Source organism: Pinus tabuliformis, chromosome 1_1 (genome assembly GCF_031772625.1).
Source record: "Pinus tabuliformis cultivar Carrire ecotype Pingquan chromosome 1_1, CPIR1, whole genome shotgun sequence".
In the NCBI taxonomy this organism is placed as follows: Eukaryota; Viridiplantae; Streptophyta; class Pinopsida; order Pinales; family Pinaceae; genus Pinus; species Pinus tabuliformis.
In genome coordinates, this window is record NC_142297.1 from 208,386,564 (window position 1) to 208,458,652 (window position 72,089).

A 72,089-nucleotide genomic window follows, 5' to 3' on the forward strand; every position below is an offset into this window, starting at 1 on the left:
TATTGATTTGCAAGTTGGCTTGAATGGAACAGGCTTTTAACACTTGTATATATATATATATATATATATATATATATATATATATATATATATATATATATATATATATATGGGCGCTTGTGACAGTGATAAGGACTTGGCCTCTTCTTCAATACACAAAATAAGGTTCCTTGATTTTACTAATATAGATGACATAGGATGCCCATTGATTGTCTTTTCAAGGCTTGCAAATATATGCATACAAAATCTCGACTTCCTTAAATTATGAAGGGCCTTAGAACTGTCCTTTAAAAGATTCTCCGCTTCCTTATAAATATGTGGAATGAGAAGTCCACCACCTTTCTTCTTTTATAACCCGGAGATCAAGAAATCACAGCCCCAATGACCTATACTGGTCGGCCAAATTCACAGAGCATGATAGTATATAGCAGTGCTTTATGTGACATAGGCTTCTTGGCCTTATTACAAGCACAAGGAATAAGTAGGCATCTTCTTAGATAAAACAATCGACATTAACAAAACTTTTTCTCTTCAATAACTGAGAGAACAAAGAGGCATGAATAGGTCGGATTCACTGTCTGAATTGAAGAGCGAGAGAGAATATAAGACAAAGTTCACCGAGCCATAACATTTTTGCCTCCATACCACAAGATCGAGAACAGAGTAATCCTTTCTCCAAGGTTGGCTTCATGAAATGACCTTTGGCATATTCTTGTGTTCTTGCACTTTTCTTGGCCTCTTAGGAGAATAAAGTTATTTTCAAAAGACTTATCCAAAAGCATACTTATGCCCAGAATGTAAAAGAGAGATAGCTCCATTGCATAGCAGACCTTTATTGTTCCTTATGCTCAGAACAATAGGAACACTTGGCTCCTTCTTAATGGTTCAGAGAACTAGGCCAACAACTCGGTTCTTCATTGCTCCATAGGAATCTCTTTAATTCATTGATCAAATCCAAATAAATATATGTATCCCTAGAGTCACTTATTTGATCCTCAACAAATTTGCTTGTTGGACATCTTTGTTTACAAGAGTTGAATTTATGTGAGCATCGGTGACTGGATGGAAGGACTTCTAGCTTCAGAATTCTGATGCAGAGGTGCCAAAGGGATCAGATCTTCAAACATACTGTTGACTGCTTTATCCAATGAGAAGCTTGCACTCAGATCAACAAATTCTTAAAACAAAACTCTTCATTGACTTCTTATCATGACACGTGGTTTAGCTACTGAAGGAGGACTTTAGCATCTTCAGATTTGATTAATGGCCTTCATGAGCTATTTAGCCCAGCTCTTGCATATACCTAGACTTATATTATTTTTCGAGACCTCTCATGTTTTCTAAGGCTTGCAACAAGATACTTCAAATACATTACCAGTCCACTGCTTCATCTCTTGAGATTGCATTCCTCCTCTTGCTTGGGCTTGACCTCAGCTAGCTCTAATACCATGTTAATTTTTTAGTTAACATGTTCTTTGCTTAGGTCAGAGGTCAGTTACTTCATTAATCCATTAGCCCATTATTAATTCCATTAATCCATTAGCAATCATGTTGAACATTATCACATGACAGTAACTGATGAAAAAACATCAAACATAAATGCAAAAGACAAGCCAAGACAAGAGGACACCATGATTTAGCCTTAAAGCCAGGGAAAAACCTGACAAGGGGGAAAACCCACAGATCTTTTCTTCTTGATAATATCAAATGTTCACAGAGAGAGAAATCCATAAGTACAATGATACATTAGTCAAACTCAATATTATTGACTTGCCATAGATGATCCCAATCAAATGTCCAAAAGTCAAGTCACATATGCAGAAGTCAACAATAGTCAAAGCTATCCTAGCCAGTCAGCAGTCAACAATTAACAGCTCAGTCAAATCAGCCCAATCTATTCAGTAAAAGGAGAGAGAAATTCACCCTCTCTAGGCAGTCAAAATGCAGTCAAGGCAACCTTCAAAAGTCTGGTCAAAACTTGGTCAACAGTCTGCGGTTAAACCTGCCTCAGAGTTGTGGTCAAACACCTCAGTTTGTGCTCGGTTTCTCTGCTCACAAGTGCATCCTAGCTGGCAGAGTAATAATCCATCCAGGTCGCAGTCAAATAGTTGGTCAAAGTCCCTGGTCAATGCTGCTCTGTGTACTAGAAAAGTCAACCACAGAAAATCACAGGAAATCCGTCCTCCAAAAATTTGCACGTATGGGAGAGAGATAGTTTCTCAAAGAAAGTCGAATCCATCATGAGAGGAAAGAGAAAATCATGTGTGCTGATGCCAAAATGGAGTGAACTCATCTTATATTTAAAAAATTCAATGTGGGTCAAAGGTCATGTCTTTTGGGCTTCATGAGCCTACATGACTGTGGGGCTGACCTTGACCACAACCAACATTGTGGGCTTGACTTCAAATATACATTTCTGCCTATCAGAATCCATCGTGCTTTAGGTAAAAATTGGTCCTCTTGAGAAGAGGAATCCAATGCCATCATCATCTCATACAAAGGAGCCGTCCATAATGGAATTTGACCTTAGTTGACCATTTTTAACAATTGCCTATATAGAACATCTAGTTAAAAGACTAATTTTACTCTCAATAAACATTGGACAAAAACTTCTCTCGATCCAGTTTGAATCTGGTAGTATCAAACAAAATTTTCATTCCATAGATGAAACAACTTTTGTATTGCACAAGAGTTCAACTTTTTTGTCGAGAGGTATGTTCATGACACCTCACTTACAAACTAGTTTGTTGTAAAGTTCATCTTAACAATGATTGATTCACTCAAACGAAATAAAGTGGGCAATAGATCCACATACACATCCTACACACATGGACACATACATAAATATTGTGGGAAGGACAGGAAGATGTGCTGACCTGACTTGAAAAATAAATTGTTTCAAACCAATGTTGTCAGACTTGGACTCTTCTAAGACTCGGCTTGGCTGTGACTCAGGAAGACTCAGCAGAATCTTTCAGACTTGGCAAAGAGAAAAAAAAAATACTCAAAATATGTGTTGGCAAGTTTCAAAGGAGTCTGGAAAGTGGGGATTATGACAGAAGAGTGTCTAGGAGTTACTCTTTTCAGCGGCGACTCAGTGGACTTGGCAAGATTCAGGAGTCCGAAAAGAGTCTGACAACATTGTTTTGAACAAGCATCAGTCACAGTCAAAAAGAAAATGAATAGACAAAAATCAGCACTCTTAATAGAAAGGATACATGTGTAGAGTTCTATTTAAGAGTTCAAGGCTAAGCTCCAGTATAAAAGTAAATTCTGTTTGCTGCTGGAAACTGTAAAGTAGACAAACAACAAGCTAAGTATTTTATTTAGCTGAACCTGAAATGCTTTGAAAATGCTCAAACGTTAAAATCAGTCAAATTCCTGCCATTTATCTTGGACCTAATTTCATACATAAGCATGCTAGGAAACCACACTCCTCTATAAAATTATACAAGTTGTAAGACGATTATATAAAAAATCAAAGATTGAAACAATTTCGAGCAAAGGAAATGTTATTTCAATATATTGGCCCTGTTCAAGTTTTGAATGATTTAGAAATTAGCAGATCTATTAGATAATGGAGGCAGGAAATTTGCACTTATTTTCTGTCAAACCTGGTAGCTGATAAAAGATGAGAAACAACTTAATCACACACATGTTGGCAAAGGCCTAATACTAAGAAGGCAGGTAGAAGTGGATGATTAAGATTGTTTATAGGTTTAGCCAACAGTTTATTGGTAACATGCTTAGTTTGAACTTTTGGTGATATTGTTTCATCACATAGGCTGACTACGGTTTGGTGAATTGTTACTGGAAATATAGTTAAATCAAGATAAAATATAGGTGGTAATACCTAGTTGAATGGAGAGTCCTAGTATATTGGCCCTTTTGAGGATTATTACTTGACCAATTTGTTGCCTTAGTCTGCTGAGTACATTTTTTTTGTTTTTGTTGGTTGGTTGTTGTTGTAATTGGTAAATTGTATAGGTGATTTTCATTCACATGCTTATTGGAATAGCTGGCTCTTGAATAGGGTAGTCATGCAGTTGAGTATGTGAGAGGGGTTTGTAGAACGCATTATCTAATGAACTCTTATGTAGAGGCAAAAAGTCTCACTCATAGACTGATCAACTTACTAGAACTACTACTGCACTTTCTTCATCAACAGAAGCCACTTGAAAATGCTTGAAAATGAACTCTCTATAAGGGCCATTGTCAATAAAAATATTTGTAGTGGAGGGGGTTTCTACATGTTGACCAACCATGTAAATTGGATCTTATAAATTATAATTCTTGTTTTCTAGCCTTCTATTTCTGTAGATATCAATTTTGTAGTTGATGGCATACTTTTTATAAATAAATTTCCATGGCTATTACGGTTCACTTAAGAGCCAATCTCTTGCAGAGTTCAGAATTGAATTCATCTGTAACTGCCTTTGATTTAGGGAATGATCTAGAAAAAACTTTAGTGCCTAACAAGACTGTGATAATCACAACCATAAATGCAGCTTGGGCAGAAGAAAACAGTGTACTACATTTGTACATGTAGAGCCTTCAAATAGTTATTGAATCATGTTCTCCTCGTTGTAGTGGACCAGGGGTCATTTAATCGTTGCCAACATATTCATCACACTGCTATATTTTGCTGAAAGAAATATCTGATTTCAATGAATCTGCCTTTGCATACCAAGATTGGCATGAATGGTAAAATTCAATGAATCTGCCTCTGCCTGCCACTAGAAGTTGTTGGATGAAAATATCTGTTTTAAAGGCAAGAAATGGAATGGTTTTTTTGTTATTTGGATTACCAAAATAAATGGCTTATTTAAGATAGCTTATAAATGGAGGCATAAGTTCTGAGGATCTCATGGTGTTATTTCAATATATTGGCCCTATTCAAGTTTTGAATGATTCAGAAATTAGCAGATCTGTTAGATAATGGAGGTAGGAAATTTGCACTTCTTTTCTGTCAAACCTGGTAGCTGATAAAAGATGAGAAACAGTTTAATCACACACATGTTGGTAAAAGCCTAATACTAAGAAGGCAGGTAGAAGTGGATGATTAAGATTGTTTATAGGTTTAGCCAACAATTTTATTGGTAACATGTGTAGTTTGAACTTTTGGTGATATTGTTTCATCACATAGGCTGACTACAGTTTGGTGAATTGTTACTGGAAATATACTTAAATCAAGATAAAATATAGGTGGTAATACCTAGTTGAATGTGAGAGGGGTTTGTAGAACACATTATCTAATGAACTCTTATGTAGAGGCAAAAAGTCTCACTCATAGCCTACTCAGGGCTTCAGATGGGAATTTCTTTTATACACTGATCAACTTACTAGAACTACTGCTGCACTTTCTTCATCCACAGAAGCCACTTGAAAATGCTTGAAAATAAACTCTCTGTAAGGGCCATTGTCAATAAAAATATTTGCAGTGGAGGCCCTCAGCCCAACAACCATTTTAGCCAGCCTTGGAAGGCAAATAGTTGAGTTCAAACATGATGAAAATTTAATTCCATGTATACAAAAGCATGTATTAGGTGTTGATAATGGCTAGAAATATGAACTAAAGATGTATATACCTCCTTCTGTAAAAAATGAACAGAAGAGGCAGAGGTATAAGGTTCACCTCGAATTTTCTTGCAAGTTCAATCCATTGTAGGATGTGAAAGGAAGTGTCATAATGCCAAGAGCGAAAAAGAGGGGAAGGAAGAAACTAATAAAATAAAATAAAATAAATATTAATTGTTTGACGGCATCCAGGGAGCTATCTGGTAATAATAATAATATTATGATTAGTATTATAATAATAATAACAACAATGGAAAGGTGGGGAAGGAAGAAACTAATAATTTCATAAATTTGGACATTTTATCCTAGCTTTATTTGTTCTTCAGATCCAACTAATATTTTGTAGATCCAACTTATGGTGAACCAGAAGCTTGAAAGCCAATTGCAAGTCATTCATCCAACAACGATCTATAAGCATGCCATAGTATTATGTCTCTGCATATTCACAATAGTGATTCCATTGTCATATTATTATTCCCCACTTGGACAGAGCGATGACACAAAGGGTTTCTACATGTTGACCAACCATGTAAATTGGATCTTATAAATTAAAATTCTTGTTTTCTAGCCTTCTATTTCTGTAGATATCAATTGTGTAGTTGAAGGCATACTTTTTATAAATGCTTCCACAACCTATTATTATTTACAAAATATTCATTTTCAGAATACACATAACTAATTATTGCAATTGTAACTCATTATCATCCACCCTTGCTTTCAACAATGTCCATTCACATGTCCCTATTCTTCCCCACTCTATACATGTCTCTATTCTTCCCCACTCTATGCTATTCTTCCCCACTCTATGCCTTACGGCGTTTCCTTTGCAACATAAGGTGCAAATGCTAGTTAATAACTAATTCACCCAACTCATCTCTAGTCTATTTGCCAGTTAGACTAAATACAACCAGTTTAACAAAGCTAAACTGAACACAACTCCATCAACTCCACAATAAACTCCACCAAACTCAACTGATTGAGTTCTAACTGAAGTCATGCATGCAACAACTCAATTGACTCATAAGAAAAGCATATTTCCTTCTGACAGCTGCATGTGCCACCTCTGTAGCTCAAACTGAAGTGCTCCAAGAGAATAAGATTAAGTTTATAGTCCAAATATTATTGTGAGATAATAATATTTGACTTTTCTATTTTTGACAGCCAGTCTAAAAATAGACTTTGATCACTCACACTTTCATCAAAAATAGAAGTCCATCTATTTTTTCCCAACTTGATCAATCATCCATAAACAGCAACCTGCAATCCATAGACATGATCCATATGTCTAAAAATAGACCTAGTCTAAAAATAGACTTGCGCCAAAAATAGCCTGCGGGCCCACTTAGTGAAGGCGACTCTTTTCACTAAGCTCCATCATCTTGTTGCAATCTCAACACTCCCTCTCGACAAGATATGGATTATCAACAACCCCTATCCTGCCTCGGTGGTACTCGAATTTGCTCCTGGTGAGAGCCCTCGTCAGAATATCAGCATCCTGATCCTCTGTTGGAATGTACGAAAGTAACATGATCCTCCGCTGCACACAATCTCTGATATGATGGTACCTGATGTCAATATTTTTAGATCTATCATGAAATACAGTATTAGTCGAGAGTTTAATGCAACTCTAGTTATCACAGTAAATCACAGTAGGATCCAAATGAGAACCGAACAAACCAACTAGGATCTTCCTCATCCATATAGCCTCGCATGTAGCCAAACTTGCTGCCATATACTCGGCCTCCGCTGAACTGAGTGCCACGGATCTCTGTTTCCTGCTGTACCAAGAAACTGTTGTCGATCCAATACTGAAGACCCCTCCTGATGTGCTCTTTCTGTCTGTTGGGCTCCCTGCCCAATCTGCATCCGTGAAGCCACATAGCTTCACCTCATCCTCCTATCTGTACCACAAACCATATCCTGATGTGCCTCTCAAGTAGCGCAATACATGCTTGCCCGCCTTCCAGAAGAGCTTGGTAGGCTTAACCATAGCTTGTGAAAGCTGGTTAACTGCATAGCATATATCAGGTCATGTATTGACCAAATACATCAGCGACCCCACCAACTGTCGATAAACAGTGGCATCCACTTCTTCTCCCGAAGTGGCATCCTCCTTCCTCCAACCTCCAGGAAGAGGAGTATCAACAGGCTTGCAGCCATGCATGTTGAACTTCTCCAGTATCTCCCGAGCATACTTGCCCTGAGAAACAAACAGTCCACCACTGCGCTGCCATATTTCTAATCCCAGGAAATAGTGAAGGAGGCCCAAATCCTTCATCTCAAACTCTGTAGCAAGATCCTTCTTGCATGACAGTATCAACAGCTCATCACCCGTTAGAATCAAATCATCAACATACAGTACAATGATAAGCAACTTACCCTCCACCACAATCTGGTATAGGTTCAGATCCGCCTCGCTCTTGGAGAATCCAAGTCCTGTGAAATAGCTGTCTATCCGTGTGTACCAAGCACGTGGTGCTTGCTTCAACCCATACAGCGCTCTCTTGAGCCTGCACACATGCGACTCGCTGCTGAAGACTTCAAAGCCTTCGGGTTTCTCAATGTACACCTCCTCCTCAATGACTCCGTAGAGGAACGCAATCTTCACATCCATCTGATGAATGTGCCATCCCATCTGCGCTGAGAGAGCAAGAATCGTCCGTATGGAAGAATACCTTGCGACAGGTGCAAAGGTCTCCTCATAATCGATCCCCTCAATCTGTGAAAAGCCTCGGGCAACAAATCTTGCCTTGTACTTCTCCACACTCCCGTCAGCTGCCTGCTTAACTTTGTAGATCCATCTCGAACCCACCACTGATTTCCCTTCCGGTCTAGGAACAATCTCCCATGCACTGTTTCTGACAATAGAATCATACTCTTCCACCATGGTGTCTACCCATGCGAGATCCTCCACAGCTTCCTCGAAAGAGGACGGCTCAGTCACAACACACTTGCTCATAAGAGACATGTATCCAGTGTACCGATCAGGTGACTGTCTCTGCCTGCGTTGGGCTGTAGGTGGTCCTACTTTCTCTGCATCTTGAGCCAGTCGCTCAGCTTCTGTCAAGCGCTTTCGCCCTCTGATGGTTGGCGCTGAATGAGTGGTCTCTTCCACTCCATCAACCTTGTCCTGTGGCTGATCCATGTCCTAAAGCTCATCCTTAGGAACTAATAGCTCCTCATCTGCATGCAAGTGTAGCTCCCTCTCAAGCGAACACTTCATGGCTTTCTCCTCCTGAAATTTTATATCCCGTCGCACAATAGTTTTACCACTGTCTGGAAAATACACACGATAGTTGTGGGGCGTATCAGTGTACCCCAAAAATATCCCAACCTCTACGGTCGGCTCCAACTTCTTCCTAGCATCCTTCGTCACATGCATGTAAACGTTAGCACCAAAAATCCTCAAATGAGAAAGATCAGGCTTCTTACCAGAATAAGTCTCCTCAGGTGTACTCATGCCAAGTATCCTATGAGGACAACGGTTCTGCACATAAACTGCTGTATTGCATGCTTCCGCCCACAAGTGAAGGGGTAGGCCCTGATCATGCAACATTGCCCGTGCAGCACCCACAATCGTTCTATTCTTCCGCTCAGCTACCCCGTTCTGCTGTGGGTTATGGGGAGCTATGAGCTCTCTACGAATCCCTTCTGTCTTGCAGAAATCCTTGAACTCGTTCGAGATGTATTCACCACCATTATCGCTCCTAAGAGCCTTCACCTTCTTCCCCGACTCCTTCTTGACCAGTGCTTTGAATTCACAGAACTTTGAATATGTCTCGCTCTTCTTCTGCATGAAGAAGATCCAGCACTTACGAGAGAAATCATCAACAAAAATCACATAATACCTGTGTTTTGCAGTCGAAGCAATTGATAAAGGTCCACACACGTTTGTGTGAATTCTCTCAAGGATCGTCGTGGCGCGACTATCCTTCTCGTGAAAGGTGGCTTTCACAAACTTCCCCAAAGTACACCCTTTGCACAGATTTGACTGCGCAAGTGTGCCTTTAGGAAGCCCTGTAGTGATCTGCTGCAGTATCTTCAAGGCTCCATGGTGAAGGTGACCCAATCTCCTGTGCCACAACTCGCCATCATCCCGGCTCACCAATCCTTCTGCCTTGCCCGCCATTGCTGCGCATCCATCTACATGTAACTGATAAAGGTTCCTCACTCGAACCCCTATCTTCCGGGTTTCACCAATTGTCTTGCTGCGCAGGAAGGCCTTTCCCTCGCTGAAAACAACATCATACCCCTTGTCTTCTAACATCGCCACTGAGATGAGATTCTTCTTCAATCCTGGAACATGCATGACTTCCTTCAATACAAAGGGTTTACCAGACTCCCTCTCAAAGGAAATGGTACCGATACCGGTCGCACTGTATCTACCATCATCGCCCATCTCGATGTGCACTCCAAGATCTTTGTCCTCCATATCAGAGAACAAATCTCTATCTCCCGTCATGTGAAAAGACGCACCACTGTCCAAGAACCACACTGATCCCATCACACTTGAAACCAAGCATGCGATCAATGAAAAATCAAGCTCAAACTGAGAAGCTAAGGCCTCTCCCCCTGCAGATCCAGCAGCTTGCTTGTTCTTCTTCTTCTGCGGACAATTTGTGGCATAGTGTCCGTGTTGGTGACAGTGAAAACACTTCACCTTGGACATATCCTGCTTCTTGCCTTTCACACCAGACTGAGAAGCTTTCTTGCTCTTCCCTTTCTTTGCTTTGGCAGCCAAAGCGCAATTCTCTTCATCAGATACCTTTGATGAAGATCCATTCTCACCTTTATTGTTACTGAGTTTACCCTTGAGCGCCAGGTCGCTCTTGCTTTGGAATAACATTCGCAATCTGTTGAAAGACATTTCAACAACACTGCTGCAAATTCGAATTCCACCAGCTACCAACTCAACCGCTTCTGATCTAAGATTCGTGAGAACACAATATTTCTCGTACAGAGATTGAATGTATGGGCATTCACTGGATATCTCACCTTCCAAAGGAAGGATGAATCCAGAGGCTACCTGGCCCGATTACAGACTCTGCCTAAAGAAATAGAATGTAAACACTTCCTGAATAGTAGATCTGATGATCAACAGCTCCGATACCATGTAGAAACTTTTTCTACAATTATCTAGCTCGCTCCGATACCATGTAGAAATTTTGAATAATTTAACACATATTCAATGGAGATTATCCTGATCATGTACTATTGCGGAAAACATACACAATACATAAGCTCCTCTACGTTGATAGCAGCATCAATAACAATAAAAAATCAAGACCATTCACACATTAACACAGTATGTATCCCGGGGAAAGCATCTCGCTAAAAACCCCAACTATCTGTATATTAATGATTGAGTCATGTAACATTACACAACATAATACTTCTCACAAGTATCTCCACCTTTGTTACACACAATACAGCTCAGATCTGATCTCCAAATCTCTTCCACTGCTTGCCTGCCTCCACTGCTCAATACCTGCTCAAGAACTGATGAGAATGGCTCACCAAACTCGTTTTTCACCTGAAAAATAGTCACTCACTCTTTTTTGGATGTGAGCACAAGCTATAATGTGGGCAAATACGTGAGCAAACTCATTGGCATACTCAATCCCTTGATTGTGCAAGATCTGGTGCACAACTATAGTCACAACTGATAGCAATCTGATTCTCTACCACCTGTCCCTGTTGAACTGAACATGCACTGACATGCAACTGAGTTAACTGATGTATTCATTAGCTGTATTATGAGTTAATAACTTGTGAATAATTAATAACTAATTCACCCAACTCATCTCTAGTCTATTTGCCAGTTAGACTAAATACAACCAGTTTAACAAAGCTAAACTGAACACAACTCCATCAACTCCACCAAACTCAACTGATTGAGTTCTAACTGAAGTCATGCATGCAACAACTCAACTGACTCATAAGAAAAGCGTATTTTCTTTTGACAGCTGCATGTGCCACCTTTGTAGCTCAAACTGAAGTGCTCCAAGAGAATAAGATTAATTTTATAGTCCAAATATTATTGTGAGATAATAATATTTGACTTTTCTGTTTTTGACAGCCAGTCTAAAAATAGACTTTGATCACTCACACTTTTATCAAAAATAGAAGTCCATCTATTTTTTCACAACTTGATCAATCATCCATAAACAACAACCTGCAATCCATAGACATGATCCATATGTCTAAAAATAGACATAGTCTAAAAATAGAATTGCGCCAAAAATAGCCTGCGGGCCCACTTAGTGAAGGCGACTCTTTTCACTAAGCTCCATCATCTTGTTGCAATCTCAACAATCCCTATTGATGTTTTTGGCATGCCTCTCAATCTCAATCGCTTCCCTAAGTTTCCTGTGGTGGAAATGATCAATTTTAGCAATGACTCTGGATTCTTCAATGCATACATGGTGTTTAGATTTCTCAGCATGTTCTGCAATGACCGAGGTGCGGGAGCGATTGTGTCTGATGTCAGCAACATGTTCACTGATCCTCTGCTTAATAGATCTTTGTGTTTCTCCAATGTATGGGATACCACAAGAGAAGGGAACGAGGTAGGCCCCTTTTGAGTCCTTCGGGTCAATAGGATCCTTGACCAATCTAAGAGAATTTTTAATATTATTGAGAGGTTTGAAGGAGGAAGAAACATTATTCTTCTTAAGAATATGGGCGATCCTATCCGTGGTTCCTTAGATATACGGGAGATAAACTTTAGGAATAGGATCGACAAGAGCGAGTTTAACCTTCTGCTCTTTGCTAGCTCTGCGAAAGGCCTTGAGGCTAAGGGGTCTGCTATACCCATTGTTTTCAAAAATCTCAAGAATATGAGACTTCTCCTGATCAACATGGTCACTATCAGAGATTCTTAGAGCCCAAGTAGCGAGAGTTCTGAGAAACCCAAATTTCTTAGTTGGGAAATGATGAGAACTAGCATGGAGTTATTTTTCTATGTGAGTCTTCTTTTGAAAAAGTTGGTTTCATATGGAACCATCATCCCTCCTGGAAAGGAGAATGTCAAGAAAGGGAATGTGACCCTTCTCGTCAACCTCCATAGTGAACTTGATGGAATTTGATTGAGAATTCAGGTGGTTGAGGAACAGATCAATCTTCTCCCTTCCATGAGGCCAGATGACACATGTGTCATCGACAAACCTCTTCCATTTTTTAGGATGGAGATTAGCGGAGGCAATGGCCCTTGTCTCAAAGTATTCCATGAACAAGTTTGCGACAATGGGGGAGAGGGGGGAGCCCATCGCAACACCATAGGTTTGTTCATAGAACTCACCTTGGAAATTGAAGAAAGTAGAGGTGAGGCAAAGACCAACTAACTTGGCAGTGCCTTTATCAATAATATGGTTAATGATATCAATGGCTTCTTGGATGGAGATTTTGGTGTATAAGGAAACGACATCAAAAATCACCAGTAAATCACCAGGATCTAATTTGATGTCTTTCCAATCTTGAACAAAGGAGGCAGAGTCTTTCATAAAAGAATCAGTGCAACCCACAAGAGGTTCTAGATTTCGGGCTAGGAATTTAGCAAGAGGATAGGTCGAACCGTTAATGGTATTAACGATAGGTCTTAAGGGGGCACTAGATTTATGGATCTTCAGAAGAGCATAGATTGTAGGGGTAAGGGGGGCGCTTACAATGAGCTTCCGGGAAAAGGGATTAAGAGAAGGGCACTATTGACCCAAATGAATCAAAAGGGGTCTACCTCGTTCCTTACTCCTGTGGTATCCCCTACATTGAAGAAACATGAAGATCTATTAAGTAGAAGATCAACGAACATACTGTTGACATCAGACACAATCGCTCCCGCACCTCGGCCCTTACAGAACATGCTGAGAAATCTAAACACCATGTTTGCATTGAAGAATCCAGAGTCATTGCTAAAATTGATCATTTCCACCACAGGAAACTTAGGGAAGTGATTGAGATTGAGAGGCATGCCAAAAACCTCAATAGGGATGATGGCTAGAAATTGAGTAAAAGTTGGATTCCAGTTCTCACTTCCTAGCTCCTACGCCCTTTCCTCACCCTCATCTTTTTTCATTCTTCTGTTGTTTTCTATCATTCTTCCTCATCTTTTCTTTTCCCCTTTTGAATGAGGATAATCTACCCTTTGATGTTTAATTCCATCTAATAGACCTTATTGGTTTTGGTAATTTCATAATAGATTCTTAAATAGAGGGAAATAATATTTATCTTGAATATTTCCTAACAACCTTATACACTTTAACTATTAGAATCTTAGATAATTATTTTTGTCACAATATTATTGATAATTTAATTATTACATAACGATTAATTCTTTATTAATTTATTTAAATAATATTAACCTATTCATTACATCTGGATAACGGCTAGTTTTCTACCTAATCCCATTGAATAGGTCAACCCTAACTAATAATATTATTCATACATAATATTATGATTTGAATTGGTAAATAAGTTATTTTTAATATTATCCCTAACTAATTCATTACATAATAACTAATCTTCAACCAAATATTATTATCTATTTTATTTTTAATAGTATTAATATTATATAAATAAATTATGTTTAGATATTATTAGCATTTTAATCAATAAATATATTAATTAATCATGTTAACTCACATTGAATAGATCATCCTTAATAATGTTATATAGATTATTTTATTATCTAAAATGATGAGTTATTCATACATAATATTATTATTTGAATTGGTAAATAAATTATAATTTTTTAATATTATCACTAACCAATTCATTACATAACATCTTATTTTCAACCTAACATTATTATTTAATTTATTTTAAATAATATTAATATTATATAAAATAATTATCATTTGAATGATAGATACATTAATTAATTTTATGATTATTATATCTTCTACCTAACTCACATTGAATAGGTTAACCCTAATAATATTATTTTATTATCTAAAATGATAAGCTATTTTTAACTAAATATTAGTTATTTTAATAAACCTCTTATCACTTAATAATTTTGTTGCACCAACAACTAATTTTGAACGGCTTTCCCTCAACATTGATGCATTTGTGCTATTTATTCTCTGAGATCGATTGGTTTCTCACCTTGTCCTCCGGATGAACCACATTAGTTGGTGTTGTGGGGGAAAGTATCCAACTCGGAATGACCCTAACCCACTCTAAGGGTGACAGTTCCTTAGCAACAGCTGAAAGCAAAGCTATCTAAAGTTTCTTCTTTATGACATGCAAGAGATAAAAGGGAGAGATCTACTTACCGATGTCTTGCGCAAATGGTCGATCCAATCTCCTTTGTTTGCCGCTTGCTCCCAGCTCCAAGTCTTTTCACGAGCCCAGCTACACGAGATCCTGCAAACAAGACAAGAAAAGGAAACTACAAGAAGCATGCATTCATAATCGATTCAAGGATTAGCATAAATCAAAGACGCAAGTAAGATAATACAACATTGAAACACATGCGAATAGAAGAACCTCAAATGCTTTATTAATATATGGAAGTAAGGTTCAGGCGGTGATACAACCATGAGAGGTCCAATCCAGCATCACCTTCCCGACAGAGAGAAATCTCTTCTTCACCTCCCTCAAGCAATCACCCAATACTCTTCAGCTGTAAACCAACATCAATTCTTTGCACCCAATTTCGGCCTCCAGATCCCATGGGATGAGATCCTTATATAGAGTTTTGGAGTGAAGGGAAGTCATCTTGATGTGTGACTTGTTGTCCTCTTCAACTCCAGTTGTTCTTCAGTCCTTGAGTCCACTCGGAGTTTCTACCTTTCATTTGAAGTTTTAGAAGCTCTTAACTCATCATTAGGCGAATCTTGTGAGCCAAGTGTCATTTTAGAAGCTTCCTGGGCACTGGCACATTGAGAAAAAGATTCGTCCACATGTCCAAGTGCGCCCAACGCAGGTAGCCCTTGTCCTACTTGCTATGAAACGCAGGTAGCCTTTGTTGTACCTGCTATGCAGCGCAGATGCCTAGTGGGGCAGCTGCTTTGATCCAAAACTGACCTGTTTTTGAGTGTTTTTCAGTGGAGAACTGATTTGCAGAGCTGTGGTTTGCTGACCTTGTTCCTCCAAGGGTAAGAACAACATGTTTAGGGACTTTGGATCCCTCAGATTATCGACATTTCATGCTCCATGCTGTAAGGCACAAAAATGTCTATAACAGTTGCCCCCTAAAGTATGAGGTCGTCTATCGGGTGAAATGCTTTATTAGGAGGATCCGAAGTTCATTCAATCGTCGGGAGGTGACCTGTAACAAAATACAATACAATACATTATCTTTTCATACTTTCTTTTCATGATCTAGCTGATGCGGGCATTTCCCATGCTCAGCTTTATAAATACATTTGTTGTACATAAACAGACGATCGTCTGATAGTAGACTGATAATTCCCTGCTTTTAATTATCATCCTTTTAGTAGGATGATCACCTGCTGCACATGTCTATGTTTTTATCTCCTGAATATATATCGCAGCCCAGATGGATGAAACTAGATCCGGGGTCTTCAAAATTCCGATCTTCACACTAAGTACAAGTCGATCCATGTGAGAATTTCTTGAAGTCGAACATGGAAAGACATCGCTTGATTACCAGTCAATAATGTAAACTGTTAACAAGCGCGAGAGGAATCACCGATAATGATGATGACCCTCAAGGTACTGCAGCACAATTCACGTGGCGTGAATATAGGATCTGACGTCGAACACCACGCAAAGTCCCCCGGTCGAAGGTCATTAATGTATACCTATCGCCGGAAGTGAGAAACTTGCCATTGAGGCATGCAAGCTTCAAAGTACTGAGGGGGTGTTCCTAGATCAACTTCTTGGATAGTGAGCTGATGTCGACAAGAAGCGATCCGTCAAAGGAGGGCCTTAATGAATCCCACATCAGTGACACGGAACGGAGCTAGTGATGATGGTGAAAATGATCTGTGAAATATGATTCAGGGTGGCGGTCATGGAAGGATGAAAGATGATGTATGGTAGTGGATGGGACCCGGTTGACACTTTCTGAATGACATCTCTTGAACATATAACGACACTGATGTGATGGATCGGTAGCATTACCCCATGTATGGATGGTATGGCGAGACCATGGTGAAGGGACCGGTGAATGATAATAACCCAACCCGATATTTACGGAGGCAAAAGTGTCATGTTCAAGAGCGACCTGCTACCATTAAAGCTTTGAGGTTCTCCCAATTTTTCCCCAGTCATTTCTGACCAGTACCTCTTTATTTGTGTCAAGCTTGAGGAGGATAACATATGCTTGTTCTATAACCTGCCCTTCGGGCAAGCCCATCGCTATGTTTTTAATGAGCCTAGCGATAGGGAAACTCGTTCTCGTCTACAGACAAGTTTGTCGCTTATCTAATAATATTTTTAACGAGCCCAGCGACAAAGACAACTCGGTCCTTTTCATTTTTAGAGAGTCTGAAAAGGGTACATAAAGTGGACTCCAGGGGTCCTTTTTCGTCATCTAATCCCTTAAGTCCGAAAAAGTATAAAACAATACAGAAGGGATGAATGTCCGATATCTTTATCGAGCCGAACTAGACAAGCGCTCGATCTTTTTGTGCAATAATCCCTCAGGTCCAAAAAGATTAAAACCTAGAGGAGGGATAGCTCTTCCGGTCCTTTTAACGAGCTGGAAGGCCAAAACTCGGCAAACTTTTCATATTTTACGAGTCAGTGAAAAGAGCTCAAAGAAGACTCGTATTTCGAGGAACGAGTGATAAACAGGGATAGCTGCAGATTTCAGGTACAGGTTGGAATTTTCCAATCACGGCAGTATTACAAGGATGGCTAGGTGAGATCACTCTTCGCAGCTGTTCCTCAAAATAGGTAAACAATCAAGTGGATGTGAATAATTGGCCAAATGAAAAGTGGAGGTGACGGTACACAAACACGACCAAGGCTTTTATGGCTGATGAATTTACGGTCTCAAATGGTTATTTACCGGTTCATTTTTTCTGAATGAGCTTGAACACTGGGGGGAAGCTTGCTCACAAGCTTATGTTTATTTTTTAACGAGCATGAATTTCCGCATCAAAACTGCTCGGATCTTGCGTTTATTTTTTAACGAGCATGAACTTTGCCAAAACTGCTCGTTCTTACCAGTCATAATGTAGAAAGGTCTCATGGAAGATCCCTATTTTTTAAAGAGCTTCATCTCCCTACGCTTTGCTCCATATCCTCTCTTCGCGCAAGCCAGGTATCGACTTATCTACGGGTTAGCGGGGTTAGTCCTACCTAAAACTAAAAGTCTCCTATGCTTGCCTTCCAAGAGGTTTGCATGCCCCCAGGTGTAAGTCTAATTTCAAGGTTACCCCTCAATTTGCAGGTAAAACATTTGTTTTACCGGGAGAGGCCTACCTCTTTCTGGTTACCCAAAGAATGGTTTCTTTTGCTACCGCAAATGAAACTCTTTCTTCGGCGATGTCTATCATTAGGGTACACAAAGACGGTTACAACTTGTTGCAGCAATAGAATCTTTTTCTTTGGAGGCTGCCCCTACTTATCCTTTAAAACATTTGTTTTAATGGGTGAGGCTTGCCTTTTACCCAAAGATGGTTACTACTTGCCGCCGCAAACGGATCCCCTTCTTTGGTAGAGCCTACCTATCTAGACAAAGGTGAATGACCTTTGTCAAACAAGTAACCTTGACAGAAGAATCCTATTCTAGAACAACCCCACTCCTAACAGCCCCTTCTGAGATTCCCAGTCTCTCTTTGTCTTCTTTTCCTTCTTCTCCACGAAGATGGCTCAGAGGAAGATTCACAAAGATGAAGGAGGGGATGGGGTACGGACTAGTCATATTCTCCCGCAGAAATTCTACTTTACACCCAAGGTTTTTTCTGCCTCCAGAGCAGACCATGATGCATGCCCCCTGGGTTCCGGCATTCCTTTCCCGAATCACTCGCCTTCATCAGGAAGAAGAACCGGAGGTAGAGACCCTTCTTGATCGAAAAGACCATTGAGGATAGGTATGTGACTATTCGCGATGCGTGATCCCGGAAGTGAAAGTTGGTCTACGAGCTTGACCATCCTTCCTTCGTATGGAAAACACATTATTCGAAAGAGTGAGGAGACTATTGCTTCCATGCAATGTATGTAGTCTCGACCAAGGAGTAGGTTATAATCCAAGGGTCCTTGGACGACCATCAAATTCATATTGACAGCCTTCTCTTTCAATGTAATAGGAACATTAGGTAGAATCCCTAATGGTCGACTGGTTCCTTTGTCAAAACCCGAGAGATTCCTTCTCTAGGGCAAAAGTGCCGGGCAACCCAGTGCTTTCCAAGCAATAGAGGACAGGATACTCACAGACGCCCCTTCATCAATGATAGTTCCAGCCATCACCATTTTGTATATTTGGACTATAATTCTAAATGGTATACTGGCTGGTAACCGGGGTCTGCCTAGTTGGTTCCAATCAAAGGACACAACCAGGTTGCTTGGTGGTGGGACCGAATATACGACCGGGTACGACCCTGATGATGCTCCTTCCTGCGATAAAGGAGTGGGCACATTGCCCTGATGTTCATCAGAATCGGTGTTGATGAAAAGAATGTGGACGGTTTCATCCTTACTCTCTTCGGTAGGGGTGTCAGCTGAAGATGAATCCTCAGCGACTGTGGTATTTGAAGATGAAACTTCTGAAGGGAGAACCGGGTCAACTGCCGTTTCGACCTTTGGACTTTCGTTCGGTCTGGATTCAGTAGGTTCATTTTCAGCGACTGACACTTTAGCTGGCCCTATGAGCGGGGCAGCTGTATTTTCAACCAACGAAGGACTTGGCACGAGTTTTCGATATCCAGGAGGAAGTGGCAACGGTGCAACAGGTTGATCTTCCAAAACTCTCTTTGCTTCGTCTAAAAAGGGACAACGGCGGAGGGTGTGATTGCCTTCACACAATTCGCAGGGGAATCTCATTCCCCTTCGTTGTCTAGAACCTTTGCTTTCGCTGGTCGACGGTAAGCATTCAACCTGGTTGTCAGAGGTTGACGCTTCCGAATTGTGCAAACGAGGGGACCAGTCCCTTAGTATCCGGGGAATACTGGGACAATCACTGTGGAAGTGGTCCTCTCTACATATGACACATGGCGATTTGGGCCCGGTCCATGCTGTGTGTGGATTTTCGTTAGATGCCTTTTGCTTGCCCCCAGGCGCCTTTGGCTTCTTTTGCTTCTTTTCTCTCTTCTTCTTTTCCTTCTTCTTTTCTATGGGAGCTCCGCCTTCGGCGGCTCGTCCCTTCGAAGAGGAAGGATTAGAGGAAGATCCATAAGAAGTGGAAGGCTGGAGGGTAGCTCTAGACTGGTCTAACTGTTGACTCGACTGTTCAGGAACCGTGGTGTTCTGAACTACATCGGTTGAGAATAGCCAAACTGGCAGGCCAATTGTCAGTCCTGGAAGCGACAATGTGGCCATGTGGGGCGCACCAACTTCTCCCCAAGAGGAGAAAGGGCTAGGGGTCCCATGCTGTGGAATCCCTTAGCTGGTGTGCTCCATGTTCTCAACTCACAGATCAACGTAGGAATAAGGGGTGATTATGTTCCGTTTAGAATGAATTTTATTATGACGACGCTTTTAGACACAACTTGCTTTTTCACTTTTTAAGAGTCGAGAAAAAGCTAAAGATGACTCTAGTCTCCTTCGATGTATTAACGAGCCCGAAGTGACAAATGCTCGGATGGACTTTTTCAGTTATAGAGTTTGAAAAAGGCCAAAAGAAACTACTCTGGAGTTCTAGGCAAGGGTGTGCCAAACCTTTCGCGAAACCACAGAATACGTTTTACGGTACGAGTGGTCGATCTTCGTGAATGCGGTGTTCACTGCATCGCGATCAGTAGGGCGGCCGACACGGCTTCCTATGGATAAAAGCTTTGTTCCTATAGGGGTCCCCCAATATACGCGATGGTACGCGGGGGCACAAGTCCGTATTAGTGCTATCGTCCCTCAGGAGGAATCACCCACCTTCGTAGAGATCGAAAATCACTATGTTTAACGATGCCGGTTCACGTCTCTACCTAGACCTCTACTGTGTTTCGTTATGTTTCAAAGCGTTGTTAGATGAATTCAGTTCTTTTTAGGTTGATCTTGCTTAGCAGTTTGCCTTTATGGATCACCACGTGATGTATGATACAACTCCTAAATGCAGTCTAAGAATGATAAGCAAGCTTTTTCAATTCTTTCAACTTATGAAAACCTTAAGTACTGAAGGAAAAGAAAGACATCATCTTTTCAAATAGATCATAGAGCACACACTAATGCACTTTTCCTAAATCGACATGCAAACTGTCAATATGCACATGCACAATGCAAGTATTTCTTTTCTTCTCTCTTAATGTTGGTGTATGACAAAAAGAAAGCTGTTGTACGATTTCGAATTCAATTTCAAGCGAAAGCAAACAAGTATTTGTCCAATAATCAAAAGAACACCTTAAGATTTACTCGTTTCTACACAAGAAATACTGAAATTCGAACCATATAACGAAAGCAAATGCTCAAGCAGCTATGAACAACAATAAACTAGCTCTTAGAATCACAACGACACTTTCTCAAAGGTCTAGATCCAAGAGGTCATAGCAAGACTAGTTCACTTTCGCTACGGGAAACTGTGAATGAAAGCAAGAAATACAATAAGAACAATCACGGTTTCAACATACAACTGAGGCGAAATGAGGGCAAAGAAAAGCGGTTTCAGCTGGGTATACAGGTTGACAACAGGCTGCAAAAATACTATTGAAAACTGGGCAACAGACAGTGGGGAATCCCAGTTGCACAAGGCAAAACTGGATCAACGCAGGTACTGCACTATCAAACAGGGATGCAACGCAGGTAGCCCCTTCGGGACCTGCGTTGCAGCGCAGGTAGCCTTTGCTACAGCTGCACTGAACGAGACAACTCTCGTCTCTCTCGAATTCCGGGTCACAGTTTGCTCAAAAATCAACGGTTTTTGGCCAAATCAGAAGCTATCAGTCAAGTATAGTCTAGAGGATGATTAAGGAAGATGAACACTATCCTAAAGAGCAAAAAAGAGTCCTTGTGGATCAGCTCTTCAAATCATGAACATGCCCAACACTGGGCTTAGAGTAGCTGCCCTCTACTTTTTATTCGAAGAACTCGCATGCAGTTCGATTCGGTACTCCCTTTTGTTCAAGAGATGAATAGCAAGAATACACAAGCTACCAACAAGACACACTCCCCAGCGGAGTCGTCAGTCTGTTGTGGGGGAAAGTATCCAACTTGGAATGACCCTAACCCACTCTAAGGGTGACAGTTCCTTAGCAACAGCTGAAAGCAAAGCTATCTAAAGTTTCTTCTTTATGACATGCAAGAGATAAAAGGGAGAGATCCACTTACCGATGTCTTGCGCAAATGGTCGATCCAATCTCCTTTGTTTGCCGCTTGCTCCCAGCTCCAAGTCTTTTCACGGGCGCAGCTACACGAGATCCTGCAAACAAGACAAGAAAAGGAAACTACAAGAAGCATGCATTCATAATCGATTCAAGGATTAGCATAAATCAAAGACGCAAGTAAGACAATACAACATTGAAACACATGTGAATAGAAGAACCTCAAATGCTTTATTAATATATGGAAGTAAGGTTCAGGCGGTGATACAACCATGAGAGGTCCAATCCAGCATCACCTTCCCAACGGAGAGAAATCTCTTCTTCACCTCCCTCAAGCAATCACCCAATACTCTTCAGTTGTAAACCAACAACAATTCTTTGCACCCAATTCCGGCCTCCAGATCCCATGGGATGAGATCCTTATATAGAGTTTTGGAGTGAAGGGAAGTCATCTTGATGTGTGACTTGTTGTCCTCTTCAACTCCAGTTGTTCTTCAGTCCTTGAGTCCACTCGGAGTTTCTACCTTTCATTTGAAGTTTTAGAAGCTCTTAACTCATCATTAGGCGAATCTTGTGAGCCAAGTGTCATTTTAGAAGCTTCCTGGGCACTGGCACATTGAGAAAAAGATTCTTCCACATGTCCAAGTGCGCCCAACGCAGGTAGCCCTTGTCCTACTTGCTATGCAACGCAGGTAGCCTTTGTTGTACCTGCTATGCAGCGCAGATGCCTAGTGGGGCAGCTGCTTTGATCCAAAACTGACCTGTTTTTGAGTGTTTTTCAGTGGAGAACTGATTTGCAGAGCTGTGGTTTGTTGACCTTGTTCCTCCAAGGGTAAGAACAACATGTTTAGGGACTTTGGATCCCTCAGATTATCGACATTTCATGCTCCATGCTGTAAGGCACAAAAATGTCTATAACAGTTGGTTCGAAACGTTGACCCAATCCTTACATTGTGATTAATCCGAAAGACTATTCTCTACATGAGAAATTTATTAAAATTAAGAAAACATAAAAACTAAGTTATAAGTTAATTTTATTTTTTTTAATTATAAAATAAATTAATATATAAGTTAAATATATGTACATTTTAAAAACATGAAAAAATTTTACACATATTTTATTACTGAGATTCTAACCATATTATAATAATGGCTTATCAATACCAAATGCTCAAAAAAACAATAACTCCCTTTATATGACTTTATTTTTTTAATTAATTAATTTAATTAAAAAGACTAAAAAGGCATAATTATTTTGGAGATAAATCACAACATTTGATTTGTGTATATTACAATGAATATTCTAGAGTATTCCATAGAGGTTAAATTCCAACCATCTCTTTAATAATTGTTGAGAATTAAATTAAAATTCTCAAAATCCAATTCCAAAAAAGACACACATGCATGTAAATACGCACATTGAAATATTTTGTTTTTGATATATATATATATATATATGATTAATGAGAGTACTATTTTATTACTTTTAAAGGTAAGTGAATGAATTACACATCTTTATTTATATATATATACACACACACACTTTCTTGAATAATGAGAAATCTTTCAGTAGAAATCACATTGGAACTATATTGAGAACCTATTTCTAACCACGTAGTGTGGTCTATTCTTAAGACAAGATGGAGAATCAGATCTACAGAGCAGATTGAATAAAATAGTCTTAAGTAAAAAAAGTTAATTCTAATGGTTAGAATGTAATGATTAGTAAATAATATAGTTAATTGTAATGAGTAAATAGTATTCTTTAAATACCAATGTTTTAAAATAAACTATTTAAAAAATAAATAAATTTAAAAGAGAAAGGAACAAAGATCCATCAATAACTAGCTAAATTCAAGGAAACGAAGACCTGATCAAATTTAAATAAGAATGAATCATTCTAATGTGATTTATGCCCAAAAATCTTCTAAAAAACTTGATATGGATCACAGAAGCCCTAATTTAAGAAAATAATAAATCAATTTAAACAAAACAAAAAATCATAAAAATACATAAAGACTAAGACCCAATCAATTAACTATATGAAATATTAGTAATAATAAATTAAAATTAATTAATTAAATTAAAATAAATAAATAATTTAATAATAATAATAATAATAAATGAATAAATAAACAAAAGAGGTTAAAAAATAAACAAAAGATGAAAAATAAAAATTCAAAAAGAAAGGGCATGGACTCAATAATTGTTAAAATAAGATAATTACTCGTGCATGTAGAGGCTAAACATAGAGAGTCTTACTGATTGAGTGGTTGAGTGTTTAAGAGTGATAGACGACTTTGAGTGTGTGATTTTTTTTTTTAATGGAAAAACATATATATATTCAAGTATTAAGAAGTTCTTACAAATCTTCATATTCTCAAAGACTATCTATGGGATTTCAAGCGTCACATGGATAGAGTCTTCGATCGATATTGAGTGTTGCCATCAAGAATCATTCAAAAAAGATGTTGAAGCAGTGATCTGAAATATTGGGTAATGTCATCCTGAATCAACCAAAAATGATAGTATGCAATCTGGAAATAGGAAAAATTCTTGGGATAGAGAGATCCAAGTACTAGCAAGGGATTGGAAAGTTCCCAGTATAGAGCCAAGTCTCATGCAATTTAATAGATACATGTAAACCATCAAGCTCCAAATCCATAGCTTTCTTTGATAATCTGTCTGCCTCATAATTTAAGTTTATCCTGATATGCTGGATTGTGAGATTTTTGAGGGAACTCCAAATATTTTTTATTTGCTTTAGCCAACCTTGTAGAGAGGATTTACAGAAAATTTGTGAACCAAAGTAATCCCCACAGACCCACTATTTCCGCCTTAGTTGCATGTCAAGGTATTTTAGGCAAGTGTAGTAGAAAAGGTTTAAATACCCTTCACTGGATTCATTGTAATTTTGTGTGATCAATAGAAGAGCAACAACTCATATTTTGTGTGAATTCATGCTTTGTCTCCTTCTTTTTTCCAACAAATTAGTATCTAAGCTGAGCAAAATTTATCAATGCAACTCCCAGCTAAGCAAGATTTATCAATGCAACTCCAATGTGCAATAACCACAGGATTTATTATATTTTTGGGTTATTGAAGAGCTGTAAATTCGTAAGGGAGATATCGCTGGAATAGTGGCCAGTTGTTGTCATTGGTCATTGTCTTGCAGCGCCACCTTATCGCGAAACGCAGTGTGTACTAAAGTCTGCTGTTTGATGAAAGTCAGCCGAAGCTGTGCTATTGTGAAGAGCCCGCTAAAAACGTTAAAGGGAAGACGCAGATAAAATAGAGCGGATCACGTTTTAAAAAAAAAAATTGAAGTCAAGTTTTAAGTTGAGAGGTTTTACAAGGTCAACCAAAGTCACGTTGATGAGAGTGACTTTTTTAAAAGGTAAAGTTTTGTTTAATTCGTGAAGGACAATTTATAAAGGGTTTTCTTATATATATAGAATTTTTATATATAAAAAAAAAAATTTAAGACATTTTCAAAAAGCGTGTTTTTATCAAAAGGGACTTTTAAGTTTTAGTTTTAGTTTTAGTTTTTTGTTTTTGTTTTTTGTTTTTTTTTTTAAATTAGGGTTTTTATTAAAAGGCTATTTTTTTTAAAAGAGTTTTACAAAGGAGAAATTTAGGATTTTTTCAAAAAGAGATTTTTGGAGAAAGATGGTTTTCTCAAATTTCCAGTCCCAATTCCCATCGATGGCGACCACGTTGTCGGCGCATTATGTTTGGGATTATGTCCAGTTTGGATTTTCAGGACCTAAGAATGCAACAGAAGAACAAGCTCTGAGTAATGTAGAGAGGGAACAATAGAAGAAAGTCAAGAAGAAGAATGCACAAGCGTTGCAGCTTACCCAACGGGGAGTGGACCGAGCAGTGTTCCAGAAGATTATGATCACGTCTTCAGCAAAAGTAGCATGGGATAGTTTGGTGACAAACTATACAAGTATGACCAAAATCAATATTGTTAAGTTGCAGAATATTAGGAGAGATTTTGAAACTCTATAGATGAAGGAGACAAAGGACATCAATCCTTCCATGAATCGGGTCATAACTGCTGTAAATCAGTTAAGTATTTATGGTAAAGACATTAAAGATCAAACAATGGTTGAGAAGGTCCTCAAATCTTTGGCTACCAGATTCGATGGTGTCGTAGCAGCCATAGAAGAAGCCAAGGATTTGGCATCATTGGTAGTTGATAAGCTGATGGGATCACTTCTATCGCATGAGGCAAGGATAGAGAAAAATAAGGATTCCACTTTAGAGACCACTTTCAAAAGTCAGGTTTCTATTTCACGAGATAGAAGTCAAGGCAAAAGTAGATCGAGAGGCACAAGATGAAGTGGAATATATGGTGGTCAGAGAGATGGACAAGAAGAGCATGAACATGAAAGTGGAAGAAACGACAGAAGCTTCAACAATAATCAAAGAGTTGACAAATCAAAGGTGAGATGTTATTATTGCAATAAATTTGGTCACTATGCTCGTGATTGCACAAAGAAGATAGTTGATTAAGGGAACCATAGAGCTAGTGTCACTACAGAGAATTCTAACTCCATGTTCTTAGCTTGCCATACCATGCATGAACTTTCTGTTAGTGTGTGGTTGTTAGACAATGGTTGGAATAACCACATGACAGGAAACAAGGATTTGGTTGCAATTTCGATCAATCTGTGAAAACAAAGGTAACGTTGGGTATTGACAAGACTGTGGAAGTAGATGGCAAAGGAGTGGTCAACATTCTGACCAAGCAGGGGGAGCCGAAGGCAATCTGAGAGGTATATTATGCTCCTAGTCTCAAACATAATTTGTTAAGTGTTGGTCAATTGACACATAAAGGATACAGAGTTATCTTTCAAGGTCAAGAATGTGTTATATATGACAAGCCCCCAAGCAAGCAGCTGTTAGCAAAGGTGCAGATGACGAGGAACATACTCTTTCCTCTAATTTTGAAGTACAATGGTTAGGGGAGTTCTTTTATAGTTGCATGTTCTGATGATTATTAGTTATGGCACTTTCAATTTGGACACTTGCACTTTTCTAGTTTAAGATTGTTGCAGCAGAAACAGATGATCAGAGGATTACCTCCCATTAAAGAACCTGCTAGTACTTGTGAGTGTTGCATTTTGGGAAAGCAACACCGTGAAATTTTTCCAAAGGGAGTTACATACAAAGCAAAGAAACTTCTTGAGCTAGTTCATACAGACTTGTGTGGACCTATGAGGACACAGTCGATTGGTGGAAGTTGTTACTTGCTCACTTTCATTGATGACTACATCAAAAAGGCTTGGGTTTACTTCTTGAAGCAAAAGTCTGAAACTTTTGAAAAGTCCAAAGAATTCAAAGCCTTAGCATAAAACCAAAGTGATCGACAGATCAAGGTATTGAATTCATATCATGGTGGAGAATATGACTCAAAGGCATTCCATGATTACTGCAAACACAATGGGATCATAAGACAATTTACATCCAGGTACACACCGCAACAGAATGGTGTAGCAGAGAGAAATAACAGGACAATTATGAACACGGTAAGAAGCATGTTGAAGGGAATAAACTTGTCTAATGAGTATTGGGCAGAAGCAGCTGCATGTGCTATTTATGTGATCAACATATCTCCTACAAAGAGTGTGATGAACAGAGTACCAGAACAAGCATGGTTAGGTGTGTATTGCAGCGTATCTCATCACAGAGTATTTGGCTGTGTAGCTTATGCACATGTGCCTAAGGAGAAAAGAGGAAAATTGGATGATAAAAGTGACAAATGCATATTCACTGGTTATAGTGAGCAATCAAAATCTTACAAATTGTATAACCCTGTCACAAAAAAGACCATAATTAGCAAAGATGTTGTGTTCAAAGAACAAGAGTCATGGAATGGAACTGTAGACAAAAAAGTTGATGCACAAGTGTCACTGATGGAAGAAGATGATGTAGCAGAAAAGGAACAGCAAGAATCACAAGTTAAGACACCAAACAAGACACACCAACAAGGACTCCAAGATTTTCAGAGCAGCATGGATCTTCAAGCAGATTAATAGATCAAGGTTCTCCCATCAATCAATCAGGTGATGAATCAAGCAATGGTAAGAGAAAGATGAGAAGTTTGAAAGATATTTATGATGATTTGGATGTTAGTTCAAATTTTGCATTGTTGTCATTCCAACATTCTTCGTTTGAAGAAACAATTAGAGATGAAAATTGGGTGCAAGCCATGGATGAAGAAATTGAAGCTATTGAAAAGAATGACACATGGGATTTGGTTGATTTATCAAAGGACAAAAATCTCATTGGTGTGAAGCGGGTGTATAATACAATGTTGAATGAGAAAGGTGAAATTGACAGATTTAAAGCAAGACTTGTAGCAAAAGGATTCTCGCAACAATCGGGAATAGAATTTGGAGAAACATTTTCTCCGATAGCCAGATTGGATACTGTAAGAGCAGTTCTAGCCACAGTAACTCGGAACAAGTGGTAAGTATATCAGATGGTTGTGAAATCAGCCTTCTTGAATGGAATTCTAAAAGAAGAAACATATGTGCAGCAGCCTCGAGGATATGAAGTTGAAAGTAATGAAGACAAAGTTTACGCGTTGAAGAAAGTGCTCTATGGACTGAACCAAGCTCTTGTAGCTTGGTATAGTAGAATTTACAAATACATGGTCAAGAATGGATTTTGCAGAAGCAACATTGAGCCTACCTTATACACAAAGGTAAATGAGCATGGACATATTTTGATTGTTCGGTTATATGTTGATGACATGATTTTTACAGGCGATTTTGAGATAGATGAATTTAAAGCAGCCATGATGAAAGAATTTGAGATGACAAATCTTGGTCTCATGAAATATTTTCTTGGCATAGAAGTTGAGAAATCTGAAAAAAAAAAAAGAAAAAAAAAAGGAATTTTTATTTGTCAAAATAAATATTCCAAAGATTTGTTGAAAAGATTCAGGATGGAAAATTGCAATCTTGTCCCTACACCAGCTGCAATAAGTACAAAGTTAAGCAATGATGATCAAGGATCATACGTCAATCCAACTCTATTCAAAAGATTCGTTGGCAGCCTCATGTATCTCACGGCTACAAGACTAGATATCATGCAAGGAGTGATTTTGATTTCCAGATTTATGGATACTGGACCAAAAGGAACACATTGGAGTGCAGGAAAAAGAATTCTGAGATACATAGCAAGAACTAGAGATTGTGGCATAATGTATGTGTTAGGGTCCCACCCTAACCCCCTTATTTATGTCATGGGATCACGTCACAGTCAAGAGTCAATAAAGCCCATATTAATAATTGTAAGTGGTTAACCCGCAGTTAATGTCGGGACCACAGTTAGTTGCAAATGGGCGGTAGTATTAGTTAGAGTCAATAAAGCCCATATTAATAATTGTAAGTGGTTAACCCGCAGTTAATGATGGGACCACAGTTAGTTGCAAATGGGCGGTAGTATTAGATAGATATTGCATGTATGAGTCATATATAAAGGATAGAGACTCCCTGCGAGGAGCATTGTGTCTTGTTTTGTAATCGAGCTCTGCTCTATTGGAGGTTGCCCCCTCGAAGAGGCCTGTGAACATTTCTCTCTGGATAATAAAATCTTTGCTATTCTGTGCTCTGGGTATATTTTCTTCGCATATTTTATGTCTCGGTATCTTTTCTTCGCTATTTCTATGTCTGGGTCTCGCTTTGCAGGTTAAGAAGCATAACAAGTGGTATCAGAGCACTTTCCAGGGCTCGGTGGGATCTCCAAATTTTAGCAAAATTTTTTTAGGCTAGAGACGTGTTCCGGCGTCTTTAAACCACGGGATCTGTCGTTAAGCGCATAAACCTGCGGATTTGGGGAGGCATGCACGCAGGAAATACAAGAGGTGGTCACGTCTGTTGGACTCCCTTGTAACCCCTGTGGGTACCCCTTCGAGTAGTAGCGCATTAGACAGAACCGCGCACGGACTGTCTTCCACGTACCCTCTGGGTATATAGGAAGCCCCCTAGCTCCCTTGAAACCTCGCCATAGATAAAACTTCGGCCGTCTTGTTGCTACAGTACACCGAGAACAGCACTCGGAGAGATTACTCGCCCGTACGATAGGGTAGTCGGGTTGTACGGCTAAGGGTACGGTCGATCCTCCTTAGTTAGAGCCCTGAAACATTGGGCCGAGTACTACTGTCAGACCCTTATGTATATTGCGATCTGTAGCACCTGACACTCCCCAAGACCATAGTTCCCTTTTCTATTGGGGGATCACACATCATCTATTCCAGTCAGGAGCGGCAGTTGTTCAACCATTCAGATCTCTTAGATCCACCAGATTGGATATTTCAGATCAGCAGCAGCAGTGTTCCACCATTTAGATATCTCAGATCCATCAGATCGGAGTAGTTGCGAAGGGTTCCTGTACCTGCATATGATTTTCGCAGGACTTTTGGTGGCATTGACATTTTGAGGATTTGGTGACTGCAGTATTGATCAGAAAGGAGTAAAACTCCGTTAGGAGTTTTCCAAAAAAAAAAAAAAAAAAAAGAAGAAGAAAAGAGTCTGGGATCTGCCAGGGTGTTTATTGGTGACCTAGCCCATCAGAATCAGGACGACGAGCTAAGCAAGGTGGTACCATTCAATTCTTAGTAAAAATTTTTCGGCGGTCCCAAATTTTCGTCAGCCGAGTGTATGGTAGAAACTCGCGCTCAAGCAATGGCCGCTGAAAGGATGGACAAACTAGAAGAAGAGGTGCACCTCATCAACTCTACGATGGCACAGATGCAAACTCTTCTCAAAGGATTAGAGGGCCTCCTAACAGACAAGGGCAAGATGCCAGCCCACGAGGAGGAGTATAAGGGCCATGAATACCCTGAGGGGGAATCTAGCCACTCTCCTCACATATGGCACACCCACCCACCACCCAATCAGAGACCTCCCAAGTTGGATATGCATAAATTTGACGGGTCTCACACGTCAGCATGGCTAGCACAAATGGAGCAGTATTTTCAATTTAATCATATCGTAGATGAGGGGTCTAAGCTTATGGTGGGCACCATGTACTTGGACAGTGAACGATGGGAATGGAAGGAATGGTATCAGCGATGCAATGGACAATTTCGGAATTGGGGCCAATTTACCAAAGCTCTACGAAATCGCTTTGAACAGGAAGACTCTTTCTTGGGGCGTCTGACTAAGCTCCGACAGACGGGTACAGTGGATGAATATATTACCGCTTTTGAAGCCTTAGCATTCCGCACTAAGGCTCTCACAGATGAATTCTACATGGAATGCTTTATCAGCGGTCTTAAAGAAGCCATCAAAGCTCAGGTTATACTCCACCACCCCCCCACATGGAACGAGGCTTGCCAGGTAGCCCGTAAGGTGGAACGGGCATTAGCAGCTCAATCCAACCGCCTCAACTTTTCCGCTAAAGGTCGTCCCTCACAGGCTCCCAATATGACCCAAACACTCAAGATTCAAAAGGTGTCACCTGCAGAAATGGCCGAAAGAAGGAGGCAAGGACTATGTTACTACTGTGATGAAAAATACTCCCCGGGTCATAAATGCAAAGAGCACAAGTTTTTTCAAATCGATGCCACTGAATACAGCTCCACCGAGGAAGATCCACCCCTTGAGGAACCAGAGGCAACCGAAGAAGATAACCAACAGGAGATGATATCTGATGAACCAATGATTTCGCTGCATGCATTAGCTGGAATCTCTTCCCCTCAAACTCTTAAAATCAGGGGTTTTCTTAAACATCGGCCAGTAATAGTTTTGATTGATAGTGGAAGTACCCATAATTTCATCCACCAAAAGATCGCTGAAGCAGCGCATTGTTATGTACGAGCAGTTTCTAACTTCCAAGTCCAGATTGCAGATGGAGGCACAATGAAATGTGAAGGTCGCTGTGAAAATGTCAAAATTCAAATGGGGGATTATCAATTGAAAACCCACATGTTTGCAATACACATGGGGGGCTGCGACATTGTCCTAGGGGCGGAATGGCTCCGCACTCTTGGGCCAATCACAATGGATTTCCAGGAGTTATATATGAGTTTTAAGCAGAACGACTACACACATACCCTCCGTGGGCTACAAGCAGGAGCCCCTTCTATCATAAGCTCGCATCGTATGGAAAAATTGTTAAAAAAGGGCCATCATGGAGTAGTAGCTCAATTTAATGCCATCCAGGTAGTAGATACCATGTCTGCGCCAATTCATCCTGAGATGCAACAAATTTTGAATAAACATCGGACGGTCTTTGACAAACCTCATGAACTTCCACCTTCGCGAGGGGAACATGATCATAACATCACATTGGTCCCAGGGGCCCAACCCCCAAATGTGCGGCCATACAGACATCCGTTCACCCAAAAGAATGAAATAGAAAAAATCATCAAGGAATTGTTGGAAGCAGGTGTCATTCGTCCCAGTATTAGTCCTTACTCATCTCCAGTCGTCATGGTCCTCAAGAAAGATGGGGAGTGGCGGATGTGTCCAGACTTCAGGGCCCTCAATAAGTTAACAGTCAAAGATAAATTTCCCATCCCAGTGGTTGACGATTTGCTGGACGAACTCAATGGGGCTCAATTCTTCACTAAATTGGATCTTCGCTCAGGCTACCACCAAATTCGCATGAAGGAAGTGGACATTCCCAAGACAGCTTTCAGAACTCATGAAGGCCATTATGAGTTCTTGGTCATGCCATTTGGTCTCCGTAATGCCCCCTCCACTTTTCAGAGCCTTATGAATCACCTCCTCAAACCATATCTCAGAAAATTTGTCCTGGTCTTCTTCGATGACATCCTCATCTATAGTGGCACTTGGGCGGCACATCTTAAGCATGTGGATATCCTCTTGCAACTGCTCTGCAAGCATAAATTATTTGTCAAAATGTCTAAGTGTGCGTTTGGCAGGGAAGAAGTTGAGTATTTAGGCCACATTGTGGGCCGTGAAGGTGTCAAGGTTGATCCCAAAAAGATTCAGGCAATGCAAGAATGGCCTCAACCCAAGACCTTGAAAAGCTTGAGAGGATTTCTGGGTCTCACAGGCTATTATCGTAAATTTGTCCGCAACTATGGCCGCATAGCAAAGCCCCTGACGCAACTTCTCAAGAAAAATTCTTTCTTCTGGAACGACGAGGCACAACAGGCATTTACCGCTCTCAAAACCGCTATGTGTTCCACTCCGGTCTTAGCACTACCGGACTTCACCAAAACATTTGTCATCGAATCTGATGCTTCGGGAACAGGTATTGGAGCAGTATTAATGCAGGAAGGGCGACCATTGGCCTTCACCAGCCAACAACTAAGTGGGAAGAACTTGGGCCAATCTACCTATGAGAAGGAAATGATGGCCATCTTACATGCAGTGGAGACCTGGCGACCTTACTTGTTGGGGCGACGTTTCCAAATCCGCACAGATCATCACAGTCTCAAATATTTTTTGGAGCAACGCCTATCTTCCCCCCAACAAAATAAATGGTTAGCCAAAATGCTGGGTTATGATTATGAGATCATTTACAAGAAAGGGAAAGACAACAAGGTAGCAGATGCATTGTCACGCCAATTTGAGGAGGAAAGTACTCTGCTCGCAATATCCCTCCCCATTCCAGACTGGATTAAAGAGGCTCGCGGGGAATGGTTTTCGCATCCTGAGCTCTCCCAACTCATTTCTCAATTACAGGCAGATCCTAATTCCAGCAAAGGCTACTCGTGGCAGAATGATATTCTTCGCTACAAGGACAGAGTCGTCATATCACCAACCTCCACCCTCAAAAGTCGCATTTTGGCAGAATTGCACTCCTCCCCCAGTGCAGGACATTCGCGCTTTCAGAAGACATACGCTCGCACCAGACGATCATTTTTTTGGACTGGCATGAAACAGGACATCCTTACTTTTGTAGCAGAATGTGACGTCTGTCAACGCCACAAGGGGGAAACAGTCAACACACCAGGCACATTACAACCATTGCCCATTCCGGCATCAATTTGGATGGAGGTCTCCATGGATTTCATTACAGGTCTTCCAAAGTCGGGGAACAAATCAGTCATCATGGTGGTCGTAGACCGACTATCGAAGTATGCTCATTTCTGCGCTCTACCCCAACCATTCACACCTACTTTGGTTGCTCAAACTTTCATGGATCAAATCTTCAAATTGCACGGCATGCCCACTTCGATTGTGTCCGACCGTGACCCAATCTTCACCAGTAATTTTTGGCAGGAGCTCTTCAGAATACAAGGCACTCAACTCAAACTCAGTACCTCATATCATCCACAAACAGATGGTCAAACCGAAGCAGTCAACAAATGTCTAGAAACCTACCTTAGGTGTTTCACTTCAGAAAAACAACACCTTTGGGCACAGTGGCTACCTCTGGCGGAATGGTGGTACAACACCAACTATCATGCCACCACCAAAATGACTCCCTATGAAGCAGTCTATGGACAACTTCCGCCGTCCCCTACTTCTTACCTAACGGGGTGCTCCAAAGTACAAGCAGTGGATCAACTCTTACAACACCGTGCAACCATGTTGGCACACTTGCGCGAGAATCTTCATCAAGCTCAGAACCGTATGAAGCAACAGGCTGACCAACATCGCTCAGAGCGCCAATTTCAAGAAGGGGATCAGGTCTTCTTGAAGCTGCAACCATATAAGCAGACCTCACTCAAAGACAAGGGCTGTCAAAAGCTCTCTCCAAAATTCTACGGACCATATCAAGTACTTCAGCGCATTGGAGAAGTGGCTTACAAGCTGGCTTTGCCACCTACAACAAAAATCCATCCAGTTTTCCATGTATCGTGCCTCAAGAAAGTGATTGGGAACAATTTCCGAATTCAAACCAGTCTACCTGAATTGGATGAAGAAGGATCAATATGGCTTCAACCTGAACAGGTTCTAGACACACGAGACAAGCACCTGCGTGGCCGCGTGATTAAGGAGGTCCTAGTCAAATGGAAAGACACCTCGCCGGAAGATGCAACTTGGGAACCAGCTGCTATTCTTCAGCAGTTTCCGCAGCTTCATCCTTGAGGACAAGGCTAGTCTTAAGGGGGAGGGCATGTTAGGGTCCCACCCTAACCCCCTTATTTATGTCATGGGATCACGTCATAGTCAAGAGTCAATAAAGCCCATATTAATAATTGTAAGTGGTTAACCCGCAGTTAATGTCGGGACCACAGTTAGTTGCAAATGGGCGGTAGTATTAGTTAGAGTCAATAAAGCCCATATTAATAATTGTAAGTGGTTAACCCGCAGTTAATGATGGGACCACAGTTAGTTGCAAATGGGCGGTAGTATTAGATAGATATTGCATGTATGAGTCATATATAAAGGATAGAGACTCCCTGCGAGGAGCATTGTGTCTTGTTTTGTAATCGAGCTCTGCTCTATTGGAGGTTGCCCCCTCGAAGAGGCCTGTGAACATTTCTCTCTGGATAATAAAATCTTTGCTATTCTGTGCTCTGGGTATATTTTCTTTGCATATTTTATGTCTCGGTATCTTTTCTTCGCTATTTCTATGTCTGGGTCTCGCTTTGCAGGTTAAGAAGCATAACAGTATGCAAGAACAAAAAAGAAGGATTTGATTAGGTACACAGATAGCGATTTGCAGGTAGTTTGGATGATAGGAAGCGCACTTCTAGTTTTGTGTTCCACCTTGGTTCAGGTGTGATTTCATGGGCATCTAAGAAGCAACCCATTGTGACACTTTCGTCAGTAGAAGAAAAATATGTAGCAGCAACATCAGCAACATGTCAAGTAGTGTGGTTAACAAGAGTACTTAATTGACTCAAGCAGAAACAACAAGGATCAACAACAATATATTGTGACGACACCTCAGCGATTGCACTATCCAAGAATAGTGTGTTTCATCAGAAGAGCAAGCATATTGATACTAGATATCACTTTATTAGAGAACTTGTGAGCAATGGAGAAGTTCACTTGAAGCCTTGTAAATCTAGTGATCAATTAGTTGATATATTTACTAAGTCATTAGCACAATATGTGTTTGAGTTTCATAGAAGAAACTTGGGTGTTGTAAGCTTAGCTGAGACATAGACGAGCACGCATGTTTGAGTTGTCATGAGTCATGTTGTAGTTAGCAGTCGTAATTAAGGGGGAGTGTTAAAATAAGATAATTACTCCTCCATGTGGATTTGGCTAAACATAGAGAGTTAGTTAACTTAGTGATTGAGTGTTGAGTTAAGTCGAGTTAACTGATAGACGACTTTGAGTGTGTGATTGCATGTAGTTGCATGTCAAGATATTTTAGGCGCGTGTTTAGTCGAAAAGGTTTAAATACCCTTCACTGAGTTCACTATAACCATCATGTTTTGTGTGATCAATAGAAGAGCAGCAACTCGTGTTTTGTGTGATTCATGCTTTGTCTCCTCCGCCTTTCTAACAAGAATGACATGTATCCAAAAATTGCTAATTTTCCAACTATTGTTCTTATTCAAATTGTTTGGCCTTCTTTCAATTTCTATACCCTCGCTAAACTTACGACAATGACAATGATCCATGCTAGTAATGACCCGCCTGTCTTAAATGTAGATGTGGTGTTTTGTTTATCCACATGTTCAATGCATATGTGGTGTTCTATTCATCCACATGTTCTACCAAGGTTGAGGAGCGAGTCCTCTCATGTTTGATTTCGACTGCATGCTCATTAATCCTCTGAGTGCATACTCATTAATCGTCTAATTTATTTAGCAGCCAATTTCACCAACTTGAGACTATATAAAAACCTTTCATATTCTTAGGATCTTAGCAATCTTATCCGTGGTTCCATGATTAAAAAAGGTGTTATATAAAATTACATTCAATCATAATAAAAGTGAAATACTCAATCATAGCTAATAACCAAACTAAAATATTCAATCAGAATATTAATAATGATCATAATATTAACCATAAATTAAATAAAATAAGATGCTTAATGTTTTATAATATTTTTAATTAATATTAACTAAATATATATATATTTATTTTTATTTAGAAATTATAATTTATAATACATTTTATTTACAAAAGTTTTATTTTTATTTTAAAAATATACATAGTCCAATATGTACTAGGCCTTATTGTAGGCATATAGGTTTGTGTATATGGTATTTTATTATTAAGATTAAATAATGTCGGCGTCATTTTATTCTTACTAGCATTAAAAAGTACTTTTTATTATGGAGAATATATGTATATATATATGAAACCCATTGTTCCAATCATAAACATATATATGAGACCCATTGTTCCAAACATTAACCTCCATGAATGAAATCGTAGGAGATTTAGTTTCAGGATGAAATGATAAAAGTCTCATTTTATTTTGAAGAAAGACGATTAGCGTCCCTAATAAACAAATGCATACGGATTATTATAAAATTTGAAATTTCAGACATTTTATCGTTTGTCATGTATTCTTGGTTTCTGACGATGCTTCGGCCTGTTCTCGCTCTCCTCCCTCTCCATCTGCCACCTCCTGCCCCTCGACCCCCTCGTTGATTGGATCCAAAATCGCGCCCTCCCCGGGTCGGCTCGGGCTGACAGGTGCTTTGGTCGACGGACTCCCCTGCTTCGTTCCACGTTCCGGCGGGAGCTTCAGTGGTCCTCCTTTGGATGGACTGGCAATTATAGAGGACGGGGGGTCGGAAATAGGGAGAGGAGGGGAAGAATCTCGATTCAGGACAGGAGACCTAGTATGGAGAACGAAGCGTTCCACCACTTCTTCACCATGTTCATCTAAATTTTCATGTTCCTCTTCATGGGAACTGGCGGCCTCTGCGTTTCTGTCGGCTACATCTCTATTTTCTTCCCGGGAATCGACCTGCTGTTCTACTTTGTTTCTAGTAGTATCTGCACCCGGGTTATTCATCTCCTCTTCCGCATGCTCTATATTGGCTTCTCCAGCCCCGTCGAAGGTTTCCAGAAGCCGATCCATGTTGGCTGCAACCATTTCCTCCTCTAAGAAATCGGCTTCTTTCCTAATATTGTTAATTGCTTCATTCATTTACTATTATTTCATCTCTTCGAATCCCACACAGGGACCCGGGAGGCGTTTCAGCCACTATTCCTTGATCTCTTCGACTCCCAGTAATTCGTTTCATATCCATACGTTGAGACTGTATGATCACTGACCTAATCGCCACACTATCGAGACGACAGCTGGCGTTTAAAATCGTTTGAAACTTATAAAAATGTATCGGTTTGCTTATGAAAATAGCGAAGCCCTTCCTAACAAATTTGCTTCGTTATATAACTTGCAGAAATAATTGTAAACCTCGTTTGTGAAGACGATACATTCGATTTTATTTGGTATTTCACAAGATATGTTTCACTGAAGGCATATTTACCTGTCTATCCAGCCATTAATACCCTGGGTAGTTTATGCTCACAGCCGGATAGCACTGCCCCCTGGCTCAATATAAGTGGAAATCTGTTTCGATTTAATTTTGGCATATTTATGGCTCAATTTGGAAATATTGGTTTTTTAGTTATACAGCATTCTATCAATTCATTAGAATTTGTATTAATATTATTTTGCAATGTATAATGTTTAGCGTTGAAAATTAAATAATTATTATTTTATTGTTGACTATTTGAGGCTCATGAATAATTTTAGTTAAGAATATATTTAATTGTATTTGGTTTAAATAAAAATGATTAAATTTAACAAATTAACTAATTAATTAATTAATCGATTAATGAACTTACTCCTAATTCTTGGTCTAGTTAAATTTCGTTGTAGTCAAGTCAATTTTATTTGTTTGCTGCTAGCCATTTGAATAATGGCTCTTTCTATTTAATTTGCTGTCATGATCTGGTTCTTATTGTGACAATGAACTACACTTGTTGGATCTTGTTCTTCATCTTGTGGTCAAAATGAACCGCACTTGCTGGTTCGAAACCCGTAGATAAATGAATTTTGATGTGATTATCACCTAAAACATTTCTTATAACACTATTAATTTGCAATTTATAATGTTAACTTTGAAATTTAAATAAGTATTTTTCAATATTATGAAAAAAACCAGTTTACAAATATTTGATTGAGTTATAATATGAAGTTTTTATTAGGTTTTGCACAAAATAATGCTATGTGGATATGCTATAGTTTATGGATATGCTTGGAATACTCATGTATTATTTTCACATATTTGTGTAGTTATATTTTATTATGGGCTTTGAATAAATTAACATATTTACCATCAATTAATTCCAAGAATAATTTAAGCATGTCTTTGAAAAAAAATTGGATAAGAAAAAATGTAAATAAATATATTTACCAAGAATTACTTCTCACCATTAGTAAAATTGTAAATGTGTAGCATTATTAGTGGTTACTATCCACCAAATTTTATGTCAGTCTATTTCCCTATGCAAGCAATTAATTTATCCACTTCACATCATCATAATTTATTAGTTCCTCCCAAAACAAAACTAGTCTATATCCCTATGCAGGCAATTAATTTATCCACTTCACATCATCATAATTTATTAGTTTTTCCTAAAACAAAACTATAAAATTCTATTTTCCTATTAACTACTACTAATTTAAACAATATAAATTATATTTTTTTATGCTATTATTTTCATAATATAACTTTTAACTTAAATGGTAGAAAGTCAACTACTTTCTTTTCCTTAAGTAGAAAGTAAACTACTTTCTTTTCCTTATGTTTTTATTTCTAAATATCTTGAATTTTAACTAGTAATCTACTATCTAATTTTTATTCAAAAACATACTTTCAATGCTTCTTTATATTTTTGTTTCCAAATTTCTTAATTTTTTTCAAAAACATACTTTCAATGCTTCTTTATATTTTTGTTTCTAAATTTCTTAATTTTTAACTTGATTATGTAATCATTGTTTAATTTTTGTACCAAAAACATGTTTTCAATTTTTTGAAATGTTAATATCTTAAACCTATTATAGTTTTTCTAATTACAAACCATTCCTTGACTTAATATGTCCATTAATTTTTTAATTAATATACAATATTTACTTAAAAATAATAAAATTATATATATATATATATATATATATATATATATATATATAAAAGTCGAGATTAAATCGTATTTTAAAATATATAAATGGATTTAGTATTTTAACAAAAAAAAATTATGGTATATAAATTTAAAAATTATATATTTTTAATTTTATCAAAATCTAATATATAATTTTTTATAAAATTATATTATTTAATTATTTGAATTATATTTTTAAATACATAAATAGAATTGACCGCCTTGAGAATTTTTATAATGCATTTTATATTATGTAACTCAAATTTATAACTAATAAAAAAAATCCAAATTATAAAACATTTAAACTACCCTTTATGAGTTTAAATTTATCAAAACTTTTAAATTATTATATTATTTCACGTTTATTAAATTTTCAAAATTATTTAAATATTAGACTTTTGATACAAAACTTTTTTCTATAGTATAAAAAAATTATTTTTAATTTGACAATATTTCCAAGTTTAATATATTGATTAAATTTAGGATCCATTAAATATATGGATGGCTGGGATTTAAGTGGATTGTCTAGCTTTGTTATTTCCTAGATAGACATGGAGGGTGTGGGTTTATTTTTATTGTTTTTTTTTGTTGGTTCTCATATTTTGTTAGTTTGGTTTGACTTATTAGTCATGGAGCCTTGGTTAAAAAAACACTCTGGAGCCTTGTAACAATTTGGGTTGATTTACTAATCTTGTAGCCTTGGTTGGACAAATGCTCTGGAGCCCTTGGTGGGTTGAGTTACTAGTCATGGAGCCTCGGTTAGACAAATGCCCTAGAGCCTGGTAAGAGTTGTGGGTTGAGTTATTAGTCCTGGAGCCTTGGTTGGAAAAACACTCTGGAGCCCTAGAAGGCTTGGATAAAGATTGAATTGGTGATGATTTTGGTGATGTCCGACTGTGAGGTGGAATCCCTGTTGAGGTGCATGGCCTATGGGAGCCCTAGATGGTTTTTGATTGATTTGTTCTATGAGATCCCACATTCATGCTTGGAATATAGCACGAGTGTGAATGGATGAAGAGAGATTTCGCTCAGCCATTCTACAGTTGGGTGGAACGTGGAAGTCCCATCCTGAGTTTGGATTTTGAATCATTAATATGAGGTTATTTCTACTTGTATTTATATCAGTATTATACTGGATTATATGTGGTTTATATGGTTGTGATTTCATTGGCATTTATGTTGCTATTATGCTGATTACTTATATGTCTTATGACAGAATCTATGTATGGCTCTCATCATGCTTTTATTGATAAATGAATGAACAATGTATGTGTGATATAATGGATGAAATGGAAGTAGATGTGTTGAGGAATCAATGCTTCTTAGCGGTTCTCAGATAAGTATGAGACGCTTATGCTCAGATCTCTTGTTTACACCTGTAGATTACATATTCATGATATTTTTGAAGAAATGTTTGTCATCGCTAATAGGGGTTCAGTCAAGGTCTCATTCAAGTGATTCCTTTTGCACTATCATTTCCTTGTTAACTTAATTTTCTAAAGATGTCATTCAATTCTGGGTAGTGACCTGGGCTTTGCACCTAAAAATGTGGCTTAATTCTCGCAGACGTTGTCACAGAACTAAGAAAAAGAGTCCCTAGATGCTGGCTTGCAGGCCTGTGAGAGCATCCAGGGGTCTTTGGGCGTTACCATGCTCATAGAATGAGAGTGTCGATAGGTCAAGTTGTTCAAACGTTTAGTGGCACCCAAGGGCAAGTTGCCTGAAGTGTGGGATTCATTCGTAACGGTCCAAAGGCCGATCTTGAATGTTTGTATGGTGTTTTTCTATTGGTTCCACTTCATTAACATGACATAGGAGGTCGAATCATACCATAGTGGCCTATTGTTACATGTGGTCAGGTGTACAGTGATGTAGTGGTGGTTGTCATGCACGAGGTTGTAGTATGTGTTGTTGATAAGGTCATGCATTGATGATAGGACCCTAGCTAGAATGATGGTTGCATGGTCATATGCTTATGTGCTATGTTTCTATATGTTGTCATGATTATGTTATATATGTATCACATTGATTTGTTGATCTTGTAGATAAGGTATTCCCCTCAAGCTATACTAAGGTACGTTGGATTATTGTGATTTGGTTTAGCTGAAATGATATACCTTGCACGAAGAAATAGTAAATGGCTAGGAAGATGGTTAACTACAAAGACTCTCCCTATGAATCAGAAGCGCAGTATGAGGTTGGGAAAAATTCCGATTTGGCAGCCACACTGAGAAGCTTAAAGGAAGAGATAAGGAGTTCTAAGGCAGATAATGAAAAAATCATGCAAGCATAGGAGATGCTAGCAGAGGTAAATGTAGTGATACTTCAAAACTTGTCAGATTTGCAATGACAGGGGCCACTTCAGATCAGTCATGAGTAGGAGGATAAAACTAATGGGGCATATGGTAGTATATTGCATGGTGGCCACATGTCAGATAGCGATGACATGGTAAGAGATGGTAAACTGTTGGACACTCCAGATAGGAGAATGGCTAGACACAGGTACCATTCTAGTTCTGGTTCTAACAGGCATGAGGATCGATATTGTTATCATACTTATTGGAGGAGTGATAAGGGATACTTTCCAGATGAGTTTAAGAAAGCAAATAAACCTACATTTGATGGATATATGAAGAAATCAAAGGATGCAGAGAAATGGATTCTTGGTATGAAGAATTTCTTCAGGTTGCATGACTATTTAGAGAACATAAAATCCAAAGTAGCAACATTATGTCTCAAAGGTAAAGTATACATTTGGTCAGAATATGTGCAGCATTTCGGAGGTATACATGAGGAAGATTTGACTTCGATTGATTTTGAGCGGCTATTCAAGAAGAAGTATTTGTTGGAGAGATATTTTGATGATATGGCAAAGGAATTTTATGAGCTAAAGATGAGTTCCATGACAAATGATGAGTACACTAGCAAGTTCTTGGAATTGTTGAGGTACGTGCCTCACCACAAGGAGGAAAAGGAAATACTCAGAGATTCACTAGCAGGTTACTAATGGAATTCAAAGATAGGGTTCACCTCGATCAGCCTAGATCATTGGAGAAGCCATTCGAAAGCTAAGGCATTGCTATGATCAATCGAAGTGCATTGCTATGATCATTCAAAGTGGCATTGCTATGATTAAATAAAATGGGACAAGAAGCGAGTAATACCACAAGATTTAGGTAGTAAAGAGAATGGTACACCACATAAGAGGTTCAATGTGTTAGATAGAGGACATTGATCTGATGAGCAGAATAAGGAGCCTATGTGGTGTTGGACGTGTGGAGAGGATCATCACAGGAGAGATTGTCTGCAGTATCAGAGTGGTAGGCCTAACATACATAGTGTAGAGGCCGCACAAACTATTGGGGATGTTGGTCACAATGCTCCTCACATTTATGTAGCAGTGGATAAAAAACAGGTTGAACATCAAGAATCTATCATTGAGATGGACGATAGGCTTTGTGATTAAGTTATTTCTATTTTGGTTGACCCTAAATCTAATTATATCTATGTTAGTCTTGACTTGGTGGATAAATGTGGTTTGAGTAAGGAATTGCATGCACAATCTTGGTTAGTGCAGTTTGCTACAGGTATGAAGAAGCGAGTTCAACATTGGGTAATAGATTTCTCATTTGATTTGAATGGTATACCTACTCTAACACATTTGAATGTATTATTGTTGGGATAATACAATATGTTGTTGGGCATGGATTGGTTGTGTCTTCATAGAGCCAAGGTAGACTATTATGACAAGGCCATTGAGTGCTTGGATGATAATGGAGAACCATGAGTCTTATAGGGAAAGAAGAAAGCCACATTAGTTAAGATGGTGACAACTATGCAAGGAAAGTGTCATTGCAAAAAAGGGTGTATCTTATTTGTAGTACACAATTCTAATGATAAATATAAGGAAGTTGAGGATGCATATGTTTTGAGAAGGTACCCAGTTTTACAATAGTTCAAGGATGTATTTCCTGAGGATATTTTAGAGTTTCCACCTCCTGGGAAGGTATACTTTTCTATTGAGTTGGTTCTATGTGAACACCTTATAGGATGAGCACACCTGAGTTGATAGAGTTGAAGATACAGTTGAAGGAAATGATGGATAAAGGATACATAAGGCCATGTGTATCACCATGGGGCACATTGGTATTGTTTATGAAGAAGAAAGATGGAACTCTCAGATTATGCATTGATTACAGGATGTTGAACGAAGTGACTAGTGAGAATAGGTACCCATTACCAAATATTGATGACTTGTTCAATCAGTTGACGGTAGAAACTGTGTTCTCGAAGATCACCTTGAGATCTGGATATCCTCAAGTATGCAACAAAGGAAGAAACTTTCAAGACAACTTTCGTAACCAGGTATGAGAATTATGTGTTTTTTGTAGTCCATTTGGTTTGACTAATGCTCCATCTACATTTATTTTCATGATGAATAGTGTGTTGTGTTTGTATTTGGATAAGTTTGTTATTGTGCTTATTAATGACATATTGGTATATTCTAAAAATGAGGAAGAGCATGTCGAGAATTTAGCAACAATGTTGAGATTTTTGAGAGAACATTAGTTGTATGTTAAGATAAACAAGTGTAGTTTCTTTCATAGGAAGGTACACTACTTGGGACATGTTGTCTCCAAGGAGGGCATTGCAGTAAATCTAGAAACGATAGGGGCCATTATGGAGTTGATAGCTCCTAATAATGTGGATGAGGTGAGATCTTTCATGGGTTTGGAAGGCTGTTATAGGAGGTTCATCATGAACTTCTCTCATATTGTATACCCTATCACATCATCAGAGAGGACAGGTAAGAATTTCGAATGGACAGAAGAGTGTGAGGCTATAGGAGGTTCATCATGAACTTCTCTCATATTGTCTACCCTATCACATCGTCAGAGAGGACAGGTAAGAATTTCGAATGGACAGAAGAGTGTGAGGCTATATTTGAGCAACTCAAGTAGTTGTTGACACATGCACCAATGTTAAATATTGCATACCCACACAAAGAATTTTTAGTATGCACAGATGCTTGCAAGACAAAACATGGTGGAGTCCTTATGGAGGATGGACGGGGGTATGCTATGATTAAAGAAAACTAAATGAGAATGAGAAGAACTACTTGACACATGATATTTCGTTAGCAATGATTGTACATGGATAGAAGTTGTGGAGACATTATCTCTGGGCAAGAGGTTTACGTTGATGAGTGATTACAGTGGTTTGCGGTATCTGTTAGACCAACGGAATCTGAATGGTAGGTAGTCTCAATGGTTGGCTACAATCAGTGAGTTCAATTTTGAGATCAGGTACATCAAAGCCAAAGAGAAAAGAGTGGAAGATGCTCTTGGAAGGCGAATACAGGTAAATCACTTAGCAGTTATGAGCCCCTATGGGACATATCTACAATATATGTATAGGTACATCTAATGGTATAAGTACCGGTACAGGTGCAGGTGCAGAGGATGTGGAATGTTGGCATAGGGTGTCTTGACCTAGGTTCAGAGTTAGTTGCACCAACCAAAAAACCACTACATTTCTATCCCTTTTGACAACAACCTGCATAGCACAGGCTGTAGTCTCACTCAAAGCAGTATGGGGGGATGAAAGAACCAAGTTTCTGCATCCAAATATGAGGTGATGTCTTTTAGTGCCTTAGAACTGCCTTCACACAAATTGATAAGACCTTATGGATCGGTACTGCAACTTTACTAAAATAGCCTTTAGACCTTCACGAAGGTCTATGATTGGTCTTTCGAGACCCTTAATAGTCAATTCATCCACTTACAGGCATCACAAAATAACCCTAAATTAGTGTTCGTGCAGATCTACTTAAGTTATTATTAAATATAACAGAATTCATCCGAGTCTTCACAAAAGTACTTAACATGCATAACATACATATATTAAGACTTATTCAAGAGAATCACACTTCATTAGATCAATATTCCATAATCACATTATTCATCAACAACATATATTATAAACAAAAGTAAATAGAGATAAACTAATATACACAGGAGTTCTTTGGTAAATTTCTTTATTGATCTTCAGTTCATCTTTACAGACTGAAAACTACCCTGTGCACTCAGCTACAGGGGTCTACGCACTCAACTTCGGACTCTACCTAGGCCTCTACGAACTCAACTATAGAGTCTTTCTCGTCCTATTTGACCTACTTCTCTATGCTATCACTACTCTTGTATTTCCCAATTACATTCAGGATTATCTTATCTCCCTACCTTAGACTCTCTAAGACACACCTATTTATCGACTTTCTCATACAATCCCATGGTCTGAGGACCATGGGTGGGTCTCAAAACCGATTCATAATTTACATAAACAAGGGGCTAAGAGCCCTTTGACTCCTAATCATCTATGCATTCCTCATCCAAAAATCATAGAGAATTTAAATTAATTACAATAATATATCAAAACTTGGGCTATTTTAACCCCAAAACTGACCAAGGGGACCCCATCCCAATAGGCCCCCAACACAAAGTTTGTGACTCACCCTCTAGTCACTCGGCTGTAATTGCGATCTTGCTGCGTAGATCCCCCAACTCTAGCTCCATTACTCCAAACTCAGCAGTGCTCTGCGTAGCTTCCTGCTGGACTTCCTCCACTAACGTTTTTGTAGATGGTCCTTCTATTGCCAGCCTCACCATATCTTGTGTCCGTTGTATGCATTTAAGACTATCCTGGATGGTTGTCATGACTTTATAAGCCCCTTCCAACTATGGCTGCAATCTGGCCTTTAGCAAGGCCTCCTTCTTCTGTGCTTCCTCTACCTACACTAGGAGCTACTTTCCATCCTATAATTTATCTAGGCACTGTGCAGGTGCAATGGAGCACATTGTTGCCCTAACTTCATCATAATGTTGCTACAACTCCCTGACCTCTGTATTCAGTGTTTCCAAGTTTGGATCTTCCTGCATATTTGTGATATGTTTGACGAAATTCTTGTCATGGCTAGTAGGGGTCCAGCCATGGTCTCATTCAAGTGATTTCTTTTTCATTGTCATTTCATTGTTAATTTACAGTTCTGAATATGCCATTCAATTTTGGGAAGTGATCTGGGCTTTGGGACTAAAAATGTGACTTAATTTATAGTGAAGTTGTCATGAAACTAAGCAAAAGAGTCCCTGGACGTTGGTTTGTAGTCCGATGAGAGTGTCTAGAGGTCCATGGACATTGGCATGGCCATAATATGATAGCGTCTAGAGGTAAAGTTGTCCAAAAGTTTAGCGAGACCTAACAAGCTGCCTAAAGTGTTGGACTGGTTCTTGAGGGTCCTAAGGCTGATTTTGTATGTTTGTATGGTGTGTTTATGTCAATTCCACTCCCTTAACATGACTTAGGAGGTCGAATCCTATCATACTGGCCTCTCATCGGATGATTAACTCTGTTGGCTAGTTTCTTTTGTAGTTGTGGGAGGATGGTGTTACAAAAACGGGGTGGAGACAATTAGAGGGAATATCATAGATTAAACTATATCCAGTTAGTTGTTACAATATAGAATTAGACTTCTTAAATAGAGATATACATTTTTCACAATGACCAAAATAATAATCACACATAAAACAAGTAGGAGCTAATAGTTTCAACATTCCCACTTAATGAATATTTTTCTCAGGATTTTTGAAGTCAGGTCTTCATTATCATTTGATTCTCCACAAAAATTCTCCTCAATGACTTAAAGAATCTTCTAAGTAGTTCATTCCATATCAATTCTAGCTTGGCGTTTTCACCTCATACCTCGATCATAAAAATATTACCAAAATATGAAATTCCATAAAAGATAAAAACTATCATAATCACCAATTTAATAGGATGTCCTTCACTTACATGCTCCATTCACACTCTTTATGAACTCACCTTAAATGCAAAATTTCTAGATTTTAAGCACCTCTAAAGTTTACAACCAATATGATCTACGAAAATTCCGCAAAAAATGGTAAATTCATCCTAGTGTTTATCAACTCTATGATAGAGGATTTTGCATTATATTAAATGAGTTATCCAAATCATCAAGAAAACATGGAAAAGAGGTACACATAGTTATTTAGGTCTTACAATGATATAATGTTTACATGTTACAGAGATGGATACAAGTATATTTCATTTGCATACTCCATTTCATCAAGATAAGGGGTAAAAACTTTGAAAAATAATACTCAAGTAACTCTTATGTAAGAAATTTAGAAATTATGGAAGATGAAATACATAACACAGTCTCTTACAAATATTACAAGATGTGATTCAAATTTTCATATGATCAAGTTTGCATTTTTTCAAAACAACTCATAAATTTTACCTTGTCTTTCCATCATCAAATCTCTATTTCTGCCATAAGAACCATCATCTCGTTTGGACCAAATACTAAAAATATCTCTACTACATCCATAACAACATCTCTAATCTTCCTACTACAATCCTTCTATTCAACCTCAAAATTAGGATTTTGATCAAACCTTTGTTTTTCCAGTCAGAAAAACTCAACTTCTATATTTTGTTAGCTTACACTAAAACCAACCAATGATTATTCATCAAAGGTACATGCTCCATTATCTAAACCAAAGTGTCCATGCTTTTCTATGTAAGTGTCTAACCTTTTTTTTTTTTTTTTTTTTTTTTTTTTTTTTTTTTTTTTTTTTTTTTTTTTTTTTTTTTTTTTCTGCGTAAATGCTAATTCTATTAAAAAAAAGAGAAAATTTATGTACAATGAGGTCGAGCCCTCAGAGGAGGCCTATGCCATCGCTCAGCCAGATATTCATAGATATTACATTTCATGCTTTCTGCTAATTTCACATTGCATACTTCAAAAGATTTTGTTTGGACCATGACCCCCTGAGATATTTCTATTTAGCATCTAACAAGGCAAAGCTAACATCTTTAGAAATTTTATTGAGACGCATACTATCATGCCCGCCATTAATCAAAAAGACACAAAGGTACCCATCAAACCCACAGTTGTAACAGTAAACAGAGAGCAGGTTGGCTAGCGCCACGAGCTTGAACTAGAACATAAACTAGACATAGGACCATAGACTTGGAAATGAAGACACATAGCCAAAATTACACAGAGAAGTGGCAAGAATGCCACCCATCGGTGAAGAGCTGGCTTTAGTCTGCATGCTGCGGAGAGTCAGGCATGTCCCTATCCACCTGCAGGAAGAAGCTACCCAGGTGACGAAGCCATTGTCATCATTTCCTTCAATGCCGCCTTCAGGAGTAGTCACTAGATTTAGAATGCAACCTGCACTCTGAGACGGCCCATAGGCGAGAATCTCATTCTGAGTTGGGTTGACCGGATGCTGAGGCTCCTCAGAAATAGTGGTGTACTCCTGCTTATTGTCCGCGTTAGGCACCACCCCGACCATTTCCCCTTGAAGAACGTTGTCTTCTTGAGATTGAGAGGAAATAGCTTGAGCCGAGCTAATAGGATTACTCTCTTCCTCAGCGAGAATAATTGTGATGCTTGCCATCAATACAGGCCTATTGAGCCTACTGTGGAATGTGAACCTGGTAGTCTGAAAAGAATTGTGCGGAAGAGACCTCTCTTGACCCGAGGGCGGAGAAGAAGGGGAGGCTGAGGCAATGGGAATGACATTCTGCGGAGTAGGTCAAGAGGTTCTGCCTCTATTTCTAGTGTTGCTTCCTCTGTGCGAGATTCCTCGACGGCGAGGCATGCTTAGGATAATAGGTTGACTGAGAAAGGGGTTGAGGCGGAGCAAACGGGTGAGAATTTGAGCGCAGAGGAGCCCAATAACATCAAAAGACTAGGTGAGCTTCCAAATACGATGAACCAGGCAAGGGTGCGGGAAGAATTCCGCGCGGAGGTGAAATAAACCAGTGATAATGGCGTGAATTAAAAACGAAGCCATACATAAAATCTTACCTAAATGCTCTTGAACCAGGTGCTCATAAATGCCAAACTGTGAGACCATCATACTGTTCTGCAACGGAGTCAATTCGCATGCCTTTGAAGGTGTCTACCAGCCCGAGGCGCATGCGATGGGGGCCATCCGCCAGCCAGGTGCAAGGCCAACTGCCTGCTCTGTGCGGCTTCTCATTAATATCATTGAATGCCACCCACATCTGGGTATGTAAGTGTATAACTTTTAATGTCAAAAATAAATACTATATTTGGGAACCAACAATGCATTTGGTATGAAGATTTATATAACGCAAATTGACTGGTGATATATTGTACTCTAGAACTACATCAACCATGTTGTAAATATTGAACAATTGTAAAGCCTACAGACATGTTTCCATCTATAAACACATCTATGTACCCAAATATGGTGCTCTCCAATTCTCTAGGAGAAAAAATTGGATAGAAATTGAATCCAAGTTATCCTTATATTCTTTATCTTCCCACCAATGAGGAATTATAGAACAAAAATCATCTAAATTATTTTCATCCAAGAATAATTAGAGGAAACAAAAAATACAGTGAAAATTCCATTCTAGCTACACCATACCTTTCTATATAGAATAAGTTATGACTTTCGCATTTAAAAGTTCTGAAACAAATGATTACAAAGAAAAATAAAATACAATGATAAAAAATCATATGTTTTCTTCTTCCTACATAGTTGTTTAGATTTTTGGAGTATTCATATGTTTCCTTGACCTTGGCATGTTTACTATCATTGTCGAATTACTGGCATGGATGTCCATATGAAACTAGTCACATGCTTCGTTCCTTAATTCTATATGAAGGATATCAGGTATCAACTTTATTCTTCTTTATACGATTAACAAATAGCTCTAAATTTATCCTAACCACACGTGCAAAAACTTTATTTTCATCTCTAATATATTGTGTCAAACACTTTACATGTAAATGTTTCTTCAAATACTTTGTATATAACCAGTTAACTAATAATTTTCTTGTGGACAATTTCTCAAACATTTTATATGAAATCAAATAAGAAACATTGCTTTGATTCCACTTGTAACAGACCAACTGAAACATACCACTCAATCATGCAACTTTTTATTTCTATCTTTGAGCTATTTTATCAAATATTTTGAATACAAATTGTAATAAGACATCTTTAATCCATTTTTTCAAATAATTTACATGCAAATATGCATAGATAAACTATAACAATGCTTATGTAAAACAATTATAGCATACACAAATATTATCAGGATTAACAAAACATCATTTACATGGGGGCATTTCATTAAACATTTTGTTTGCAATGAATCATTAAGCCATTTAGGCATGTTTTCAAACACTTTGGATGGAAACTAATATAGCAACTTCCTAAGGGTATACCCCCTAAATTATATAACAACCCGAATTAAAATTCATGTAATAATGTTAATAAAGGCAAAAATAAGGGCAAGATCCTGGGAGACATATTCCAAGCCGAATGTTTGGAAAAAACATCGTGATGGGGATAACTGATGATATATTTATGGCTATAAAAATTAACAAAGACATTTACAAGGGATTTGGAAAGGCAAAGTGGCATTAATTGGCATTTATTTATGAAAATAATGGAAAATAGGACAAAATGAAAGAAAATTTTCACATAATTGCATGTGAAGGAAGTTGAAGGAAAAATTAAGGAAAATTGAAGAAAAACGAGGCCTCAATAATAAAAGGGATTCTAAGGATTAGTTCACAACTTTTGTCAGTTCAATATTTGGTGTTCTCATTCTATTCTCTCTCTCTCATACTATTGCACACTTAGAGAAATATTGGAGCATTATTGGAGCACTATACTTTCATTGAATTTGGAAAAGAAGGCAAAGGAAAACTAGGAAAGTGCAAGGGGACAACAAGGTGAGAAGCTATAGTTGGATTTCTTTGCAAGTACTTAGTTTCATGTATGATTTCCTTGCTAGTTTTGGCATATTTAGTTATGATTTGTCATTGACATGGAGGATTTCCTAAATTGACAGTGGTTTTTCCTAGCCTTGCCATTTCCTGGATAGCCATGGTGTTGTGGTTTTCCCCATTTATTTTTGATTTGTTCTAATGTTCCTTACGGTTGTGGGTGGAGTTACTAGTTCTTGGAGCCTTGTTGGATAAATGCTCTGGAAGCCATGAAACAACTTGGGTTCAGTTACTAGTCCTGGAAGCCATGGTTGGATAAACGCTCTAGAGCACTTGATGGGTTGAGTTACTAGTTCTAGAGCCTTGGTTGGAAAAATTATTTGGAGCTTTGCAACAACTGTGGGTTAACTTACTAGTCCTGGATCCGAGTTGGAACAAATGTTATGGAGCCCTCAACAACTTGTGTAGAGAACGATATGGTGATGGTTAGTGATTTCTAACCATGAGGTGGAAGCATTGGCTGAGGTTTGAGACAGTTTGGCCTATCGAAGCCCTAATTTGGTTTTCTTTTTGTATTCCATGAGATCCCACATTCATCCTTAGAATATCGAATGAGGGTGATTGAATGAAAGAGAGATTTGGTTCATCCCAATCTATGGTCGGGTAGTACATGAAAGTCCCTGACTTGGTTGGATTTTCATACATTAATAAGATCTCTTTCCCTATTGTATTTCCATGAGTAATTGTACTTTTTATTATGTGGCTTTGGTAGTTATTTTATCATTTTGTATATGTTGTTAATTTGATGATTATATGTTGCTTATATGATGTATAGGGGTTACAACACTTGATGTGCTTGATTTGTTGATGAATAATTAATGAATAAATGAGATAATAGATGTTATTGCAGCTATTATGAGAGGATATTATACCTTCTTGAGGATTCTCAGATAAGTATCATATCGGTATGTTTAAATATGCATTCATGTCCTATATATTAGATGTTCACCATGTGTTTTACGAAATGTCTAGTGTGTTCTAGGCAATCTAGGTCAAGTTTTGATTTGATATTGAATGTTTATCTTGTCATTGTGTTAATTATGGTTCTTTGGTGATCTTATTGCATTAATGAACATATATTTATTTATAACGTGCAGGTACTATGTAAACAAAGTGTTTGTATAAATAAGTAATTCAGAGTTCCAACTTCCTGGGGTCATAACTTTGGCATCTGATCTCTATTTGACATTCATAATACCTTGGTTCAAAGATCTACACAAATTTAGGATGTTAAAAATGAATAGGTAATCTAGATTGGCAATGTTTACATCACTCCTCTCTCCCTAAAAATGTCGTTTAGGCCCTCAAAATGGCCTCATAAGTTTAGAACCCAAAAAATTGCCAAAAATAGAAAGTGCTATTAAATATAAGGAAAGAAAACTGAAATGAAATAGTGTTAGATCAAATTAGGTTGATAACATTGTGATCATGTGTTCCTGACTATTTGCAATCAGTTCTGGACATGTGGACCCATTTTTCCATAAGTGCATCTTGGAAATCAGGTCTCACATAGTAACTCTCATCTCAAGTTTACCTTGGCGAGTGTGTGGATTTGATTAAATGTGGGAGGGGAGGTGACATTGTAGTAGTATCAATTCAGAAAGCTAAACTAAATACTTAAAGGTATTTCCCCTCACTAAGGTCCAAGTTTTGGCATATGGGACCTCCTAGAATAAAATTTATAACAAAAATGTCAACATGCCATATTTGATGCATGATTTTATGACCATCCATGAAGCTCAAGTTTATCATAATCATATTTCCAGAAATATCACAAATTTTCTCCTCATCAGTGTCCATGTTTCAACTTCTGAAAACTCGTTGAAGAAAGTTATAACATAAATTCTAACATTATCTACTTGATGCATGGTTTTATGAGAATCCAAGAAGATTGATTTCTTTGCTAATATCTCCTAAAATATTGTGACCAAGGATTTGAAAGCTGGATGAGATGATAAAAAGGATTTCCCCTAACTATGGTCCAAATTTTACTTATGGAATATCCCAAAATAAAAGTGACAACCCAAATTCCAACATGACCTATTTAAAGATGCATTTAGGAATCCCAAGTTCCTTCGACCATATTTCCTAAAATTTCACGAACCAATATATGAAAATTAGACCAGATGATAAACAAGATTTCCCCTCACTATGGTCCAAGATTCACCTTCTTCAACCTCCTAGAGATAAATATATAACATAAATTCCAATTTGAGTTGTTTAAATAATAATTTAAGAATCCTACCTTCCTCTACGAGTGTTGTTACAAAATTTAATACATATAAAAATATATATCCAAATAGTGTAACAACTACAACCATGATAAATTTGTTGAAAGGTAAATGAATGTACATATAAAATTGCTAAAAATAGTAATTAAATAATCATTCACAAAAAAATTAGTATATTGAATCATTTTTTTCACAATTTGGAATTGAAGAACGGTAAGCCACCCTTCATCCAACCATAGGCTTAGCTATGTTATTTATTTTCTCATAGCTAGCCAACCCTAAGCTAGATCTTGATGCCTTGAGGGAAAACCTAAATTCTGGGATTTAGCATATAAATTTTAAACTAGACTTAACAAAAAAAATTGAAGGCCACTCTCCTCCATGCACAGTAAGGAATCTCAAAATTCTTCCTTTCCATTCCTTGACAAGGCCTATAGACTTTCACCATTGGAAATGTAGGTTTTCATATCACACTAGAGTTATTTTTTGATCTCTATAGTCCCTCATCCCTCCATTCTTCAATTATCTCTATGCCACACACAAATAGAACAAATCCCAATCCTCAAAACCATCCAATATAAGGAAAAAAACTACAACACATTCAATTACTATTACAAAATCTATGAATATTGATTCAATGATAGAGGTGAAAAATAATTGTCTCCGAAGAATAATGGAGTAATTATTATAACAAAAAGGAAAATGAGAAAAAGTACTCAATAAACTTTTTTATTCATTTTTATAAAAACAAATTGACCCTTCATCTTCCCAGCCATCAAATTAAGGGTATTATTAATTTAAGGTATGTATTTTATTATCAAGGCATCATAATCTGTTGATTTTCCACTTTATATTATTTGATAATAAAAAATTACATCATATAATAGAGTATTACATCATAACATAAATGTTGAATCCCCAGTAATATATGTTCTTAATTATATTACGAATTTTGGAGTAATGAAAGGGGTGTCACGATCCCCTCCTCATTTAAGAAACATTGTTGTTAGTGTTCTACTATTGATATAACATTCTATACAAAAACTATATAGAAGAAGGGATATGTCAATTTATTGTGAATAACATTTCACATGTCCTTAGTTTCCATTTCATGAAATTCCATTCATTTCTAATGGTCTAGTTACCTATAGACCTCCTAGCATTCCAACACATTCTTGCATGGTTGTCTATTCCTTCACAAGGCTTCGATGGAGAACACGTTCAACACATTATTTTCTTAGACATATATAATGCATTCAATATCACGATGTGTATCTACATAAATATTTAAAAATGAATCCATTGAAGTCTCCCCTTACTTGCAATTACAAACCCTCCAAGTTCAAGTATCCCCTTCTCTTCCTCCCTAGTCCCTCAGGAAATCCATTCCTCGTAAAGGACTCCTCACATAAGTAGTCTCATTAATTATGTAGCCTTACAACCAAGGGATTCACATGGATTTATCTAAGTAAATCAACACATTTGTCATAAAATAACTCATGGCGATAAATGTATGTCATAGGGTTCGAGTGCCACCACATGGGATTGTCCCTATTATTTTTATCTTCACAACCATCATTTGTCCTTCATGTATTGATCATCATTTCACTTGTATCATGGGAATACAATTTATATGATATTAATAATAGTAATTTAAATCAAATGCTATTCCTCTTTCTTTTATTTTCCAAACTTGCTTCATATAGGAATTCAATTTTATAAATATGAGATTATTCTCATGACGTTTGACTCTTGCATAGGATAGTACTTAGCCTTTTGTATCATAAACAAGGCTAGTTAAACTACAATCTCTATTTTTTATCATCTAAATAATGATAAGTGTTCATATATAAAATCTTTCATTGCAATACATATAACATCACCTAAAGCGATCTAACAATTTTTATGCATAATGATTAAATTACTTTGAAGTTATTTAAAAATAAATTTAAATGAAGCTATGATTGCATTATTTATTTGTAGATCAAGCATTCCAAGCATTCCATAACACATTAAAACATTTATTGCAACAACCAAAGGGTCAAACTAAAAGACGCACATCTCCAAGTTCATGAGTAATTAGATTCCACTCTGCTTTGTATGATGAGGGATTCATATCACTTATTCCACCACTAACCAATTCCTAGAAATTATTAGAGGATATTTACTTTCATGACATTCAATAATTCAATTGATTGTCTCATAAAAGCATGCTTGCAGTTAAGTCACCAAAAGTATGTAGAACCATAATTCATAATATCAGTTTCTTGACCAAATCCCGCCATAGAAACACATGGATATATTGAAAATATTCTAGAAACCTTTACACATTGAAGGATTATTTCCTTTGTCATAACCTACTAGGTATTAATGACAAGCATGTTTGATATATCATGAATTCCATGAAATCTTTACATTAACTAGGAAAACCCAATCCTTCAATTATATGTTCCTTTCCAAAAAAACTCAAGATTATATGATAGAATCACTTGTCTCAAGCTTAGAAGCTATTGGCCAATGCTCATGGAATCATGACACAATTGCAGTCCTTACATTTGCTTCATATACCCTACATTTTGACACATTATCTGAATAAATTACCAAACATATTTTATCTCATGAGTGTATTATTGGTTAATTTAATTCTTGTTTAACATGAAAATTGAATGCACGTAGAAATTATTAATATTTTACTAAATATTTTTGTGTTGATAATTTCCTTCATTAGTACCAAGGAAAATTTTAAGGATGGAAAATTTTCTTGAAGTTTAAAAGCGTTGGTGAATCTCACTAATCCCTAATATGAAAACTATGAAATGTTTATTTATATATTTGTAAAATTATTCAAATTTATAATGATCTTATATATAGTCTCTATATAATTTTGGTGATTTTTAAGGTAAAATTATTTTATATTCTAAAATTTGGGTGAATCGTATTTTATAAAAATTGGAAATTGGCGAATCTCTTTTGTGGAAAAATCATGGAAAATTAGCCCACTGGGAAAACGTTAGCCCCTAAAATTTTCCATGCTCATTACTCATACCTCTTCTTAGGCATCCATGCAATACATCCATTAATTTGAAAAGCAAAAGATATTAAATTTAGCTGAAAGGAATTCTTACCAAATTCCTTTAGTTTTTTACCTTTGTTTTCTATTTTCACTACGTACTTGGCTACCATCACATCCATTCTTAGCTACGAAATTTCTAAGGAGGTCTAGTGGATTCTCAGCATACTTCTTGAAACATTCATCAACCCTTGAAATCATCTCAACCTCACATATTCACAAATTTATCATTTCATCTGCATACATAAACTTTTCAATGAATATTAATGAAGGGTATTTGCACTATGTATCCAATTTATAAATTCAAACAATTCCTTTAATCATGCACCCAAACATGTGCATATATGTCTAGTCATACATGTTTCATACTTGCACATATTCCATGTTATTCAAACACCTTTATTTTTTAATTTAATTTTGAGCCTCTCTTGTTTTCAGTGATTCACAAGACAAGCCTCATAAGCACATGCGTAAGCACACTACTTTCCTTCATCTGGTATTTAACAAAAAGAGATCACTTTTGAACATGTCATATGAACATTCCATGTGACATGAAACTTATTAGGAAACCTCACTATATTACCCAAGACATAGTGAGTGCTAGTTTCCATTTTATTAGTATTCGGGCTTTCTTATTATTTTCAAAAATAAAATAGATCTTCCAAGCATAATTTTTAGTTAAGGGAAACTCCCTTGTGACTTCACTACAAACGTGGTTCATATTAACCCATTAAATGCCTCCTTAACTAGTCCTTTATCCATATCTCCCCCAAAATTCAACCATGCAACGTAGGATTTCAAGATCATTAGGAATTCACAACAAAGGCTTGGTTAAACAACTATAATATGGAGCCCATTTTCCAAGTAATTTTTCAACTATCATATAATAGTAAGAACTAAGGTGATTTATCATTTGTACCTATAGTAAGCACCATGTGGTGAATTATTTGTTTCTTAATTTTAAGCACCATAATGACTCACTCTTTCATTCGAGTTCATTCACATGGATTTAAACAAGATTCAAATAGGGTACTACATTGTCTTGAGACTTATAATAAACTATCTAGGTGTTTATCAACTATATTTTCATAGAAAGAACCATAGGAGTCTGATGTCCATTACCCAAGTGGTGAAACAACTACTTAGTTTTGGGTTGTGTTATATTCTTTCAATGTAGTTAATAGGGGGTTTGAGGGGCACTCGTAACCCTACTTTATGGGGTCCGGGGCAGTGCCCTGTAAAATTTTGGTTTTGGACCCTATGTTAGGTTGGGCGGACCCACCTATGGTTTTGTGCATGATTTTTGCACATGTTTTTTGGACGTGATGGTTTTCGGTCTATGGTATTGGATGCAATGGTTTTCAGTCCATGGTATTGGATGCTTCGGCATGAACAAATATGTATTATAACATTGAAAGGAACATAATGAAAATTCAACCTAGTAGTACCGATTTTGGTATCCAAGGGGAAATCTCTGTGTATATGTGTTTTATGTGTTATGCTCTCGCATTATTTATTTTCTGTGTTCTAGAATTCGTATGCAGGTAATTTTTGTACGGGGTTAAAACCTACATTTGGTATCAAAGTAATTTTGGCTTCAAGGGGACACCTTTGTTGTTGAGGGGTTTCGCTCGGGCCTGTGGTAGACCATGTTGAGTGGGAGATCTACGAGATTGATTCTGGTGGTGAAAGAAGATGATGAGCAGTGGAAAGATAGAGATCGAGAAATTTAATGGTCAAAGTTTTGAGTTGTGGAAACTCAAGATGGAGGATCTGTTGGTGGATAAAGATCAATGGATCGCAGTAGATACAAGTACTAAATCAACGGAGTGTCCGATGAAGAATGGAAGAAGTTGGATAGGAAGGCAAAGAGCATATACGATTGTGTGTCTTAGATTCAGTATTGTTGAATGTATCAGGGGAAGCTACATCAAAGGCTTTGTGGGACAAGTTAGGGACTTTGTACCAATCTAAGTCTCTGGTGAATAAATTGTTCCTACGGAAAAAGCTGCATAACCTGAGGATGAAATATGGAGATTGGGTGACAGAGCATCTGAATGCATTTAACACTGTGGTAAGTCAGTTAGCATCTGTTGATATTAAAATTTCAGATGAAGATAAGTGCATCAGTTTGTTGTGTTCTCTACCAGATTCATGGGATAGTCTAATTATTGTAATAGGTAGCAATGAAATTGCCTTGCAGTTTGATGAAATAGTCTCATCCTTGCTGGCGGAGCAGATGAGACAAAAAAATATGGAGAGACAGAATGGTGATGCCTTGTCTATATGAGGATGGTCCCAGAACAGAAACAAAAATAAGTCATCGAGTGGGAGATCTAAATCTAGAGGAAGATCTGAATCTCCAGGAAAACCTGTAAAGGTGGTGTGCTGGAAATGCAAAAAGGAAGGGTACTACAAAAGGGAATGTAAATCTAAAGGTCCTGAAAAAGGAAAGGGATTTGATGAGCTCCCTATGCAGAGGCAAAAACCACCTCTGATGAAGGTGAGGATGTGTACTTGGCTTCTTCAAGTACACATGTAGATCATGAGGCATGGTTGATTGACTCAGGTGCATCCTTTCAATTCACTCCCCATAGAGAGTGGTTCTGCAAGTATGAGAAATACGATGGTGGTGATGTCTTCTGAGGGGATGATAGGAAGGCTCATTGGTCGCGGAAAAGTAAAGTTGAAGTTGCAAGGTGGAAGGGTTAGAACACTTCCGGGTGTTCTACATATTCCTGCATTGGCTAGAAATATAATTTTTGTAAGCAAGTTGGATGATGCAGGTGTAAAAACAGTGTTCGAGAAAGATACCTGCAAGATGGTTCAGGGAGCACTGGTATTGATGTGGGGAGTTTGGATTGGAACTTTGTACAAGATACAAGGTAGCACTGTTGTTAATGGGTGCAACAATTTAGTGGTTCCTAAAAGTGGAGCTGAAAATCTAGTGGTCTCTAGAGAGAAGACCATGTTGTGGCATCAAAGGCTTGGACATATTGGTGAGAAGAGCCTTCGAATACTTCATGGTAAAGGTATGGTAGAAGGTGTGAGTAATAGCTCTCTAGATTTTTATTTCTATGAAAATTGTGTATATGGGAAGCAGAATCGGGTGAGTTTCCCCTATGGTGGTAAGAGGGTGAAACATATATTAGAGCTTTTGCACAGTGATGTGTTTGGACCTGTGAAGGTTCCATCACTGGGTAAGTCTATGTACTATGTATCATTTATAGACGAATTCTCAAGGAATACATGGATATATTTCCTTAATAAGAAATCTAAAGCCTTTGATAGGTTTAAAGAATTTAAGGCTTTCGTGGAAAATCAGACAAAGAAGAAGATAAAGGCGTTGAGGATAGATAATGGTGGAGAGTTTTGTAGTAAGGAATTTGAAGAATTTTGTAAGAAGTGTGGTATAGCACGACAAAAGAATACTCCATATACACCTCGGAAAAATGGAGTTGCAGAAAGAATGAACAAGACGTTGATGGAAAGGGCAAGAAGCATGCTCAGTGGTGTCGGGTTAGGACAAGAATTCTGGGCAGAGGCGGTGGAGACAACATGTTACCTGGTCAAAATATCACCTTCATCAGTGTTGGAGGATAAGACTCCACAAGAGGTATGGAGTGGTAAGAAACCCTCTCTTTCACATTTGAGGGTATTTCGATGTGATGCATATGTACATGTTCCAAAGGAGAAAAGAACCAAGTTGGATAGTAAATCTGAAAAGTGCATATTTATTGGGTATAAGGATGGTTTAAAGGGTTATAAGTTTTGGAACCCAGTAACAAGGAAGGTTGTGTACAGCCGAGATGTGATGTTCAGAAATGTTAAAGATGTTATAACATGAAGTCCAACCAAAGGAACCTGAGAAGATAGATTTTGAGCTAAAGGAGGAAGAATCAGACTCTACAGCAGAGGAAGAATCAGAAGATGAAGAGCCACAAACTTCGAGTGTGAGAAGATCAGTTCGAGAAAGAAGGCAGCCAGAAAGGTATAGTCCATCTTCTTTCTATTCAAATTTTGCTTTATCTATTACTGATGATGATCCCAGAACTATGAAGGAAGCAATAGACTTAGAGGATGGAAAACTTTGGAAAGAGGCGATGGTTGAGGAAATGGCATCTTTGCACAAAAAATGAGGCTTGGGATCTGGTGGAGTTGATGGCTAGAAGGAAACCTATTGGCAGTAAATGGGTGTTCAAGAAGAAGACAAATGCAGAAGGAAAGGTGGAGAAATACAAAGCTCGGTTGGTAGTAAAGTTTTATTCCCGGGTGTCGGGAATCAATTTTGGTGATATTTTTTCACTTGTTGCCAAGGTGACTTCTATTAGATTACTTTTATCTGTTGTTGCTGCTTTTGATTTTGAGGTAGAACAGATTGATGTGAAGACAACATTTCTTCACAGGGATGTGGAAGAGGAGATCTACATGAAGCAACCTAAAGGCTTTGTGGTGAAGGGTAAGAAAGAACTGATATGCAAGTTAAAGAAGTCTCTGTATGGGTTAAAACAGTCACCAAGGATGGGGTATTAGAAATTTGATATGTTTATGCGGGGACTTGGCTTCACTAGAAGCAAAGCAGATCATTGTGCGTATTTTAAATTAATTGGTGTCCATGTTATTTATTTAGTCTTGTATGTGGATGATATGTTGCTGGCTGGAAATGAAAAAGAAGTTATCTAGGATTTGAAGACCCAATTGTCCTCCAATTTTGACATGAAAGATCTTGGTGCTGAAAACTATATTTCTGGCATGGAAATTAAAAGAAATCGGGCAAAGAGGAAGCTCTAGTTAAATTAGAGGAAGTATGTCGAGACAATACTGCAGAGGTTTAATATGCAGGATAGTAAACTGGTAAAGGTTACTATTCCTGTAGGTGTGAGGTTATATGTTGAACAGTGTCTCAAGACATAAGAAGAGGAAGAGGACATGTCCCGTGTTCCATATGCAATTGCAGTCAGTAGCCTAATGTATGCAATGGTCTGTACTAGACCAAACATTGCACATGCAGTGGGAGTATTGAGTAGGTTTATGTTAAAACCAGGGAAGGAGCACTGGATAGCAGTGAAGTGGCTTTTCAGGTATTTGCGTGGCACTAGTGATTATGGTTTGTGCTACCAAGGAATACTAGGATTTGACAGAATATTGGATATTCGTGGCTTTGTTGATGCAGACTGGGCTGGAGATTTGGATCAAAGAAGATCTACAAGTGGGTATGTGTTTAACCTATTTGGAGGTGCAGTCAGTTGGATGAGTAAGAAATAATCTGTAGTGGCACTATCAACTACAAAGGCAGAATACATGGCAACCAATCATACAAGCAAGGAAGCAGTTTGGTTGCAGAGATTGTGTTCAAGTATGGGGTTAGTATAGGGAGATATAAGGATAGACTGTAGTAGCCAAAGTGAAATTTTATTCGTAAAGAACCCTGCATATCATTCAAAGACAAAGAACATTGATGTTCAGTATCACTTTGTGAGGGATATGATAGATGACAAAAATGTGTTGCTGGTAAAGGTGGACACTTTGAAGAATAGTACAGATGCATCGACAAAATCTATGAGCGCTGAGAAGTTCTCTTGGTGTAGAGAGACAATGGGCATTTCAGGGCTGGAAAAATAACTAAGCTCTCTTGTGGCCCCCTATGGAAAGAAAACAACAAGTGGGAGAATGTTGGGTTGCGTTATATTCTTTCCACATAGTTAACAGGGGGCTTGAGGGGCACCCACTCGAGTGACCTCATAGACAAATACTTGTCACTACACTCATCCCTCTAGGGATCTAGCCTTCCATAAGGAAACCCAAAGAGGAGTGAAATCACAATACTATCACAACATGCATAAGTTCTAATTGTACCATTCTCTCATAATAAACTTAGCCTCCATAGCCTTGATTCCACGAGACTATATTCAAGAACTTCATTCGCTTCTCAATTGTTATTTCCACCTTTAGCTACTACAAAAAATCGTTATGGGTAGTTTTTTAAACCACCCCCCCGCACCACCAAACCTCTTTCTAATAGGATCATCTCTAAAATTCAAGCATTTTAGGGGATTTTTTTTTAAGATATATGAACCAACCCCAAAGAACTCACCTTTTAAGGGTAGTTACAAACTTCCCCAATAAAGAAACTTTTGGTGGTGGTTTGGAACCCCCCTCGAAAAGTGACTTTTGGGATTATTTTTTTAAACTCCTTGTCCCCAAAAGAACCACCTATAAAAGTCAATCAATTTAAAGGGGAAAATTTTTAAGACATATGTACCCCTCTCATAGGAACATTTTGGAGCATTAGGAGCCCCTCACTCATAGCACTTTTTGGGGGCATTAAGATCCCACCTCGTAGAAAATTATGATGGGTGCTTAAAACCCCTTTGTAGCAATATTTTCGGGCATTAGGATGGTCCCTCATAGTAATTTACAAGGGTAGTAATTTATAACCACACACCCCCTCCGCCATACCAATTTTTGGTGGTGATATGCGCCCCCCTAATAACAACAATTCATGCCCCCTTGAGATCCTTTGTCCTCAAAAAAGTAATAAGAAAATATCTTTAAATTCAACTGGAGGTAAAAATCAACAAGAGATATTATTCTTCATTTAACACACAAAGTCTTGCAGTCATCGAGTAAACTGGTGGTTCAATACTTCAAGAAATCAGAGGAATATTATACATATAACAAGGATCCAAGTAATAGTGACCAGATGATGTTGCAACAAAAGTGACGCAACACAAGTTGTAATAATTGAATTCTTTAGGAACAGTAAAGTTTTGAATGAAAGTAACTTCAATTCTTTTGTGAACGAACATGGGTTTGAGGTGTAACCCAAACTCCATCAAGTATGTGGTTTTGTGTAATCTATCTTCAAATTTAATGGTTTAAACTCCAAATTTGTCATCAACATTGAAAGTTATCTAAACCACTTGAGATTTTCCCTAGTTATTAATGAATTCTTTAATTTATTTCATATGTAAATTTATTTACCTAATGAAGTTTTATATTTATTAAGGACTATTGAATATGTGCAAATTATATGGTCAAATATGGCCTTAATGCACTACAACATAGAGGGTGGTTTTAAGGCAACTTTTAAGACAATTTTTAACTAAATTGTATTAACTTGAGAAAAAAAAAGAAACTTTTGTATGTTCTTAAATATTGTATTTAGTGTGTCTCAGATTATTGTCTTAAAACATTGTCTCTATACGGAAAATATATAACATACTATTATTATTGTCTTTATAAAGATAATATAGAACACATGAATTATGGTCCCTTAAGAGATACTTTCATTTTTATCTTTAGAGACAATTTTGTTGTTGCATCTCTAGAGACAATAGCTGGGATTGAAAAAATATTGGTTATATAGATTCTGTATGTCTTTAATTCCAAATATTTTCGCTCTAAAGACAATATGAAAAAATATATTAAAGAAAAAACTACGCCAAAACTCTCGGCCGAGATTTTACCAATCAAGATGGTTCTCATCTTCATCCAATTTTAGTTTTGAGGTGGAAAATTTAATTCCTTGACAACCATAGACAATGAGTTAAAAGCATGTGTAGGCAGGGTAAATATATCTGGAGGATAATATTAAGATTTGAGAATGCTTCATAGATATGCACAATTATTAATATGTTAATTGATGTAATTGATAGTTGAAAGCATATAAAATGTGACCAATTTAACCTTCATTACAAATTCAAAGAAATATCTTTAATCACCACTCATTATTGAAGTAAGAATTGTAATGTAAATATGCACAAAGATCCTGAGTAATTTATATTGGTCTCTCTTCTAATTTTGTACGTGAAACTAGATCCTCCCCCTACAAAACACATACCATTATTTCACATCATGATCTAACTAATGTATATATTTTCATGAAAACATGGGATAATATTGTCCAAGGGTTTTTAGGAGATAAATCATCCACATTCTAGGTGTTATATTTAGATTCTTGCATCCACCATGGAACACCCAGATTCACTATGCCCATGAGAAGCATGTCCACAACTTGTGAAAATTAAATTGTTTTATAACCAGAATATAGGAAACAATTATAAAGCATACAAGAAATAACCAAGAGGAGTGTCTAATTTAGATGTAAGAACAAAGCCTGAGTAGTGTAAATACAACGTGGAGGAATTTTAATATAATGGCCAAGCTTCTGGTCTGCAATGAAAGAGATTGCATGTATGTTATTTATCCTGCCATAAATTTTCAACAATAGATTCGCTATAGGTTTCCCTGGCAAGATGTAACTGGAAATCTATTGTGCTATAATATCATAACCTGGTTTTTATTTTTGTAAGAAATCACTCATATTATCTAGATGGATAAAACAAGAAAAAAAACTACTAATTTATTAACTAATTTTGTTACTTCGAGGAAACATAGAAACCATATTCTCTCATTTAAAACCTTACTGCATTCCATTCAATATTGGAATTGAAACAACACTTGTAAATTCCTCGTAATGGGAAAACATAATTGGAAACCAATAAAATTCATTGTATATATTTCTAATATTTTCCCATACTTAGTAAGTTGAGTTTCATACCAAAATAGACTCAAGAAAGAAATTATATATTCTTTAGTAATAACCAAATTGTGAAAGGATAAAGTGAGGAAATATAAGTGGGTGAGGAAGAAAAATGACGTAGCCTTTGAAAAACACCATGAAATTTAAATGGATCATAAAAATATTATTGTCGTTGTAGTGTTGGCATTTATGTCAACAGGTTGGAGGTGCTTCTTCTCATGTGTATGTGCGATGGATGCTTGGTTTGATGGTATTTTTAGTTGGAATTGATGTCAACATACCTATGACCAGATCTAGTGGAGATGATGTTGTGGTTGTTAAGGAGATGGATTCCAAATATGTTGTCCTGTAGATTGGAGATGTCACTGATGTAGGTGGTTGGAGTGTTTCTCTATATGTTGTATATGTCTCTACATGTATTGGAAACATTGCATATGATGCTACATGTGTGAAATATGGTTGCTTGTATTTGAGGTGCTTCTACCAGTGATGGAGGCAGTTATATGTCTTGATGTTGCTACTATAGGAGTTGGTGATGTTGCTACAGACGTTGTAGATGCTTCTACATGTGTTAGATATGTTGACGTTGTTGCTTGAGGAGCTGGAGATGTTGGTATTGGTTCGAAGGTTGGAAGAATAGGTCTTGCATGTCATAGACCTGTTGTTGGCCTATTTCATTAGTTGTAGACCTATTGCAAAGGCATGGAAGAGTGTTCTGGTGCTGGAGAAAATGACGGAATGGGTAGAAGAGGTTCAAACATGAGAGGTTGATCATTTTATTGAAATTTAGCAATAGTCACATGCACAGAGGCCTATGGAAGCGTATGGAAGGCTCCAATCGCATGAAGAACCTATGTGAGAGATGCCCATTCAATTTCATACTATGTCAAGGGTACAAATGGAGTATATCGCGCGATTTACTCCACATTTCTCATGTTATTTAGCTCCTTTTTGGTTTATGGTGACCTCCTTGATCATAAATTTCTGGTTTATGATCGAAAAATTTCATGGGGCATCCATAAGTTTATCAAAGTCAAAAAGATAAAAAAGTATAGTGGAATTAGTTGTTTGATTGAGTCAACAAGCTGAATTTGGATCAAATATAGCATATGAATAAAGTTGTGATGCCCATTAGTTCTGAGTAATTATTGAGTTGAGCACATGAGTTCATCTACATATTGGAGGAAGCACATTGTAAATTAGTTGATTTTCTAGTTGTTGTGTGGAGTGTGTGTGAGCTTGGAGAGGACCCTGTAAAATGTATGAGCTCTATTATGCATAATTTCTAAAGGAGTTTTTAGTTGTAGCAGCAGTGATATGAGGTATGTTTCAACCATCATGTTTATGAAAGATGTGTGATAATGAGTTGGGGATTGGTGTAGTGTTTTGCAGAGATTTTTTTTGAGCTAGCGTGGAGATTTTGTATGGAGGTTTTGATGATACCTAATGTTGAAAAATGCTATGTTGTTGTAGTGCTCATGTTGATCAAGTTTTAGGAGTCCAATTTGAAAATATATTAAATGAGGTTCGTAGGGAGGAACTGAAGGTGTGGAGGATTTAAGTATACACTGATTGGAAGATTCAGTATGCAAACGAGTTTTCTCCATCCAATGGTGGTTGGATAGTTCAGTAGAAATAGAGTGAGGCTCACTGTCGTGATACTACCAAAATATTGGAGTTTTTAGGGTCATTTTTAGTTCAAGAATAACTGGGCAAGGATCACTGATCATGGTGGCCTTTAGCAAATGGTAGTCTGTAGATGTAATAGAGAAAAGAAATCTTCTCTGATAGTGTCAGCATACTATGGAAGAAGTCGAGTCTTCTAGTTGATGGGAGGGAGTTGATATATGTATAATATTATTTATAATTAATAAAAGAATTGAGCAGTGCAACAACATCAGGGTGATTTTTTTCCTAGGATGGGTTTTCCACCAGAAACACTTGTGTCCATTGTCATGATTGGTTTTATGGTTGCATGTTTCTTTTGATTGTCTAATCTATGTGTTTTTGTTTCAATTCATGCATGGTAAAAATATTAATAATTGGAGAAAAATTTTGAAGTGCCGCACTATTGATTCGCCCCCCCCCCCCCCTCGGTAGTGATATAATATCCAACAAATAGAACCTTGAATGGGGACTTGAACTAAAAAGAACACCTTAAAATAACATGTGGAAAAAATAATTATAAGAAAATAAATTACAAAAATTGAACATAGTGTGTAGTTTCTTGGATGACTGCAATTAGAAGAGTTATCAACCACGCCAATGCACATGCTAGTACAAACCCCACCATGCAATTTGAACCTCATCCTTCCATACAAATGATAATAACATATAGAATGCCATGGTGGCTACTAAAAATAAGAGAAACCACCTTTCTAAGACTCACATATAATTCCTCATCAAGTGTGCATGAGCATCTAATTTCCCAACATATAGAGTAGATCTACTCCTCTTAAGAATGTCATTGTCATCATAAAATTTACTTTTAATCTCATTAACAGAATGGAAAAGTTATTTAATTTAATTTTCAAAATAATGAAGAAGGAACAAATCAATTAAGTGTGAGAGCTCACTATTGATTGAATAGGAGTATTATTTAAAAATTGTTGCAATTCTTGCAAAGTACAATCCAATAGAAAGAGAAAAAAGGTGAGGGAGATATATATTTCCATAGTCATTATAAGACCTTTCATTCAAATTAAATTGTGATGTCAATATTTGTGTTATGTTCAAAACAAATTTCCGGATCCATATCGCATTTAACATTTTATAATCGATGTTTTGAAACAACAACTATGGTTCATCTTCAGGATGAAAGATATATTTTCATCTCGAAGATGAACCATAGCCGCTGGTTCAAAAGGTTGATTATAAAATATTGAATGCGATATGGATCCAGAGATTTGTTTTGAACATAATGAGAATGGTCGCACCGTTTCCCCCTTAACGAAGTCACCAATGCCCTTAATTGAATGAAATATTTGGGTTGTGTTCTATTTTATAAGGAATATTGTATTGAGACAGCAATTCATCAACAAAACGTACCACACATACCACTGTTGGCACTGTACTCCTCAAGCCTTAAGCACTCGTACCTATAAACACGGTACATAGTCGATTCACTCAATTCAATGTACACCCCTAGAAAAGGAAACCATCACCACTTAATCACATCAATAAGAAGGGTTTATTTGTAGTGAGATATAGATTTCCATAGTCATTATAAGCCCTTTCATTCAAATTAAATTGTGATGTCAAGATTCATGTTATGTTCAAAACAAATTTATGGATCCATATCACATTCAACATTTTATAATTGATGTTTCAAACCAAGAACTATGGTTCATATTCAGGATGAAAATATATATTTTCATCCTAATGATGAACCATAGTTGCTAGTTTGAAACGTCGATTATACAATATTGAATGCAATATGGATCCATAAATTTGTTTTGAACATAATGAGAATTGTTGCAGAAATTTGAATTTTGAAAAATTCATGTTGGATCGTATTTCTAACCAATAATAGTAAAGAAAACACTAGAAAGAATGGGGAACTTCCTACCTTGGGATATTTCATAATTCCAATAGGATAAAGGAATATTTATGCAAATGAATATCACACACCCAACAACAACATTCAATATTGAAAACCATGGTGTGACTAGGGAACTTCCATGATATGTTTAAATTCCATCCTAATCAAAGGAGAAGGCTCCTAGTAGTGAACCCTTCTATCCTAAACCAAGTTGATTAGTTGTGATATTATGAGACCATATCCAAGAAAGCCATTAGAAAAATGTTAGAATTGTGAACAATTATCTAGGAAGTGTGTAGTATACGAAGCTGGCCACTGTGACTATTGTGAAGAATTCAATACGAGAGAGTATCTTCTAAGAATGGTCCTCATAAAGAGACCTAATTCATATTCAAATAAGAACTCATATTAGAATAGGTGAAGCCAAAAACAAATGTAATAATGTTACATTTTAATGTTCTTTTTTCATACATTTAGAAGGAAAACACATATAGATCAATCTAAGATGCATGTTTTGCATTATTGTTTTAATTTTCAAGGTTTAGTGAAGCTCATATGGTTGTGTTAACCCCCTTGGTTGTAACGTTTTAGCATCATTCTTGTTAGATTGAGTGATGTTAATTTCCTTGTCTCAACAAAAGACAATTTATTTCACTTAGATGACTAAAGACTAAGATTATAATAATCTAAACTCTAGAGCCTCAACTATGTTCCTTTAGGAAAAATTAACTCAATAAGTACTAAAATGTGTTTGGTTTCAATCAGAAAAATCCATTACATAAAGAAATATCTAGCCAAGTAATAAATTCCAAGGTTATTAAGTTTAGATGCATAAGAGCGGATTTCAATGATATTCTCCAATGTGACTAAGGTAGTTAGAGAATTCCATGGGCGCACAAATTGTTTGATATCTATATTGGAACTTGAAAAACTAACACTTTAAAAATGGAACCTTACTTAATATGACCTCTTCTGAATAATGTTTTAGTGGATTCCATTGGCATATTTGCCAACAAAAGTTGAAACATGGCCTCAAGAATAATTGGCTTGAATAGGAGGATTTATCAAAGATTGTTTTCTTTGGATGACATTCTCATGGCTTGTCAATGTCTCTACTGAGAATGGGAAACTAGGGAAGAAGTTATATTTCAAAATATATACTTTGAAAATTTTTATGTTAGGATTGAATGGGGCTTCACTCTTTTTGTTGGCTAGGATTTGCAAACTACTTCACTCAAGCAGTACGAAGTAATTTCTCAAATTCCTAAACTAGAGTGTATGTTAAAGGTAGAATTTTAGAGGAAATACCTCTTCAAAAAGCTATCCAACAAGGATTCCCATTAGCTCCACACTTTTTTGTAATTGTACAAAATTCCCTGGCTTAACTTCTATATGTTTCTAGAGTTCAAGGACACATGTAGGTTATCTCTACTAGCTTTTGGTGGGAAATTACTTGATGAACAATTTGCAAATTATTGGAAACTCAATTCAAAAATCAACAAGAATTTGGTAGAGGATATTATTGGACATTTAACATTGTCTCGATGGCTAGTGGCATTCAATGTGTAAGAATTGATGCCAATGAGGCTAACATTGATGTTGACTAGATTAGCAGTGATGGCAACTAGACTAGCATTGGTCTACATGGTGTGTTGAGTTCAAGGGTAGTCCCAAGAATTGAAGAAGTTTTTATCTCAATGCATCATCTTGAAAGCTCCTAAAAGTAGCATAGTTGGATAATTCTCAAAAATATATTTTCAACAGTATATTGAATTCCACAAATTTCCTCCTCGATCGAGAGTTATTGCGAGTAAAATGTCAATGCCCCTAGATTCTATGTTGCACAACTAAACATGGAGAAAGTTCAAAGTGGTGAGAAAGTTTGGTTCTCTTTCCAAATGTGGTGGATCTCTTTAGTGGAGAGTAAAAATATCAATGGAACACATTCTCATTAGCTAGGGATGGAGCTCCTTGTAGAACTCATCCCACCAATTTTACCCCAAAAGATTCAAAGGTGCACAAAAAAAGAAGCTCTAGAATGATGTAGGAAATGGGCAGATGTGGCTTTGACATCAAGGATGAAAATAATTTGTATTTCCTAGCAAGGGTCCCACTTCATATGTCATCCTAGCATATTTACCGTGGAATATCAAAAGGTTCATGTAGAGGTTAAGGCCGAGCTTACGTAACCATGGGATTACATTAACATGGTGTGGCATTATGAACAAAGGTTGCATGACAAGTAGATTTAGTGGTTTTAGCTGCTTAAAGAGGATAAATCCAAGTTACATGTGTCACCACTCAGGAGGTTCCATTTGGCATTATTGACATAGGCATGACATCATCCTAGAAAGGTACCCGAGAAGGTTTAGAAGGTGTAGCAGGTGGAGTCCTTAAGGTTGAATAGACGTCAGGCTCACGTAGAGTAAAACTCATCCCAACTAGAAGTTTATTGTTTTTTGTGTGCAATGGTGGTGTCCATCAGGACATGTCACCCTACAGTCTTGACACTGGAAGGTTTTGAAAAAGTGAAAAATGGGTTTTCGGATTTCTTATAGGTGATTTTGTCACATCTGACCAATAGGGATCCTAATGGGATCAATCAACATACTATTCCCCCTTTAGATCATCATTGCACAAATACCTATTCATCACTCTATCATTCCCCAGAGTTTCTACCCTAAACTACATCATCTGAGCTAGTTTTAGGACCAACACTCCATGGCCTCTTGCTAGACCACGTTCACCTACAGGTTTCTCCAATGTGGTCTGCATTGATTACTTGTAGGTTGATCTCCTTTTCACATGTGTTGGTTCTATAAATTCAAGAAAAAGAGATAAAATCTCGAAGCCTCCA